Source organism: Rattus rattus, chromosome 10, assembly GCF_011064425.1.
Source record: "Rattus rattus isolate New Zealand chromosome 10, Rrattus_CSIRO_v1, whole genome shotgun sequence".
Classification (NCBI taxonomy): Eukaryota; Metazoa; Chordata; class Mammalia; order Rodentia; family Muridae; genus Rattus; species Rattus rattus.
The window spans coordinates 52,009,052-52,081,140 of record NC_046163.1 but is presented as its reverse complement, the minus strand read 5'-3'; the positions used below and the strand labels follow the sequence as shown (position 1 = coordinate 52,081,140).

At 39.3% G+C, this 72,089-nt stretch overlaps 1 protein-coding gene, 1 long non-coding RNA gene and 1 other non-coding gene across 3 annotated transcripts; 2 read left to right on the top strand and 1 right to left on the bottom strand.

Moving 5' to 3' along the window:
* The first annotated feature begins 6,760 nt into the window (after positions 1 to 6,760).
* LOC116910870 lies at positions 6,761 to 8,898 on the top strand. Its single transcript, XR_004389287.1, has 3 exons — positions 6,761 to 7,243; positions 8,359 to 8,414; positions 8,590 to 8,898. It is a non-coding gene; the product is annotated as an uncharacterized LOC116910870 (long non-coding RNA).
* A 38,210-nt stretch (positions 8,899 to 47,108) lies between these two features.
* LOC116911683 (olfactory receptor 10J5) lies at positions 47,109 to 48,038 on the bottom strand. The gene has a single exon (XM_032915636.1). The coding sequence runs from the start codon at positions 48,036 to 48,038 to the stop codon at positions 47,109 to 47,111; it is 930 nt and encodes a 309-aa protein (XP_032771527.1).
* Positions 48,039 to 59,555: 11,517 nt separating this feature from the next.
* LOC116911834 lies at positions 59,556 to 59,690 on the top strand. The gene has a single exon (XR_004389368.1). It is a non-coding gene; the product is annotated as a small nucleolar RNA SNORA17 (small nucleolar RNA).
* The last annotated feature ends 12,399 nt before the right edge of the window (positions 59,691 to 72,089 follow it).

Below are 72,089 nucleotides of genomic sequence, written 5' to 3'. Positions count from 1 at the left end.
GTATGTTTGATTGTTATTTGATGGCAACATCTTAGGATGAGTAACAGGTATTTGATAAAAGAATGCTCAGGAAGAACATATGTTTTAGTTAGGGTTTTACTGCTGTGAATAGATACCATGACCAAGGCAACTCTTAAAAAGGACAATGTTTAATTTGGCTGACTTACAGGTTCAGAGGTCCAGTCTATCATCATCAAAGTGAGAGTACAGCAGCATCTAGGCAGGCATGATACAGGCAGAGCTGAGAGTTCTACATCTTCATCTGAAGGTTAATAGCAGAACACTGGCTTCCAGGCAGCTAAGATAAGGGTCTTAAAACCCACACCCAAAGTGACACACCTACTCCAACAAGGCCACACCTACTTCAACAAGGCCATACCTATTACAACAGGGCCACCCCTTCTAATAGTGCCACTCTCTGATCCAAGCATATACAAACCATAGCATTCCACTCCCTAGCCCCCATAGGCTTTTTCAAACATATGACTCTATGGGGGCCATACCTAAACATAGCATAATGCAAAATACATTTAGTCCAACTTCAAAAGTCCCCATAGTCTACAGCAGTCTGGACAATGTTAAAAGTACACAGTTCAAAGTTTCTTCTGAGATTTATCCAATCACTTAACTGTAATCCCCAAATCAAACTCCAAACTCTGTATCTTCATATCTAATGCCAAAGCTGTCTTCACATCTCCAACTCCTTTTTCATCTTTGTTGACTGCAACAAACTTCTTTCTCCTGGGCTGGTTCCACTCCCTGTTAGCAGCTTTCCTCAGGAGATATCCTATGGCTCTGGCATCTCAAACATCTTGGGACCTCCAAGGCAACTGCAATGTTACAGTTTCTTGTTTCAATGTCTTGGATCCACACATGATCTTCTGGGCTCCTCCAAAGGGTTGGTGGCACTTCTCCAGCTCTGCCCTCTGTATCATTCTAAGCTCAGGCTGATCCACTCCATTGCCACTGTTGTTCTTAATCATCATACCATGACACAGGCATCTCCAATGCTCTGGTGTCTTCTGCTGCAACTAGGCTTCACCAATAGCTTCTCATAGGTTCCCTGCATGGTGCCAAGCCTCAACTCCCTTTCATGGCCCTTTCGCTCCTGGGCCATCAACTGCAACTGAGGTTGCACCTTCAACAATGGCCTTCCATGGCCTCTCACAGTGCCAAGCCTCAGCTGTTCTTCATGATGCCTTTATGCTTAAAACCAGTGACCTTGAAGACTCAATTACCAGTATGACATGAGGTACAACCTTTATCTCTGAGGACTCAGAAAACACTTCCAAAGACATTACCATGTCTTCTTAATGCAGCTATCCAGCATCAATTGTCCCAGTAGTAACTTTTATTCTTGACTCTAAAGCCAGAGCCAAATCAATGAGACTGCTGAATTCTCCTACTTGCTGAGGCTGGAACATTCCCCCCTCAGTTGTCCAACTTTATTAATGCTAGGATTAAGGGTGTGCGTCACCACACTGGACTTAAGCTTTTCTTCACCTAGAACTTGTCCTGTTCCAGGCTGGCCTTGAACTCAGGGATCTGTTTGGCTTTATCTCCAGGGATTAAAAGTGTGTATCACCTTGCCTGGATCTAAACTTAACTGGGAAGGATCTTGCCTCCAAAGTCCTACTCCCTTTATCTTCGATCTCCTAGAACATAGAACCCAACTCCATTCTACTTCCTGGTGCCATTTTAATATTTAAACCATATATTTTATATTTTTCTTTGCTAAGCTTGTTGCATTTGTACAAAATGCTCTTCAAGAGACATAACCAGAGACCAAAGTCTATGTTGGACATTTCTGAGACTTCCTTTGTCAGTGCAACTAATATAAATCTCTTTATGTTTGCTTTAGATATATTCTTCAGACAAGGGCAAAAAGCAGCCACATTCTTCACCAAAATACCACAAAACAGTCTCTTGACCATATATTAAAATTCTTCTCCTCTGAAACCTCTAGAGCCAAGCTTCAACAATTCAAATCACTCTCAGTACCAAAGTCTTCCATATTCCTACTAGGATGGCCCATTAAGTTCCATTTAAAGCATTCCACTGCTTCCAAATCCAAAGCTCCAAAATCCACATTCTTCCTAACAAAAGCATAGTCAGATCTGTCAAAGCAATACCCCAGTCCCTGGTAATGAGTTCTGTCTCCATCATCATCAAGGTAGGGATAGGACAGCATCTAGGCAGGCATGATGTAGGTATAGCCGAGAGTTCTACATCTTCATCTGAAGGTTGCTAGCACAATATTGGCTTCCAGGCAGCTAGGATGAGGATCTTAAAGCCCACACCCAAAGTGACACACCTACTCCAACAGAGTCATACCTTCTAATAATGCCACTCCTTGGGCTGAGCATATATAAAACATAACAACATATAATTAAAAAATAAGAAAAAGATCTCATGATCCTCTTGATCCTCCTCAAGAAACAGAAGCAATGCCCTGCTCTCTTAACATTTTGTGCTCTTAACTGTCAGACTCTAAAATTTCTACAAGCACTAAATAAAGATCGCCAAACCTCAACATGCACAGAGGTGGAACAATTTCAGGTAATTCCCAAGAAATAGGCATAGATCAGATTCATCACAGTCCAAAAGTTACCTGCCATATTTTCATGTGGTTCATAAGCCCAAGACCCCAGAATAGTCCAAAAAAGTAAAGATATCTGACCCTTTGATGAATGAAAAATTGATTATAAAAGTTAATTTGACTTAAAGAAATTTAGTATCTGCTGTCCCTGGAGATGGACAAATCAATCCAAAATGTGTCATTACATGTGGAGAATCAATGCTTTGAAGGGCTCTTATATTTATAACCTAAAATATCAGACTTATTTGGAAAACTTCGAATAATACCTATTAAAGACTTATCTTTACTTTTTTGTAATGGTTTTCCATTGTACCAAATAGGGGGGGAGTAAAATTCTGAATAATTCATCTGCAGCTTCAAAAACGTGATCTATTATTCATATGTAATTTCTTTGCTCATGTTTAGATCTTCTAAAGGGGCATTTATAATGTTTTTCCTCAACTACCAGATCATTGATTAAACCCTAACAAGAGTTACAAAAAAAATATTATGATAGACTGAGCAACCTCCCCTGCAACCATGACTGTTCCCAAATTGTCTCAGACACTCTTTCCAGACAGGAGCTAATGCCTCTGTGTGTTACAACAGTAAGCACTGGTCACTATCTGATTGCATACTCAGTTATTCTGGGCCTTGAAATTGAGTAGTTGGGTATCTTGCTGTGCTCCTTCTGGTTGCTAAAAACTACAACATTCTATAGATTAAAATAGCCATGTTTCCCCTTTTCTGTTGTTTTCTCTTCCATCATTCAAGTAAGAATAGTTTTAAGTGGTCTTCAATGCACCCAAAAGTCTTTCCAGACCCAATTACCACACCAGTGTTTGATTAATATTACCATTAACACCTATTCCATAAACTAACACTGCTTTCAAACACTTGAAATTGCTAACAATATAAAACAGAAAAGTTTCTGCTGCTCAGCTTTTTAAAAATATTTACTGGGCATTTATTGATCAGTTATTAAGTAAATTTACTGTGTTTATTTGTTCATAGGCAAAGAACAATTTAGACTGCCACTGCTCTTATTGTAGTATTCAGAGACATAAATATTTAACAGATAAGTTTATAATATTTCATTTGTTAAAACAAGTTACAAATAAAAATCACTAAAAGGTGTTCTCAATTCCACAGGATAATTCAGGATGTCATTGCTAGTGGAAGACTTTGAAGCAGAAAGTTAAAAGAAAGAAAGAGGTAGCCATGCAACTTTCTTGGTAAAGAGTATTCCAGAACTTTCTAGATAAAGAGTATTCCAGAAGAATTATTTCAAAAGTCTGAGGCAGAACCATGTTATGTAGGTTAGAGAAACAGCAGAAAAGTCAGTGTAGACTGAATTGAATCATCTGGAAGTAGGGCCTGGATAACTGTTCTCAAGCACACCTACATGTTACAACCATGTATGGAGTTTTTAGTTCATTTTCTTTTAAACTAATTCGCAAAAGAAGCAGGTAAAAAAAAAATGTAATCTGAAAATGCTGTGGAAGAAGCAGTGCCTTGCATGACAGTTAGTCACCTCTATGAGAGAAAAGATAAAGAGGGCGTTCATCAGATTTCAAAGATAAGAGAGTTTATGCCAGAAGTGAACCATGCTTAATCCCAGAAAAAAAAATTGGGAGTTTGGGAAGTTGTGAATAGGGATCTGAGCAAAGGGTTGACTTAGTAATGTAGCTTCAAGTGACTGTATATAAAACTTTGAAACCATGTGTAGTAGAGTATTTCAGAAATGACAGCTACTGTTCATAACATAGTATTCTGTATGCAGCAATTCTGCATTTATGGTTTCAACCAGCCCCACAGAGAAGATACTGGAGCACAACTCCAGAAAGTTCCAAAATGCAAAAATTGAATTTATTATACACCACAGAAAGCAAAATAGGTGGGCCTTGACGTCCTCTTCCCATGTCACAGATGCCTGACCTATCTCTAGTCCTCTTTGAACTCTAAGCTCCTTGAATTTGCTGCGAGTTAGTATGTTAGCACATGTGAGGGTGTGGATGTGGTGTATGTGCACAAACACTTTTGACATTATTCCTTAAACAATAGAGGATAAGAATTATTTACATGTCATTTATATTTTAAGCAGTATGATAAATACCCATGAGATGAAGATGCACATGGTTTATATGAAAAATAAAAGGGGTGTAATCATCTAAAGTATTGGTATTTATATGGAGCAGTGAAAACAGCCTTCCACTGATAACAAGGAATCATGATATCATGGTAACTGAGATCTATGGATTTAGATCCAGGCGAAATTAGGTCCAATGGATTGGGGATGTCTGTACTCTTGTGTTTAATTTAGGGGATAAAAATTTTATCCTTAAAATTGTATGTAAAAATCTGGCAAAAAAAGAGTAGTACAAAGCCTGCAAAACAGAATGAAGAACTTGGATCACCAAAATCCTGAGAAGCTAAAGAAAATCTGTGTGAGAAAAAAAAAAACAGTGCAAATCTGTACGGAAAAAAATCGGCAAACTTGAAATTTCCAAAAGTTCCTGACAGCCAGCAAGCAACAGAGATGCAGGGAGGACTGTGTGGTGGTTGTAATTTTATACCCAAATCTCTGATATGCACTCCTTCAAAAACTAGAATTCAACTGTCTTCCCTTGCATATGGCCTGGGTTTAGTGGCTTGACTCCAGTAGAGTACAGTCTATAAAAGTAATAGCATATGGGTCAACAAGATGATAATATGTGTAAAATCATCTCCAGCCAAGAATAGTGTCATGAGTTGAGTCAAATGGAGGAAGAGAACAAATCCTGCTAGTTGTCCTCTAACCATTACATGTATGCCACGACACACATATCCTATGGCATGAGGAAACACACACACACACACACACACACACACACACACACACACATTAAATTAAATACTGTATAAATTGACTACTCATACTCACCTGGCAGTGGAGATACAATGATTACCAAAGAACTGTAACTGCACAAAAAATTCATTGTGTTGTATAGCCTTTGAGTTTGTTTAATCTTGGTAAATGGTGTTTTATTTGTGTTTTTTATAATAAAGTTTAAAATAAATCAAAAAACCAATAATTAAAAAGTAAACTTGCATATAACTTGCAAGCTTGTCATAAAAGATATGTGACATTCTGCTTGCCTTTCCTTACCTCTACCTCTCAGCAAGCCCACTTCCATACCAAGAACACACCACACAACCCTATTAAGAGATTTCTTTCCAATGACCAGCTCAAACTCACCAACACAGGAATAAGATCTTATAAGAAGATTCCCCCAGTTCTAACCAACGTTTCCAGGGGTGACTGCTGAGGGATGAAACTTTAGTCTTTCCCAAGGATAAGTCACCCCTCACCCCTAAGTACTCATTCCATACAAAGTGGTCAGCCCTGAAATCATATACACATAAACAACATTAAACAGATCCAATAGACTAATTTTATATATTTATGCATTTAAACGTGTTACAATTATAACAAAAGAAAGAGGCCATGAGCTTGAGAAGTGCTGCATGGTGTGGTAGAGATTAGAGGGAGAGGACATGGGAGAGGTTAAAGGGTAGAAATGGAAAGGAAGGAGTTATGTAATTGTATTTTAACTAAAAAGTTAAAGTTGATTTTTAAAACATGAGCCAGAATTACCACAAAAGCTACTCTCCTGTCTGATATGACCTAAGGCCCACTCGCCAACATGAAACCCATACCCTTCACACTGAGTGTGTGACAAAGGACCAGAGTCTAGCTAGCCGAGAAACCTGGGGTAAAGCCAAATACTACTGATTTCAAAAAGAAGTAATAATAACTCCTAGTGATACTGTGCTCTCTCACAGATCAATGCCTTATTCAGCTGTCGTCAGGGAAGCTTCTTCTTGCAGAAGAAAGGAAGAGATTCAGAGACCCTCAGCCAGACATTATGCAGACAAGCAGACCTTGGAACACACAGTTCTAAATTGGATGTCTCCATCAAATCCCTCCCCACAAAGCTCAAGGACCCCATAGGAGAGAAGGCAGAAGAGTGTAAGAACCAGAGTGGGTGGAAAACAGTAGAAGAACAAGTCCCTATAAGTTTCTAGAATAAGGATTAATTAGATTATTGATACATTATGTTCGAGTTTTGATATTTAACCAAATGCATATTTTAATAGAAAAATAACGTTATCTCTTTAATTCCTTTTCCAGGGCTTGATCCCTTATCCTGTACACTGTTCTATGGTTGAGTACAAAGCCACTTAGGAACAGGATGGAGATGATATAGTATTAGAGATCTTTTTCTTCACCCAGTTCCTGAGCCTTGACTAACAAGCATCTTATCCTGAAGCAAAGCATGTACCAAGCTCAGGCAGGAGAAAGCTAATTTTTTATAGCAATCCCCAAAGCATGGAAAAACAAACAGATTTCTTGGTGTAGTAATGCACAAAAACTGTGCTAAGAGGCAGTCACTCTTGGCAGCATAAAAGGCCTGGTTGTCTGTAGATGTTTGACCCTGAGGCCATATCATGAAGCTTCTCTTTTGTTGTTTTGTTTTATCTCTGCTAAAATTTATTGAATTTTCCTTTCAAGCCACAAAATCAGAACCTACTTATTGTAACAATAAAAAACAAAACCATCACTAGAAAATAAAGAAAAAACCAACAATGCCCCTCTTCCTTGCATTCCCTGGGCAATCAGAGGTAACAGTTTGCCCTGCGTACTGTTACCTTTTTCCCATAAATTGGCTACGATTGCTTGTTACCTAGACTCTCCAACACACATTACTTTTCAATGTGTGTCTTTCTCACTTAAAACGTATTACAGCTGTCACTTCAGATTAATAAAAGTAGATAAAATGCATTGTTTTGTATAGCTGTGTGATATTTTGTAATGTGGATAGACAATAATCATTCTCTTGCTATTTCCAAAATTTATGATTATACACCTAGCTCAGAATCAGTGGGCATATTCCTTTAGCAAAACATCACATAATTACCATGCACAGGGCTCTGGGCTTGACACCACATATGAGATAGAAAACAGCAGAAGATAGCTAGATAGCTAGCTAGCTAGCTAGCTAGATAGATAGATAGATAGATAGATAGATAGATAGATAGATAGATAGATAGATGAAGCAATAATTTAAATTTTTATTTTGTATAAATTAAAAACATTTTTAGCCTTTTGTTCACAATTGTACCACCATGGAACAATGTAGATACATAATATAAATTTATCAAAACTTACAGCATATAAAACAAAGAGGAATATTAGTAAGGGCTCCCATTCCCCCCATGTTTTCAGTGTGGTTAAATAATTCTAAACTTTCAGAAAAGCATTTCAATACATCTTTGGCATATGTGTCCCTATTAGCCATGTTGAACATTTTTCACGTGTTTTAGAAACTTGGTTATTCTTTTTTCTCCACGGATTTGCTTTAAAAGACAGCAAAATAGTGTGAATATCTTAATTTTCTTTCAATTATTTCTTTTTAGTTAGATTAATAAACATTTTTATTTAGAGTAGTTTAATATCCAAGTTGAGAAGAAAGGCCAATGTTAGCACATATTCTACCCCTCCCCAGTACATGCCTCCTCATTGGGAATACAGACATCGGTCTGCACACTTTACAATCTGTAAACCAACACTGACACATGAATACCGTCTTCTACCAGTCTGCACATCAGTACTCTGCTTTGCATTGTTCATGTGTTTCGACAATTTTATAATCTGCATGTATCACAGCACCATATGAAATGATTTCACTGTCCCCTAAAATCACCTCTGATCCACCTATTTATTCTTCCCTCCTCAGTAACCACCACAGCTATTTCTGAAATATATCAAAGCCTTCCACACAGCCTTGGAAGAGTAAGTGAGATCCTTTCCAAAACAGGAAGATGAATGGGGTAGAAGTGGCTCCCAGTGGCCGCAGCGGAACTCTGGGCAGATTGTCATTGACAGAAACAAGATGAGTGACACATCCCATGTGGCATACCGCCAGATGTCAAAACCGTTTTTGTTTTTTTTCCTTTTTATTTTTCAGGAAAAGGAGAAATAGAAGTTGGAAGTCTTCATTCATCTTGAATGGCGGAATGCTCACGCTACAAATTCTGAGGCACAGAGAAAATGCAAATCCTCTATTTTGACCATAATTACTCTGCCTGACAAAAGAACTTCCTACTCCATGGTCAGGATGACTGAATGTACTCTATAGCATAGTCTTCATCCTATTTGGTAATCCTCACCCATATCTGTTGTCAGGATATCCCCTGGATGACAGTGATACATCAGAGATGATATAAAGAGGATCCCAAATCCATGTGTACTCACTAGCCCCCAAGTAAACCAAACTGATTGGCCAGAAAGCCTCAGGTATCTGTCTCTGTCTCCTTAGAACTGGGATTATAAGCATATACCACTGCTCATGGATTTTTTTCGTGGGTTTTGTGTATCTATCTCAGGTCCTCATGCTTGCATTGCAAGCACGTCGCTGCACTCTCTCCCTCACCCTGACTGTAGCATCTTTGTTTTGAGTCAATACCGTCTGCTGCCCATGCATTTACTGTGAACTGTACTCCTCAAATTTCTCTGCTATAGAGACAAGCTGAAAGGGTGACAATTCAGAATCATCTGTGCATTCTAAGATAAACAGCCCTGAATGACAACTGTGGAGCTGGCCACAACTCGGGTGGTTTCAGCAATGCCACACTAGTGGAGAAGTCAAAGAAATTAGTGGAGAAGTCAAAGAAACTATTGGCTCACATTGAAGTCCCTGCCAGGTCATGGGCAGAAAAATCACAACAAACTTTTATATTTCGTGTGCTATGAGTAGCATGCAGAGCCCTTCCACAAAATGACCTAACACATTAGCTCTCTGTGATAAAATGACAGGGGCCTCTCTAAGCCTGGAATGATAATCAGGATTTTCCATGCAATATGGTCAAGAGAGGGCACTGAGGCTTCTTACTGCTGTAAACTGCTCTAACTCATAGGTCTGATATGCCAACTGTCACCAACTCCAGTTTCCTCTCACCAGAGAGGTAGAAACAACATTGATCACGTCCTCCAATACTTCAATGTCAAGCTTCTATCCATTAAATGACAGTCCAGAAAGTCAGCTCCCACCACCCCACCTGACAAGTTCAGAGTGGAAAGAGGAGGAAAAGAAAAAAGTGTACACAGCGTTGAGTATTCAGGTAGTACAATGACGCACCTTTGTATGTAGCAGTTTCCCATCAAACACACGCACGCACACGCACACACACACACACACACACACACACACACACACACACTAAAATTAATGGAGAATGTTCAAAAACATCCAGTACTCTTGTGTGAGCTGGATGAAATGTCAAAGCTTTAAGGGCTACTCCAGGAAGAACACAGTGCAGCAGATAAATGATCTAATGGAAATATTGAGAGCCTACTAAAGTCATGAAGCTCTAAGGTGATTAATGAGCTCTAAGGTTATTAATGAGGTGATAATGAGCAATCTAGAATGTGTAGCATCTGACTGGTCTATGTGACACTGTATTAGTCAGGGTTCTCTAGAGTCACAGAATTTAAGGAATGTTTCTCTATATTGATGGAATTGGTTGTGATGACTCACAGTTTGTAGTCCAACTAACCCAACAATGATCAGCTGTGGATGGGAAGTTCAAGAATCTAAGAGTTGCTCAGTCCCACAAGGCTAGTTGTTTCGGCTGCTCTTCTGTAGAAGTAGATTCCAACAGACGTGCTGGCAAGTAAATGCAAGCAGGTAAAGAAGAATGAATCTTTCTTTTCCCAGTGTCCTCATGTAGGTCTCCAGCAGAAGGTGTGGCCCAGATTAAAGGTGTGTACCACCACACCTGCATCTGGGACTTGATTTGTCCCAGGCTGATCTCAAACTCAGAGATCTCCTCAACTCAATATCCTGAGATTAAAGTCATGTACTACCGTGCCTGGGCCTAAGCTTTTCATGGCCATTGTGCCTCAAGAACTCTATGCCAAGATCCAGGTCAGAAACTTATGTCTTCCAGTCTCAAGATCTGGATCACAGGTGAGCCCTCCAATTCTGGACAGTAGTTCATTCCAGACATAGTCAAGTTGACAACCTGGAATAGCCAATAAAAACACTAAGGAAATAATCAAATACTGGCTGCCTTATTTACATTTCTATTGCTATGATAAAATGCCATGACCAAGGGCAAAGAAGAGAAAAGAGTTTATTTCAGTTTACCAACCCATATCTTACTCCCAGGAAGTCAGAGTAGGAACTCAAGGCAGAAATTCAAGGCAGGATCCCAGAGGCAGGAATTGAAGCAGAAGCCATATGGGAGTGATGCTTACTGACTTGCTCCTGTTGGATTGCCCAGCCTGCTTTCTTATACACCCCAGGACCATCTGCACAGTAAAGACACTGCCTGTGATGTGCTGAGTTCTTCCATATTCATTGCTAATTTAGAATATGCAGAGCCTTGTATGGTCTGCAGAAGCCAGGCAGATAGTAGAGTGCTATTATTAAGAAAGGCAGGTGTGGTAGAACACAAGTGATGTGAAAGAGCATGGAGGGAGCACTGTATTGGGAAAATTTAATTAGGGCTTGGAGTCAGGGAAGAATGGACAGGAGAAAGTGAGAGGAATATATATATATATATATATATATATGTATGTATATATATATATGTATATGTATATGTGTCTATATATACACATTTATATATATGTATATGTATATATAGAGAGCAAGAGAGAGAGCAATCTGCTATTTATATACACAAATACACATACCACAAACACCACACACATATACATACATATATACGCAATCTGCTATTTTGTGAGTTGAAAAATAATTTTTAAACCATGGATGTAGAGATCCTGCAAGTTCTACCCCTGGAAGTCATAGGCTATTAAATGAAAATCCCAGTGTTAGGTGCGGAATACCTTCCTACAAGTTGCTTGTCAGAGAGGCCCCAAGGACCCACAAAACAACACAGGTTGTTGTGATTTCTCTTAGTTGCCCACCAGGACCAGATGATAAGACTCCATTGCTAAATACATCGCTACATACTTGGTTGCAGATTATGAGCTGAACTGGAAGTTCTCTCCCTGATGTATACTGTTTATAGTGTTGGAAGGTGCTACCCTGCGGTTGGGAGAGAGAAGGAATCATTGGTCCTTCCCAGCTATGGAGCCCATGAGCTAGGATAATGACCTGGCGGGCTGGACTTGTTACTGGTACAACCACGGTGTGATTATTGTTGGGGTAACCAACCGAAATCAACCATTCTAACTGAATTTGAAACCTGTTCCACAAATGGGAATTTCTGTAATTCTGGTCTACAACTTATGGCTAGTTATGGTGGTTGAAATAGGAATGGCCCCCATAGTCTTGTAGATTTGAATGCTTAATAAGCACTATTTGAATAGGACTAGGAGGCATGACTTTGTTGAAGTAGGTGTGGCCTTGTTGGAGAAACTGTGTTGCTGGGGGAGTAGTGGGGGAGGGGGGCTGGACTTTAAGGTTTCAGAAGCTCAAGCTAAGCCCAGTGTCTCTCTCTTCCTTCTGCCTGTGGAGATTGTCATACAGAACTTTTAGCTACTGGTCCACCACCAAATCTGCCTGAATGCCACCATGCTCCCTGGAAGTCATAGGCTATTAAATGAAAATCCCAGTGTTAGGTGCGGAATACCTTCCTACAAGTTGCTTGTCAGAGAGGCCCCAAGGACCCACAAAACAACACAGGTTGTTGTGATTTCTCTTAGTTGCCCACCAGGACCAGATGATAAGACTCCATTGCTAAATACATCGCTACATACTTGGTTGCAGATTATGAGCTGAACTGGAAGTTCTCTCCCTGATGTATACTAAACCTCTTAAATGGTAAGCGATCACCAATGAAATGCTTTCCTTTATAAGAGTGGCCATGGTCATGATGTCTTTTCACAGCAATAGAACACTAAGACACATAAAGAGATCATAGCTTTAGATCCGAATCTACCACTGTTGTTTGCTTAGAGTAATACGTTGTCAATCTATCCTCTAAATATATATATATTAAATATACATATATATATTATTTCAGCTTTCAACCTTCATGATAAAAGCTTTATGTCATATGTGGCCAATAATATAGAGACCTACAGATAGTCATAATGCTGAGAATAAGTGACCATTGAGATCTCAGTCCTAAACAGAACATCTACATCACTTCCCTGACCCCATGCCGCCCATCAAGGCTCAGGAAACATCACAGAAGAAGGTGTGGGAAGAGTATAAGAGCCAGACATTGGAGGGAAATCTTTCAAAACACGGTCTTCTGGGTATGCCTGTTCTATTGCACTCATAAACTCATTACAGCTGTGGTTATCTACAGGATAAATTTACAACATCTCACCATGGTTGATAGACAGGTTAATGAAGTTCCACCCTCTATGGGATTGTAGGAAGTTAGTGGCTACCAGGGAAGAAGAATTTTCCACAGTAGTATAGCCACATGGTCACTTGCCCATACTCTAGTAAACAATCCCTCTTCATGCTAATTTGTACAGCCATAATGAAACTCAGTGGCTCACATGCATACAAAAAGATATCAAAGCAAGAGAGGGGATATGGGGTTTAAGCAGGACAGGGAGGAATGTAAGAGGAGGAATGTAATAAAAATTATCAAAATGTATTATATGCATATATGAAACAGTCAAAGAATTTTAAAACATAAAAAAATGACTAGGTATGAAAGCAAATATTCACAGAACCCACTTTCCCTTGGATACTTTAGGCAGGCCAGGTCGTGGCTGCACTGTGCTGCACCTCTCAGGAAATGATGGTTCCTGCAGCACTCTGTCTCTGCAGAAGCCTCTCTTCCAACGCTCTCCCAGAACAGAGCATCTTCCTCCCGCGGATCATCAGGACCTCTGTTCCCTGGATTCCCCAGAGCCCTTTCCAGGAACAGGAGAAGCTCCCGTGAAACTTGATGCTTTCAGAGTTTCTTTTCTCTCAGAAACTTTGCAGACTTCTTGCTAGCATTTTACACGAGGGCCATCAGTTTGCTCCGTACTCCAGGGGTTCAGGCTCCTAAAGCCTGAGTGAGGGAGGGTCCTTCATCTACCTCATCCGAAGCAGTGAGATATTCCTGCCATGGTAAGCCCCAAAGCTTTCAGTCCGGGAACCTCCTCTGCACCTGCTATGTCTCTATGCTGCAGACAACCAAGCAGGAACTGTCCTTCACAGTCAATATAAAAAGTCGGGACCCCTAAAGCTCTTTCCGTAATCATTTTCATGATAAAAAGATCACCAGTCTGTCCTCAGCTCAGTCAACATTCATCTTCCAGCGATGCAAATACCATAAACTGCAATATGAGGCGTGAAAGTCCTTGCCTTCAAATCAGATAAATGTCAGGAAGGGCCTATAACTGAAGAAATATAATAATATAAACAAATAAAATTAATAGATGATAACATGAAAAGATAAAAAAATTACAAATAACACAGATGTTGGCAATGATGTGAATGAACAAGACGGAACCTTCATACATTGCCAATGGGGATGTAAACTAATCCAGATGCAATGGAAATCAGAAGGGGGGTTTGTCAAAAAGGGAAGGGAAGGGAAGGGAAGGGAAGAAGATAAATTTATTGTACAATCCAACCATATCAGTCTAAGCTACCGACTTAAGGGACTCTGTTAAATCATAGATATACTTTCACAAGAATTGTGGTGGCACTCCACTCACAATAGCTAATTTATGGAACCAACATAACAGTCAAACAACCAAAAACATACACAAAGACAATATTCTTTTTGTGTCTGTGTGTAAAAGTTTTCTAGTCATAAAGAAAAATAATGCGATCAGAGATGATCACAGTAAATGAACTGAGTCTGTTTTAAACAAATATTAGATGTTTTCTCTCATTTGTGGTTCCTAGGATTTTATATAGACACATAAAACTATGTACATACATATGTATGTATGTATGTATGTATGTACGTATATATGTACGTATGTATGTATGACATAAAAGTAGAAAAGAAAATGTCTACAGGAACAAGGAGACTGAGAGAAATGAAGGCAAAGGTGGAGTGATATGGCCCAGCATAAAGCACATACTCAGTGAGTTGTGTTTTGTTTTCGTTTTCTTTTAAATAAACCCAAACCATTAAACTATTCCCTGGGCTCTTGCCCTGCTCTCACCTCTCTGTGATTTCATCCTTCAACTTGAAGACATCACATCACTTGCCACAATAGGGCTTGCTTTCGCTCTCCTTATTTCTTAGAAATTTAGGCCACTCCTCCTCATATCCTCTCTGTTCAGTCACTTTGGATCTTAAATGAAGATTTTTGTAGTAGTAAAAATTAAATGTGAACGTGGATTCCTCGATTCTGTTTCTGCTTCAGTATCCTCCGAGTGCGGCTGGGCGGAGCTCGTTCTCTTTTGTCAAGTTAGCTTTAAAGTAATCAAACTTTCCGTCGATTGATCCTGTTAAAAAAAATAAGTTAAATCAAAAACAACGACTTTAGGCAAATGGTTGGAACTGGAAAATATCATCCTCCAATCACAGAAAGACATACATGGTATCACTCACTGTTCTATTAGCCCAAATGCTTGAATTACCCTTGATGCCTAGAACAAATGAAACTCAAGACGGATGATCAAAATGTGAATGCTTCACTCCTTCTTTAAAAGGGGAACAAGAATACCCTTGGCAGGGAAGAGAGAGGCAAAGATTAAAACAGAGACTGAAGGAACACCCATTCAGAGCCTGCCCCACATGTGGCCCATACATATACAGCCACCCAATTAAACAAGATGGATGAAGCAAAGAAGTGCAGACCGACAGGAGCCGGATGTAGATTCCTGAGAGACACAACCAGAATACAGTACAGAGGCGAATTGAACTGAGAACTTGAAGGAATCAGAGAAAAGAACTGGAAGAGCTTGAGTATATGTACAACAATGCCAAGCAACCAGAGCTTCCAGGGACTAAGCCACTACCTAAAGACTATACATGGACTGACCCTGGACTCTGACCTCATAGGTAGCAATGAATATCCTAGTAAGAGCACCAGTGGAAGGGGAAGCCCTGGGTCCTAAAGACTAACCCCAAACTAGACTGTCGGGGGAGAAGGCGGCAATGGGGGAGGGGGGAGGGAACACCATAAGGAAGGGGGAGGAAGGGATGTTGATTGAAATGTACCTGTTAAAAAAAAAAATTAAAAAAAAAATAAAAAAATCAGATATGAGGTAATTGTTCCTCCCAACCAGGTGGAACTGGCTGAAGTGATGAAGAAATAGCTGTTTGCATTCATGGTTTCTTGGAAAGAATCGAGTCGCCCGGATATTCCAGATCCTGTCAGTGCCTTGGGTTCTGATATACAGTCTTTGTTCATTCTATTCACAGCTGTCCAAGGACAGTTATACTGCTGCTCCCAGAGACTTCTCTTCCTGGACAGTATACTACGTACTTCCTTCCTAGGACCACTGGGGTAATTAGAAGAGGTGCAGATGGCAAGGTAATAAGGCACCTGTCAGCAATCCCAGAGCTGGGGAGGCTGAGGGAAGAGGATTGCTGCAAGTTCAACCTAGAAGGATACAACCAAGAAGGGCAGTCTAGGCTACAGAATGAAGCTTTTTTGTTTCAAAATTAATTAATTAAGGGAGAGGGGGAGGGAGAGAAGAAAGGAAGGGAGAGAAGGGAAGTGAAGGATAAAGGGAAAGAGAAAAGGGGGAGGAGGGAGAAAGAAAGGGAGAGAGAAAGAAGACCAGATTGACCACACAACCTTCATCCTTAAGGGATGTTTTCTGCACTGCCGGAGGAGGCACCCTAGAGTAGTAAAATGTAACTTCTTTTTCAGTGGTTAAAAATAAATTCCCATTTGTTGTGATCTTTATTGTAGACTTGGAAGGATCTAGAATCACCCAGGAGACACACCTCTGAGCATATGTGTGAGTAGTTGTTAGAATGGGCGAACTGAAGTGGGAAGACCCATCCTAAATGTGGGTATCATCTTCCCAAGGGTCAGCATCAGTTCCAGGCTGAACAAAAAGGAAAGAGCAAGCAAACACCAGTGTCCGTCTCTTCTGCTTCTGACTGTGGATGGGATGGATGGGATGGGATGGGATGGGATGGGATGGGATGTGATATGGTGTGATGTGGTGTGGTGTGGTGGGGTGGGGTGGGGTGTGTTATGGTGTGGTAGGGTGGGTCATGGTGTGGTGTGGTGTAGTGTAGTGGGTAAGGCATGGCATGTCATAGTGTGATGTGACCACATGCCTCATGTTCCTACCATCAGGCCTCCACCACCATGATAGGCTATACCCTTGAAATATTAGCCAAAACAAAAAAATCTTCTGCCTATGTGTTTTGTAATAGAAATGCTGAAAGTTTCCATTTTTTTTATTTTGCCAATTACATGTACTTATTCATTAAAAATGCCTTTCTTTTATTTTTGAGGTTATAATATAATTACATTATCTCCCCTTTCCCTTTTCTCCAGAACCTCCTACATACTCCTCCTTGTGTGTGTAACAGCTAATAAATGTATTTTAAAGAAAACTATTACTGTTACTGATTTAGCAAATTAAAAATACATATTATACTATAAAACTTCGAAGGGATAATTTGAAGATAGTTCTTTAGTGTTTCATTCAAAGGACTTTAGAATTACTTTTTTAAATTTACCATATTGACCTCTTTTATAGTCTTTTCCTCAGGCTAATAAAAGCTTAATATCATTCTTTATCCCAAGCATTGGCAAAAAAAAATGTGAAAGGCAAAAAGAAGTTGGTGTGGTCATTCTGGGCTTAAAGGACATGTTTTCATCGTCTAAATTATACACACTTTAGTTTTATATTTTTTAAATATTTATGATTAATTATTTGTGCATATAAGTAGATATGTGCTTATAAGTATCACGCCAGTGAAAACCAGAAGAGGGTGTCAGATGCCCTGGAGCTGGAGTTACAGATGTTTATCAGCCACGCAGTGTGAGTTCGGGTAACCAAACTCAGGTCTTCTGCAAGGGAGGAAGTACTCATAACTGCTGAGCCCCTCTCCAGCCTCTAGAAATAAATTCCTAAAACTTAATGGATAGAAAAGAAACCTTAATGGAAATTAGAAAGACACTTGCATGACAATAAACACAGAACATAGAAAAGTCATTATATGTGGTTCAGCTGTGATTATAAGAAACATTAAAGCCTTAGATACCTATGTTAGGGAAGTAAATTAAAATCAATTAGTTGTGCACTTGTCAACTGGCTCCAATAAGTTATCTGTAAACCTAAGAATATAAAGCAGAAATAGAAACCTAAAGAAATGAGAAAATGATAAATGCAAAGATTTAGACAAGTAAAAAAGACACCAAAACAGAGACCAAGAGAAGCCAAATGTTCTGTAGAAGAACTAATAATATTTAATAAGTTGATAATCAGGTAGAACAAGAATCAAAGCACAAGATCCGTTTTAATGTGTGTTTGCGTGTGACTGGAGGATAGAACTCGAGACCGAAGGAGATCGTGCATGCACGTTGGAGGGAAGCACATGTGGAGGTGATGGACCACTCTGTGGTCTGCTTCTTCCACCTTATGTTTGCTTCAGTGATCAAACTCAGGACTCCAGGCTTGCACAGAGAACACCTTGGCCTGCCGAGTCAGCTTGCCAGCTCCAGAATCTTATAGAGATGAAAAACCAAAATATTCAGATAATTTTTGAGTCAATACTTTAAATTTTAAACCTAAAACAGAGAATTCACAAAACAAACCTAGCAAAACACCAGAAATCTGAGTAATCCTATGTGATAAAGAAATCAAATTATTTCAATACCTACTCTCCCCACCCCCTTACCTGCTCCCCCGACTCCCTTACCTGTACTTTTTACTGTCTGTGACTTCACTTGCTCATGGTTCAAAACATCAGAAAAACAAGTTCCAGCAACAAACAATTCCTAGGTTTTAAACTGAGCACCACTCTGAGCACCGTGATGTAATCCCTTGCTCTCTTACCCAAGCCCACCCATGTCTTGAGCAGCATATCTACACTGTATATGCTACCCCTCACTAGTCACCTACTAGCCATCCAATGAATTGCTGGGGTATTTCCGTAGTTATGCTCATGAGTCTCCTACCGTACTTGATCGTGGCCCCAAAGAAGAGGATTAATGACACCTAGAATGCAGACACAACCCCGAAAGATCCAGAAGATGCTTTCTTTTAACTGAAATGTTAGTACGCTACAATATTTTGACAGAAAGACTACACTCATGTGACTATTATCACAGTACACTATCATTGTTCCATTGATTATTCTTGTTAATCTCTTACTGAGTCTAATTTACAAATTAAGCCTCGTAGTATTATGTGTGTGAAAGAAAAAAGACAGACTTGGGAACTATTGATGGTTTCCCCAGACACCCACTCCCCAGTCTTTAACACACATCATATGGATAACAGGGAAAATAGTATGTGTTAAAATCTGCCTACAAAGGAATCTGTCTACCAGACAACCAACTTGAAAACACCAGCATTATTGTAAACACTTCTTCAGAGAATAAAAATGAAGGAACTTTTCCCAATTTATTTGTTCAGAACATCACCTAACGGCAGATACTGACAAAAAATGCTGCAATGTGGGAGCTGAGTAATGCCTCAACAATTATGTTGTATTTATTCTAGGAATAAAAAAAATGGGGTGAACACTTTAAAATCAATCAACTTAATTCACCACAATTACAGAAATGAAAAGAAAACCATATCATCATCTCAACAGATACAGAAATCTAGCATCCATTCGTAACGATGAAACGGGTATCACTCCAACCCCAGAAGAGAGCTCTGCAAATGCATTGTAGAGCATTGATTTATTCTGCGGTATCATTCTGCGTGTACAAAATATATTTTGGCTTATTCCCTAATTCTCTGCTCCTTGGGGTAATAAAGAGCTGATTAATGGAGAACTTAATAACTGTACACAAAAGCCCTCTGTGAGGGGCAGTCGTTTCACGAGCTCAACAAGGCATTTAAAAATTAACTGAATGTAACAGGCGACTTGAAACACAAGCAACACAAAAAGAAACTCCAGAAAGAAAAGGACAAGATCCTGATAACGATGCAATTCAAATGCCAGTCACATTTGTTTCTCGGAGCTTTGGACAAGGCTTGGTGACATTAAAGCACTTCATTCTAGGGTTCAGAGGTGAACTCTATTGTACTGATTTTAAAATACCAGCACCGGAGATTTATCTTAGATACATGCAAGACACAGAAAAGTAGACAGTTAATTACTTCCACAAAGAGCTAGCTGGCCTTATAAAAGTGAAAAAAGAACTAATTTGGGGGAGGAAAGACCCCAAATGGAAAGGGACGATAAAGGGGGTGAGTATGTACAAAGACTATGAGATACATGTCTCATGTTGTCATGAAGATTTGCTGTGTATGCTAACTGACATTTTTTCAAGAATAAGAATAAAATAGAAGCATTGTTTTGGAACTCATTTCAATAAGAGAGGTATACCCCTTCCCCGGGACAGGTTGGGATGACCCAGTGCAAACCATTCCCGATGTAGTTTTCCTTACCAGGCCTATCTAAGGGCTCAGAGCCCAGCAAGTCCTAAAGAAGGCTTTTAAAGCAAACACCAGCAAGCACTGGGGTAGACAAAGTTTTGGTGGTTTTGGAACCCGTATTTCAACCTCATTGTGTAAGCCGCATTCCCCAGTTCTGGGTCTAATGAGGTCCATTCCATGTCCTTGCACTACGCATCAAAGGAAAGGGGCCCGCAGATAGGAAGTCGGGTACCGCTCAACAGCAAATTAAATTTCTGCAGCTTTCTCCAGCTGTAGAACCAACTTCACCTGGTAATCAATGTACTCTCTAGGGACTAAAACCTCTTCCTGAGCGTGTTTAAGAAGAGAAAGGCAGAAAAATATTTACCCAACAAAATGTCAGGGGAGGAAAACACAGATCGGATCATTTTATTAACTGTTTCTTTCCCCCCTAATATCACGCATCCTCCATGGGAACCCCTGCAAACGCCAAGACCAGAAACCCTGCAGGCATGGATGGCACGGCAACCTGGAAAGGTGCTAAGGGCCTTACCCTTAAAGTGGGAGAATCTATCATTGAGCTCAGATCTTGCAGGGTCTCCATGACTCGGTGAGACGTGCAGGGGATTATAGTGTATCAATAATTTGTGAACGATTTTTTACTTCTCTTCTCAGGTGCCAAGAGTTTGAGATTCTCAAATGTAGGAAGGGATGACCTTTGGCTGACAAATCGATGGTAGTTAATTATTAAAAAGTACCATTACAGCCTGATCCCAACCTTCAGGGGCGTACATTCCAGTAATGAGAAGAGATCCAGAATCATTCGAAAGCATTCGTATCAGAAAACGGCCAGAATGTAGATGGGTATAACTAATAACTCACTGTACCAGGAGCCCAGATTTGGAGCCCGTTGTTTCTCACCCAAATAGGTCCTCTTGGCTTCTTGTATCATGGCCTGTTCTCTTAAATCCTAGGAGGGAAGCCCCGGGTTCTCTCTCTCTCTCTCTCTCTCTCTCTCTCTCTCTCTCTCTCTCTCTCTCTCTCTCTCTCTCTCTCTCTCTTCTCTCTCTCTCCTCTCTGGCTCCACCCTCTCTCTCAGTCTCTCTTCCTAGTGCTTGCTGCCTGCTCGCAGTTATGTTTCAGGATTGCTAGCACAAAGAAAGGTACAGCCCGCCACTCTATCAGAAGCCTACACTTCCTCTGCACTGTCCGTTAATGATCAGTTCTCCCACGGCCTTCCGCCCATCATTTCATCAGCGTTCTTAAAGCCTTGCAGGAACCTCTCTTTCTTTTCCAAAGAACCATAAGGCTTCACTCAGAACCCCCTTTTCCCTGCCTCACGAAAATATCACCCGCTATGTATTATGGCTTCTGTGCGTGTTAAATGTTCACTAGACATGGGCTGTGGAAATGGAAATCAATCTTTCTGCTTAACATTATTTATCCCAAAAGAGGCATGAGGAGACTTCCCTTCATTAGCTGGGCTTGACTCTTCAGCTCCTTGTTTGCGCACTCATCCCATTCCATCACCCACAGGGTTTCCCAGCCTCTTCCGTGTTCAAATCCAAACTCACTCAGGACCTTCCGATTCCATAGAGATCTGTGAGACCTCAGAGCTCAGAACCCAAAGCCCTGTAGCTTACTCCTCCACTCCTGGTGCTGTCTTATCTGGGAAAAGTGTCATCTACTGCTGCCCCCAAACCAGGAGCTCAGGATAAGCAACAGAAGTAATAATTTCTGCTTCACAGGGGAAAGGTGAAGTTTTCGGAACTGCTGACATTTCACAAAAGAAGCTGGGCAGTCGAAATCACGTCCGGGGGAAAAAATACACTTGCTTCGCCATTGCCTCTGGAAACATCCCCGGCAATCTTCACTTTAAGAGTTTAAATTTAATCACCTCGGCTTCTGTTCTCAAAGTTAAAACTTCAGTATTAATAAATGAATAAAGATCTATCAGTACCAGCAATGACGCATACGGTAAGTGCTCAAAAACCTGAAATAGATATCTCTTACATGTTGCCACATACTGCTTCTTTTCTTTTCTTTTTTTTAAAATTTATTTATTTATTTTTTATTTTTTTCTCCATCTTTGTTAAATTGGGTATTTCTTATTTCCATTTCAATTGCTATTACCTTTCCCAGTTTCCAGGCAAACATCCCCCTAGCCCCTCCCCCTTCCTATCCTCCCCCCATTTCCACCCTCCCCCCAACAATCCGGTTCACTGGGGATTCAGTCTTGGCAGGACCAAGGGCTTCCCCTTCCACTGGTGCCCTTACTAGGCTATTCATTGCTACCTATGCCTTTGGAGCCCAGGTTCAGTCCATGTATAGTCTTTGGGTAGTGGCTTAGTCCTGGAAGCTCTGGTTGCTTGGCATTGTTGTTCATATGGGGTCTCAAGCCCCTTCAAGCTCTTTCAGTCCTTTCTCTGATTCCTTCAACGGGGTCCTGTTCTCAGTTCAGTGGTTTGTTGCTGGCATTCCCAATGTATTTGCCATGTTCTGGCTGTGTCTCTAAGGAGAGATCTACATCCGGTTCCTGTCAGCCTGCACTTCTTTGCTTCAAATACTGCTTCTTTTCTAATAAACGTTTTTAACATCTAAAAACAAAATGAATCATCATTCTCATAACTCTGTGACCGAAGTCATGGCGGATGTTACAGAGACCTTACCTCGCCTTCCCACTGCCTCGGAGTTCCTACCACTGTCGTATTAATCTGTAATTTAAGTGGAAATGCCCAGAGTCGTCATATTAGAATCTTAGGGAAAATCGTTAACACTCTCAAAGTATACTAGGAAAAAGAACCCAATTAGAATATATGAGCTAGTTCTGTTCTGCGGAGTACTGCTTAGTAATAATGAGGAATGAGCTTTTAATACATACAGCAATTCGAGTGGGTCTACCGGCATTGGCTTTATCATCATCGTCGAGCTCCTGAAGATAAAAAGAGGGAGCACTAATTTTCCTCGCCCCTCCAGCATTAGAGAAAAAGTCACCGTAGTATGGTCTCCTTAAGTCCAGCTTCGGCAGCTCAAACTAAAATTTCTTTACAATTTCTCCTTTGGGCCACAAGTTATTTAGAAGTATGGTTTTTGGTTTTCAAATGACTAGATATTTTCTGCCTATCTTTCTGTTACTGGTTCCTAACGTAATTCTGTTGTGATGATAGAATGTACCTTGTGTCATTTTAAAGATTGTAAACACGGCTTACATTTGTTTTAAAAATTAAAAAAAAAAAAGTTCTATCACTGCAAACTCCATGAACCTTTGAAGAAATGATTAATGTTTACTCTGCCTGTTTTAAAAGGTTTTGTAATTAACAGGAAAACTTAATTTAAAAAAAAACTGTACCTTCTTTTTTATACTATTCTTTAACATTTCATTTTTTTTTCTTCTATGTTTATAAAAATTTGTGCTGATTGCGTCATCAGCGTTGAGATGGAGTAGCTGAAATCCCCAATGAAGCTCACTTCGGCTGTGGATTTGTCCCTCCTCTGAGTTGTAGCGATTCCTTGCGATTATTTTTGAAACTCCAGCACTGTGTTGGTAAATGTGCTGTTTTCTGAATGAATTGAAGTTTTATCATTTTTGTCTGTGTTAAGTATGCGACATCGGTGGATAGTTTTGTTTAAAGAAAGTTAACGTGATTAAAACTTGAGAAAGAACAAAGATGGAGGACTAATTACCCCCAATTTAAAAGCTTCTCTGCAATCACAGCCTGCAATCATCCGAACTGCACTACCTGAGGCTGGAGAGAGGCCTCGGCAGTGAAGGGCACTTCCTGCTCTTCAGGAAGAACCAGGTTCAGTTCCCAGCACCCGTGTCTGGTGGCCTCACATCCTCCGAAAACACCAGCTCCAGAAGATCTGCTGCACTCTCCCAGTCTCCTCAGGCATCTACGTTCATGTGGAATTCATGAACATCAATATACATGTGTACATGAATATCAAGGTTTGAAGTAAAATATACTTAAGGGCTGTACTAAGGGATTAGAGTGTAGACCGATGGGGCAGAACTGGCAGCCTGGCGATAAAGTCTTCACCCTTGGAGAACTGATTTTCAAAGGTCTGCCATGAGGATTCAGGGAGGAGGAGATTCTTCTGTTTATCATTTAGTCTGGGGATGGTTTGACATCTGCATAAGATCAGTTAGACCAATCTCTCCTCAGATACAACGCTTAAGGCGAGTGCAACCAAAGAAGAATTAAACAGAACTTTCGGAAAGTAATACACTTTCCTGCCTCATAAGTCACTAGGGAGAAAGGAGAAAAGACCCACGTGACAGAAGAATGGATTTGTGAGTCGCCGATGAACCTGGTGTCTAAAGTCCAGAGAGAACTATGACAGCTTCGCAGTGAAAAGGAAAGTATCCAATATAAAAAATCTTAAAGTACAATTTTTGCATTAAAATGCCTTGCCATTATTGCTTGGAAATGCCTTACTGTATTTCATTCGTGCCTGTATTCTCCATTCTATTGTGGTGATTTATATGTATGCTAACATTTTAGAGCCTTTATTCCAGATCAGTGTAGGTTTCTGGTAAACCTGCTCATTTTTTTTTCTGTTCAAAAGTCTGGTTGTCCCAGGTATTTCTGTGTACACTTTAAATTAGATTTTCAATTTTTACTTTTAAAAGCGTGTGCAATTTCAATGGAGACTGTTTGACTTTAAACACTAACCTAGAAAAATAGATGTATCTTGTAAGAGTATTTTCACCATTTATTTGGTTTTTTTATGAATGCACAACCTGTAGAGGCTGGAGGAAATTTGTAGATCCAGGTTCTTCCCTCCCACCAATTGGATCCCAGGAGTTGGACTCGGGGAACCAGGATGGGCAGCACATGTCTTTATCTACTGAGCTGTCTCACTAGCTCCCAAGGACTAACATACTTCTTTGCCTGACCATGTTCAATGTATTCTTCTGACTTGGCATTGATCCGTGAGGTATTTAAGAGTATTTTTTTACTTATAAACATTTATGGATTTTTCCATGTATATTTATCATTGAATTCTAATTTCATTCTATGCAGTGTTAGAAAATATTTTATGCCACATGAATCTTTTAAAAATATATCTGTTTTAAAATTATTTTCTATTGGCTGTTTCTATTTCTATTACTTTTTGAAATTATAATACAATTACATAACTTCTCCTTTCCTTTTCTTCCCTTTAAGCTCTCCCATTTATCTTTCTTTCTTTTTAAATTCCTGTCTCTTTTTCCACTAAATATATACATACAACATATATTTATAAATACATAAGAAAACCTGCTCAGTATATAGTGTTACTTGTATGTATGGTTTGGGGAATGACCATTTAGTACTGGATAATCAGTTGGTATGATCTTCTCTGGGAAGACCGTTTTATTGTTTGAGAAGTTCAAGCGTGCTTATTAATGTGTTTTGAACAAATCTTCCTCCCATTCCCTCTCTTCCAGTTCCTTGTCTGTATTTCCTGCTACTCTTCATTCCCAACTTCATGTGCTCTTTTATTAACCCACTAGGTCTGCTTAATGCGGCCCAGATATGCATGGGTGTGAGATCATCTTCTGAAGCATGGGTGGTCTCTCAGGAATCACATCCCTAAAGAACTGATTCTGTCCCGTCTCCCCTGCCCCAGCAATGCTCAGTTGCTAGTATCTTCTCATCTAAGGGTAAAATGTTATGAATTCCTCTCCTATTATGCTGGAATTATGACTGGCCTGATCTGGCAAAGGTCTTGTGAATGCAGGCATAGCCACTGTGAGTTTGTATATACACCATGCTGTCTTGCCCAGCAAAGCGATACTGTTTTCCTATAGACATCCACTCTCTTTGTTCTTATACACAATCTTTCCTCCCCTTTTTCCAAGATGATCATTGAATCTTGCGGAAAGGGATATGATATAGGTGTTATATTTAGAGTTGAACACTCCAGAGTTATTCTCTGCATATTGATGAATTCTGGTTCTTTGTATAAACAATCATCTACCACAAAAAGAAGTATCTGTGATGAGAGTTGAGAGATGCACTAGCCTATGGGTATAACAATGAATCATTAAGAGTCAGTTTAGTCCACTTAGCATATTTCTCTGGAGGTTTCATGGCTGGTAAATCCACATTTTTGGGACCTACTTAACTCTACAGGCATGAGTTCTATCTTGTAGAATGGGCTCAAAATCCAGTCAGAGGGCTCAGGCCAGTCATTATGGCTCTCAGTGGTCACAGCTGGGTAAAACTGTTTATTACATCTCTCCCTAGTAGCATACATAGAACCTTCTAGCACCTTCAAAGACAGCTAACAGAGATGAAGCTCCTCAAGTTCTAGATTTTCCTACCTCGCACTCCATGCCCATCCCACTTAACCATTTCTGTTTCATTAATCCATTTCATTTCTACTGCCTCCCTTCTATTGCCCTTTCCTTGAAATCTTCCCATGGCCGCCTTACTGGTTTCCTGGCTTCTATGGGTAGTCCAGTCCAAACACACTTTATCTAAAAAGTCTAAATCAGCACCTACATCTTGGCTAATGTTACAAACACTTGAAATGAATATGTGTTCTTTTGCCAGACAAGTTTCCTGTTGTGCAAGTCGGCAGGAAGTGTCTTTGAGGTGTTTCCTGTCTTTACTTTTCTCCTCTACTTGTTACACATAACAGAGAGAGCCACTGCGATTGTCAACATTAATTATACATTTGTCTATCCTCATTTTAGTTCTGCTGTGCTTTCGTATGATACTTCCGGGCTCTGTTATTAGACATGTCCTGATTTAGAGTACTGTCTTTCTGATAAACAGATTGTCTCATTCATTACTGGGAAACTGCTCCTGTGTCTGAGTTAACTAAGGGAACAATATTCCTTTAGTTAAACATAACAAATCTAATATTAATGTAGCCCCTGTAGTGTTCTTGAATGTAGTGATTTCACCATATATAATGTTGCATCCTTGCATTAAACCTGTTTTTCCTTATATTTAAAGTATGCTTCGTGTAAAAAGGCATATAATAGTTTTGTTTCATTTTGTCTGACAGTCTCCGTATTTTAACTAGATTTAATGTAATTATTAGTACAGTTGAGCTCAATCTATTGTGTTGCTATTCAGCTGTACGATTCAACTCTTCTTTGTTCCATTTTGCCTTTTCCTGTATTACTTAATTGCATTTTAAGATTGTATCTCACAGCCAACATTGGCTTATTAGCTAAACTTCTTTATTCTACTTTTAAGTGGCTGCTCCAAGTTTTATAATACTCATTCTTAATGTGTCATAGCACACTTTTATAGAGCATTATACCACCTCACGCACAACATCAGATTACAACAATGGGTGTCCAATCCCTTTGCATATTCATATTGTCACTTTTTCTTACGTATCATTATACAAGGCTTAAACTGCAATACATATTTCCTAAAGAAGATTTTAAAGTATTTTTTATTTATAAATATTTTTTCTGAGAGAAAGAGACAGACAGAGAAAGAGAAAAAAATAGATCTGTATGTTTGACTACTCATAGCACATGTATGAATATAAGATGACAACTTTGTGGGGTCAGCTCATTTTTTTCACATTTTCAAAAGATTTATGTATTTATGTTTTATATTTACAGGTGGTTGTCTGTATGTATGTATGTATGTATGTATGTATGTATGTATGTATGTATGTATGCTTTGTGTGAATAGTGCCCACAGAGGTCACAAGACAGCACAAGATCCTCTGTGACTGGAGTTACAGATCATTGTGAGAGTCACGTGGTTGCTGGAAGTAAAACCCAAGTTCTCTAGAAGGGTAGCCATTGCTGTTCTCTGAAGGGTAGCCATTGCTCTTACCACTGAGCCATCTCCCCAGCACCAAATTCTTCCGTCTTTACATGGACTCTAGAGATTGAAGCCATGACATCATGCTTGCATTGTTCGATTGCAAGTGCCGTTGCCTGATGAGCCATCCTGGTGGCCCCTTGAAATGACTTTAAAGTGTATTTGAGATTAGCTTAGACATTCACAATTTCTGACATTATTTTTACTCTATTGTATATCTCCTCATTTCAATGTGGTATTACTTTTCTCCCACTTGAAGGACTTTTAATATTTACTGTATTACAGGTGTGTCTTAGTTAGGGTTTTATTGATGTCAAGAGACACCGTAACCATGACAACTCACATATAGAAAAACATTTCATTGAAACTGGCTTAGAGTTTCAGAGGTTTAGTCCGTTACCATCATGGTGGCAATCATGGCAATGTGCAAGCAGACATAGTGCTGGTTGAGCCAAGAGGTCTACATCTTAATCTGTGGGCAGCAAGAAGAGTGTTACACCAAAGCTTGAAATTAGGAGACCTCAAATCCTGTCTCCACAGTAACAAACTTTCTTCAACAAAGCCACACCTCTTGATAGTTAGTGTCATTACCTGTGGGCCAAGCTTTCAAGTACATGAATCTATGGGGTCCATGCCTATTCAAGGGGTGTTGACAATGAATTTTCACAGTTTGGCTTTAAAAATCATAACTGAGTCTTATATTTATGATATGAAATCTAAGCATACAGACTATCATTTAGAAAAGACATTGTGTCATTGTTTCTGATTTTCACTGTCTTCAATAAGAAGTCTGATTTTTTTTTTATTTCTATGCAAACTGTCCTGCTTTAATTTCTGTTGCTGTGATAAATACCTTGACTAAAGGTATTGACCTTGACTAACTTTAGGAGAAAATGGGTTTGTGTGGCTTAGGATTCCAGGTAACAGCCTATCACTGAGGGTGAAACTTAAGGTAGGAACTTGAATGTAGGTATGATGCAACAGTTTCCTCTGAGATTGAAACATTCCATCCTACAGGGAAGCCCAAAAGGCAGGAAGAGGGGAAAAAAGCAAGCAAACAAACAAACAAACACCTCTCAAAATGCTTCAGGAAGTCCGTGAAACTGAATAGATCCAGTTGGCTCCTCCCTGCCAGAGTAAACTGAGAGTTCCTCTAGGACTAATTTATCCAGGCTGCAAAGAAAACACATACAAGTCAATCTGTGAAGCAGATTTATGAGCTTAGATCAGCTGCCTGAAAAAAAAAACAAAAAACAAACAAAAAAACAAAAAACAGCTAAGTTGCCACTGCCTGGAGCCAACTGAGTCAACTGGAAAGGGTGTTTTCCACCCTCCTGAGGTACGTGCCAGTTGTGAAGGATACTATAGATTCCAAGCTTTGAGAGCTATAACCCATGCTGGGTTGGGCTTTGGTGATGCAGCTGTCTCCAAGTCATTTCAGCTACTACGCATAACTCCTCACCCCTATTCCTGTAACCCCAATAAAATGCATTTGTTCACCAAGTTGGACTTCGGTGTTATCCATACTTTGGTCTATCATGGAATCCTTACCTGGAGTGAGTAAGGATATGTGTTGTGTCTCCCCAGGAAAAGTTTTGTCATACATCATTGAGCCTGCTTACTATTTCACACTTTAACCCAGAACCCACTTCACAACAAAACAAGTATGGCAGGAACTACTGAGTAGGAGAATACTGACTGGCTGGTTCATGCCTAGATAGCTTTCTTATATAGTTTAGGACCATCTCTCTGGAGATTGGTGCTATCCATAGAGGGCTAGTGCTTCTAAATCAGTTAATAACCATGAAAATCCCTTGAGAAGTATGCACAGACCAATGTGATGTAGGTGGTTGTTCAATTGAATTCTCCTCCTAAATAAATATAAGTTTTCTCAATTTGACAGTTAAAGCTATGTAGAACATGAAAAAAAATGTGGTTTTCCCCTGGCAGCTTTTAAAACATTTTTCATTTTATTATTAGTTTTGACAAATGATGTTGTAAGTCCCTAGTATGGTTTGGGGTATAGGAGTGAGACTGTGTTTTTCTTTTCTTTTTTTTTTCCTCCATCTTTATTAACTTGAGTATTTCTTATTTACATTTGATTGTTATTCCCCTTCCTGGTTTCTGGGCCAACATCCCCCTAACCCCTCCCCTTCCCCTTCTCTATGGGTGTTCCCCTCCCCATCCTCCCCCCATTACCGCCCTCCCACCAACAATCACGTTCACTGGGGGTTCAGTCTTGGCAGGACCAAGGGCTTCCTCTTTCACTGGTGCTCTTACTAGGCTATTCATTGCTACCTATGAGGTTGGAGCCCAGAGTCAGTCCATGTATAGTCTCTTGCATGTGTTCTACTGAATCTTTGGGTGCCGTAGTTTGGATGTCATTGGATGTTATACATGAGGGTTTGTATGGTTGAAGATAGCAGTATTTAAGAGGACAAATTTAAGAAGTGAGACCTAGATTGCCCTGCCCACTAAGACCTCTGGGGCACATCCAGCTGCCCAGAGCCTCCATTGTCCAGCCACCTCTCCACCCATCTTCATCCAGAAGGTTATCAGATTTCTTCCCTGTACCCATTGCCCAGTCTTACTAGTCCTCTGGGGCATATTGAGTTTCCCTGATCAATCTGCTGTCCCCCTGGAATTCAAAAGTTCCCCAACACCTTAGCCTCCTTCATCAGATCTACTGAATAGGAAACACAATGTATCATCCAGTAACAATGAGATGGCTATAGGCCAACTTAAGTACAAAATCAACAAAAGCTAGGACAATATGATACACCTTCAGAGTACAGCTAGCCTACTACAACAAGCCCTGGATATCCGGACACAATTGATGCACAAGAAAATGACCTTAAATCCAATCTTATAAAGATGATGGAGGCCTTCAAAGAGGAAGTGAATAAATCCCTTGAACAAATACAGGAAAATACACTCAAAGAAATAGAAGTCTTTAAAGAAGAAACAAATAAATCCCCTTTAAAATACAGGAAAATACAACTAAACAGATGAAGGAATGAATAAAATTGTTCAAGGCCTTACAATGAAAACAGAAGCAAAAAGAAAACACAAACACAGGAAACCTTGGAGAAGGATAACCTGAGGAGGAGAACAGGAACATCAGATGCAAGCATCACCAACAGAATACATGAGATAAAACACAGAATCTCAAGCATAGAACATATGATAGAATATATCAATATGTCACGCAAAAAAATGTTAAATCTAAAATATTCCTGACACAAAATATCTAATAAATCTGGGATACTGTGAAAAGACCTAACCTAAGAATAATAGGAATAGAAGACAGTGAGGAACTCCAAGTACCAGAAAATATTTTCAACAAAAGCATAGGAGAAAACTTTCCCAACCTAAAGGAAAATTTTCTATAAACATACAAGAAGCTTACAGAACACAAATTAGAGTGAACAAGAAAAGAAAATCCTCCCACAACATAATAATCAAAACACTAAATCTACAGAACAAAGAAAGAATATTAAAAGCTGGAAGGATAAAAAGGCCAAATAACATACAAATAAAGACCTATCAGAGTTCCCCCCGACTTCTCAACAGAGACTCTAAAATCTAAAGGACCTGAACAAATATTTTGCAGCCTCTAAAAATCCACAGGTGCCAATCTAGACTACTAAACCCAGCAAAACTCTTAATCATCAGGAATGGAGAAAACAAGATTTCAAGACAAAACTAAATGTTTAACAGTCTCCAGCCACAAATCCAGTTCAACAGAAAATACTAGAAGGAAAATATCAACCGAAGGAGGATAACTACACCCAAGAAAACACAGGGAATAAGAAATTACAAACACATACCAACACCATCAACATCAAAACAACAGGAACTAACAATCATTGATCAATAATATTTATCAATATCAGTGGACTCAATTCCCCAATAAAAAAGACACATGCTAGTAGAGTGAATGTGAAACAGGATCATCATTCTGCTGCATACAAGAAACATACAAAGATACCTCAACAACAAAGATATATAGTAGCTCAGAGTAAATGAAATGGAAGACTTTCCAGACATATACCACTTACCAAAGTTAAATCATGATCAGCTAAACTATTTAATCCCCAAGGAAATAGAAGCAGTCACTAAAAGTCTCAAAAACAAACAAACAAACAATAACAACAACAAACACCAAAGGGCCAGATGATTTCTCACAGAATTAAACCAGACTTTCAAAGAAGAGCTAATACCAATAATCCTCAAATTGTTCCACAAAATAGAAAGGGACGGAACCCTGCCAAACCATTCTGAGGCCACAGTAACCCTGATAACTAAACCACAGAAAGACTCTACAAGAAACGAGAATTTCAAGCCAATTTCTTCTGTGAACATTGATACAAAATAATTGACAAAATATTCATAAACCACATCAAAGATCTTATCAAAAACATCAGCCACCATGATGAAGTAGGTTTCATCCTAGGGATACAGAAATGGTTCAATATATGAAAATCCATCAAGGTAATCAGACATATAAAAAAATTGAAAGAAAATAAAACACATGATCATCTCATCAGATACTAAAGAAAGCCTTTGACAAAATCTAACACCCTTTCTTGTTAAAAGTCTTGGTTGTATAAAGAAACAAGACATATACCTAAATATAATAAAAGCAATATAAAGAAGCCAATAGCCAACATCAAATTAAATAGAGAGAAACTTAAAGCAATACCGCTAACATCAGGGACAAGACAAGGCTGCCCCCCCCTCTACCTAGTCAGTATAATACTTGAAGTTCTAGCTAGAGCAATAAGAAACCTAAAGGAGATCAAGGGGATACAAATTGGAAAGGAAATCAAAGTATCACTATTTCCAGATGATATGATTGTATGCATGAGTGGCCTCAAAATTTCTGCCAGGGAACTCCTACAGCCAATAAACGCCTTCAGCAAAGTGGCTGGATACAAAATTAACTTTAAAAATCAATAGCCCTTTTTTATACAAATGATAAATGGTCTGAGAAAAAAATTAGGGAAAGAACACCCTTTACAACAGCCACAAATAATATAAATTATATCGGTATGATTCTAACCAAACAAATGAAAGAATTGTATGTACTGAAGAAACAAATTGAGGAAGATATCAAAAGAAGGAAAGATCTCCCATACTCATGGATCAGTAGGATTAACATTGTGAAAATGGCCATCTTACCAAAAGCTATCTATAGATTCAATGCTAATCCCATCAGAATTCCAACACACTTCTTTACAGACCTTGAAAGAACAATTCTCAACTTCATGTGGAAAAACAGAAACCCAGGATAGCTAAAACAATCCTGAATCAGAAAAGAACTTCTGGAATTATTACCTTCCCTGATCTCAAGCTGTCCTACACAGCAAAAACTGAATTGTATTGGTATAGAAAGAGACAGGTTGGGGGCTTATGTCCAGGAAACCAGGAAAAGGAATAACATTTGAAATGTAAATTTAAAAAATCAAATAAATAAATAAATAAATAAATACATAAGAAAAGAAGCAGACAGGTTGATCAATGAAATTGAATCAAAGACCCTGAAATAATCCCACACATCTACAGACACTTGAGTTTTGATAACGAAGCCAAAATGGAAAAAATGAAAGCATTCAACAAATGGTACCATTTTAACTGGATGTGTGCCTGTAGATAAATGCAAATAGATCCATATTTATCACCCTGCATAAAACTCAAGTCCAAGTGGATCAAAGACCTTAACATAAAACTAGATACACTAAATCTAATAAAAGAAAAAGTGGCCTTGAACTCGTTGGCACAGGAGACAATTTCCTGAAGAGAACACCAATGGCTTATGCTCTAACATCAACAATTGACAAATGGGACCTCATGAAACTGAAAAGCTTCTGTAAAGCAAAGGACACTATCAATAAGACAAAACAGCAACTTATAGATTAGAAGAAGATCTTCACATCTGACAAGGGGCTAATATCAAGGTATACAAAAAACTCAAGAAGTTAGACTCCAGAAAACCAAATAACTCAATTTAAAATGGAGTACAGAGATAAACAGAAAATTCTCAACAGAGGAATCCTGAATGACTGAGAAGCAAGTAAAGAAATGTCCAACATCCTTAGTCATCAAGGAAATGCAAATCAAAATGACCCTGAGATTCCACCTCACATCAATTAGAATGGCTAAGATCAAAAACTCAAGCAACAGTATATTCTAGTGAGGATGTGGAGAAAGATGGACAATCTTCCATTACTGTGGGAGTGCAAACTTGTACAGCCACATTGGAAATCAATTTTGGAAGTTTCTCAGAAAACCTTAGAATAGTTCTACCTCAAGATCCGGCTATACCACTCTGAGGTATATGCACAAAAGATGCTCCACAGGGACACCTGCTCAACTACTATCAACTATCCATAGCAACTTGATTTGAAATAGCCAGAAACCGGAAACAACCTAGATGTCCCTCAACTGAAGAATGGATAGAAGAAATGTGGAATACTACAATATACAATGGAATACTATTCAGCTATTAAAAACAAAGACATCATGAAATTTGCAGGCAAATTGATTAAACTTGAGAATTTCATCCTGAGTGAGGTAACCCATGCCCAAAAGGACATGCATGGCCCAGACTCACTTATAAGTAGACGTTAGTCATAAAGTGCAAGATAACAATGTTACAATCTACAAACCTGACCAAATTGAGTAATAAGGAGATCCCATGGGAGGGTGACTGAACCTCATTCAGAAGGGAAACTAGACAGTCATTGGAGGTGTTTAAAGAGAGGGAACTGGATAGGAGAGCAAGTGAGGAGAGCAATGGGAATAGTGACCAGGATGTGGGAGAGGGGGCAGGAGAGGGGTTGGAGTGAGAGTGGAGCCATAGCTCTAAGATTTGTATCAGAGGGGAATATAGAGACTCAAATGGCCATCTCCTGTAACCAGACAGGACTTCCAGAGGAGGGAGGGGGACATGAATCCACCCACAAAACCTTCAAGCCAAAATTTGCTTTGCCTATAAGATGAGCAGAGATAAAGGTGGAACAGAAACTGAAGGAATGGCCAAACAATGGCTGCCTCAAGTTGAGACCCACCCCATATTTGAGAGCCAACGCAAGACACTTGAAACTCTGTTATGCTTCCAGACAGGAACCTGGAACCAGGAACTCTGAGAGGCTTTATCTGGTAGCAGGTGGAGGCAGTTACAGAAACCCACAGCTAAATATCAGGGGGGAGCTTGGGGAGCCTTTTGGAAGGATAGGAAATAGAAATGAGCAAGTTGGAGGGGTCAAGAACACCGCAAGAAGACCTAGAGGGTCAACTAACCTAGGGCCATGAGGGCTCACACAGCCTGAGCCACCAGCCAGGGAGCATGCAGGAGCTAGACCTAGACCCCCCTACACATTTGTAGCAAAGGTGCAGCACGGTCTTCATATGGGTCCTCTAACACGTGGAGCAATGGCTGTCTCAGTCTCTGTTGCCCACCATTGGATCATCTTCCCCCATACTGACTGCCTGTTTGGCCTCAGTGAGAGAGAAGGTGCATGCCTAGTCCTTCTGGAACTAGATATCACAGGGTGGGTTGGTAGCCAAGGGGGCTCCCTTTCTCTGAAGAGAAGGGAGCAATGGGATGAGGAATAAAGGTAGGACTGAAAGTGAGGAGGAAGGGGGATTGTGGTCAGGTTGTAAAGTGAATAAAAGATTAATTGTTGGAAAATAAAAAGTAAGACCTAGTAGGTGGTATTTAAATGATAGATTACTAACCTTGAAAAAGATTAATGAAAGTCACATACACCTGGATTAGTCTCCACAAGAATGAGTTCATATACATATGAACTCACTCTTCCTCATATCGTTCCAAGCACCACGTTATGATATCATCTGCCATGAAGCCTTCACCAAAAGCAAAATATACTGCTCCCCATAACCTGGACCTCAAGGACTGTGAGTTAAATGAAACTCTTTTATTTAAAAAAAATAGAGCTAGTTTCTGATATGTTTTTTCAGTAACAAAACAGACTAATATAATAGGCTTATAATTTGCTTCAAGTTTTAAATTATGACTTCAAATATTTCCCCAAATATTATGACTGTAGCTGTCCCTCTTCTTCTTTTTGCCGAGATTATTTATGTCATTCTGTTTGTTTCTTTGTTTTTTCCATTAGTAATCCAGTCTATTGTCTTGGAAATGAGTATTTGGGTTTTATTTTGTCTTATTTTCCCAGACATGGTCTTACATGTAGCCAAGAATGACTTTGAACTTCTGACTGACCCGCCTCCTCCTCCCTAGCTGTTGGATTACAGGTGGGCCTCACCAGACTCACATATAAAGCACTTGGGATTGAACCATGGACTCAAGCAGGCTAAGCAATCTCTTTTATTGCGCCATAGTCTCGGTTCCAATGCATTGCTTTTCAATAGCTTGTTTGTATTTTCTCCTGTTGATGTCATTTCTATCCCTAGGTCATTAAGCTCAGCGAACTTTCCTTCTGTGGCTTCTAGGCTGCTGTTAATTTTATCCAGTATAAGTTCCATTGGAAATTTATTTATTTCATATTTGCTCATTTTAATATCTCTCCTTCATTCTCATGCCATCCCTGTCTTCTAATCCTTGCACATGTTTGAAATAGTGAAAAAATTTTAAACGTCCTTGCTCACTCACCCTATCATGTGTGTGTGTGTGTGTGTGTGTGTGTGTGTGTGTGTGTGTGTGTGTGTGTGTGGCTTTTCATATTTAACAGATTTTTAGTGAGTCTAGAGATGTTTGATTTCATGTATGAGTAGTTTGACTTTTCCATATATCTTTAAAAAGTATTGACTTTGTACCAGTATGAATTTGGGTTACTTGCTGGTCACTTTGACCCTTGTTCTTTCTTTCTAAATTGTATATGGCATATCGAATGACTTGGCGTTAGGGTTGAAGGATCCACGCTCTTAAAGCATGGTCTTCCTCACATCTCAGGTGGATGTTTGGGGTGTTCAGTTAATCTTCTCTACTTTCCAATCAGATCTGTGGTTGAGTACTTCTACTTTACATTTCCCCGTAACTGCTCTCCAGCAGCTTTCTAGCACCTTTCTGGATAAATACACACGTCAGTATTCTGTGAAAGACCAGGGAGGGAGATACTTTTCTAGAGCTCTTATCTTGTACAACTTCCTTTTTATCTTATGCTTTCCTTCGTAACTTGCACAGTTTTGTTTTGTTTTGTTTTGTTTTGTTTTGGTTTGGTTTGGTTTGGTTTGGTTTGGTTTGGTTTGGTTTGGTTTTACTGGCCACTGGCTGAATTCTGATAACGGTTGATTCATATACTTTTTCCCATTAAAAATCTGTTCTGAAAGGAGCTGGTGTTGCTCCCTTGACCGAGAGCAGCAGTGTATAATTGACTGAGTTGACGTTCCACCTTTCTTTGGATATTATCATTTGATTATGTTTCAGCTTCAATTTCCTTTCATCACTTACTCTGCAGAAAAGTAAATGGAGCTGTGCCTTCTACCACTGGAGCAGTGTTAAGCACATCATCACTGAACACTGCAGAGATACTGCAGGAGAGAGCTCCTTCTTCTAGTTCCAGAGTGATCCATATGCAGGTTTCCTAGCATGAACTGGCTTCACTGCACCAGATACCTGCAGCACAAGCATTTTCATTAGCACCCCAGAGTATGTAGCAGGAAAAGGATATGGTTCTCAGCATCTCTCCAAACTACATCCAGAATACACCTTATCCCAAATAGCTTTCTGGCAAATTCTCTACCTCCTGTGGATCAGAAACACCCTTGACTATCCTTCTCACTGCTGGATATATATATCCTCATTGACTGGGCAGGAACTAGGAAAAAAAAACCATAGAGTGGATCCTTAAACCAATTAGCAAAGAATATATCAGGGCCAGGGTCCTGTCCTGACAGTCAGATTCCCAGGGAAGGCAGCGAGGGTGGCTTTGGCTGGGTCCAAAAGCTGATGGCCTCTGGCAATTTAACTCTCTGTTGCTATTCAGGGGCCAAAAACTGAGCTTCTGGCAATCACCTCCTGCTGATAGCAGCAGGGATAAGGAAAGAAACTTAGTTACTTGGCCCTTGTACTCTTTGACTCAGGCTTCTTTCTGGCATGTGAGAGGCTTGGAGCTCTTTAACTCTTCCTGAACCAGAGATAAAAGAAAAGACAAGAAAAGAAAAGAACTAATCAGTACTTCCTGAAAACCCAGCTATACCATTCCTGAGCCTATACCCAAATGATGCATCAACATATAACAAAGTCACATGCTCCACTATGTTCATAGCAGCCTTATTTATAATAGCCAGAAGCTGGAAAGAACCCAGATGGCCTTCAACAGAGGAATGGATACAGAAAATGTGGTACATCTACACAACGGAGTAATACTCAGCTGTCAAAACAATGACTTCATGAAATTCATAGGCAAATGGATGGAACTAGAAAATAGCATTCTGAGTGAGGCACCCAATCACAAAAAAGCACACATGCATTCACTGATAAGTGGATATTAACCCAAAAGTTCGAATTACCCAAGATACAATCCGCAGACCACATGAAGTTCAAGAAGAAAGACCACCAAAGTGCAGATGCTTCAGTCCTTCCTAAAATAGGGATCAAAAATATTCATAGAAGGAGATATGGAGACAAATTTTGGAGCAAAGACTGAAAGAATGGCCATTCAGAGCCTGCCCCACCTGAGTATCCAATATATATATATACCAAAACACTAGACAATATTAATGAAGCTAAGAAGTACATACTGACAGGAGGATATAGCCGTCTTCTGAGAGGCTCAGCCGGAGCATGACAAATACAGAGGCAAATGCTAGCAACCAACCATTCAACTGAGAACGGGGTCCACATTGGAAGAGTTAGAGAAAGGACTGAAGGAGCTGAAGGGGCTTGCAACCCCATAAGAACAATAATACCAACCAAACAGAGCTCCCAGGGACTAAACGACTACCCAAAGACTTCACATGGACAGATCCACAGCTCCAGCTGCATATAAAGCAAAGGATGGCCTTGTTGGGCACCAATGGGAGGAGAAGCCCTTAGTCCTGCCAAGACTGGACCCCCCCAGTGTAGGGGAATGTCAGGGCAGGGAGGCAGGAAAGGGGTGGTTGGGGAGGGGGAACACCATTATAGAAGAAGGGGTAGGTGCATGGGATGGGGACTTATGGACAGGAAACCTGGAAAGGGAATAACTTTTGAAATGTAAATAAAATAAACTCAAGCACAAAGACACATGCATACTGTAGTTTTTAGTTTTTATACCTTCTCAGGATAATTGATCACATGGTTTTCTAAGTACTTTAACATTCAAAAAGTTCATAGTAAGTTTAAGGCAATAGTTCATATCATAATTTGATAAGGCTTAAGCAGAATTGTTTACATGTCATTCCATTAAGACTAGTAGCTGTCTAAACATTCATTATCTGCTCCATAAGTTTAAGACAATAATTTTTATGTCATAGTTAGGTGCAGCTTTGTCAAGAGAAAAATCATCTTCCTTGTGTCTTATTATTTTGAAGTTTTATAGAGAAAAACTAGTCCATCATTTATTTTCTGTCCTTGTACCTACAATAAATTGCCTATTCTTTGATTATGACCTTTAGTTACCACCTAGTAGTCTCATTTCTAACCTAGAAGGAATATAAATTTGTTTTAAGACTTCTTTCTTTTCCTAGTACAATTATTCCATGATCCATGAAGGCTTGTAGAGCTCTATTTGCAGCCTCTATTTTATTAAGGGGATTGAAATTACTTTTATCAATTTAGGTGTTCTATAAAATCATTATCAAGAATTATAAAAATAATCAATTTATCTCCACAGCATTACTATATAAAAGTAAATCTTCATGTTAATTCTGCAGAAGATTTTCCCAGCAGAGCAGGTAAAGGCCCACAAAGTCATCATGCTATGTAATGGTGGCTAGAAAGGCATATTAGAGAGAAGCAATCCTGAGATGAAGTCTCTGAGGACCCGCATCTCAGAGTGCACCTACTGCAGCCATCACAACAAAATGGCGGCCTTCTCCAGAAAGCTCACTTGCTTGCCATTGCCTTTCCTAGATGCCTTCTAACATTTCAGACCTGAAATGACATCATATTTATTATCTGACATAATTCAACACAGTACGATATTGCAATCCCTCAGTTCATGTCTAGGATCAGAATAACTCATAAACTCTCTATTGAAAGAAAGGCCAAGTATCCTTCAGAGAGTATCCAACTTCACTGTTACCAGCACATATTGTAAATCTTCACCCAAATCTCACAAAGGACCTAAATTATATACTAGGATTACTACATCTCTGCTCTGTGAACACCATCCTTTTCCTTCTCACTAACTGTCCTCAGGATTAAAATATGCCTTCACAACTCAACATGATCTTCCTGCTGTTGAGATTGCATCATTTCTTGTTACACAAAGCCTCTCACAACATAGATGCATGGATTATAAGTCTTGCAATTGTATGCTATAATATGTTATAGCATTGTGTTGTCAAACAGTTGACAAAATTAAAAAGTATCTCTTCATATTTACCCACATAATTGTAACTTCTAGTCATCTTCATTTCTCTATAAATCTAAAGTTTAATCTGGTGCCATTTTCTTTCAGTCTCAGAAACTACCCTTATTGTTTCTAGTAAATCATATGCTTTCTCGCTTTCCCTCCTCTGAATGTGTGTTTCCTTTCCTTTCATATTTGGTGATAATTCTTCCTGAATACAAATGTCTGGTCTAACTCAAATTGTCATTAAATAGTTCTCTGTGTTCCATATCTATTATTTGTTAAATCACTGTCATTGTATGATATATAATGTGCCATTGAAGTCTTCCCAAGTTTTAAGGTTCTTCATCTTTGGTTTTAAATTATATTCTTTAAGATTTATTCAATGTGTGTGTACATATATATGTATATACACATGCACGCGTACACACACACACACACACACACACACACACACAAGACAACTTGCATGAGTTAGTCCTCTCTTTTCATCAGATAAGTTCCAGGCATCTGAACTCAAGTGGTCTTTCTTGACTGTAAATATCTACCTAACTAGCCATCCCACTGGCCTGATTATTAAATTTTAGATTCTAATAAAATTAAATTTAGTATTGTTTTTTCTTTCTTGCTTGGGATTCTTGGGTTTGAACCTGCCAGGCAAGCACTGTGTCAACTGAGCTACACCCTTAGCCAAGGTACTCAAATCTTTGAGGGTAGATCTAGCCATAATGCAACTTAGGAGGAAAGCAGATATTTTAGACTTATTGTTTCCTGAGTATGGGTGTGTAAAAGTTTATGTTTTCCACCAATTTGAGTAAATTTTAGGCAGCATATTTTTAATGTGTCCATGGTACATTCTATTCTTTCTCCTTGAGAGTCCAAGTACATGGACATTAGATTTATTCTTGCTGCATAACTCACTAAGATCATATCTTTTTTCACCACTTATTCTATGTTCTTCATATTTAATTATTTTTATTTATATTCAAGTTTCTAGACTCTATCCTATAATGTTAATAATTAGTTAAGTAGATTAGCAAAGTTTTCATTTCACATATTTTAATTTTCAAGTCTAGATTTCTTGACTGAAATCCATGACTGTTCACTCACTGTAAGCAGATATTCCCATAAGCCCTTGAACCTATATATGCTAAATGTTTTAATGATCCTAAATGCTAATATACATCATATAAAGGCTCTTCTATACATCTGACTTTCCGTTTTCTGTGGGTCACAACTTTTTGTTGTTCTCATAATGAGCATTTTCTAATTGAATATTAAAGTTTGCCTACAAATGATAGTGTTTCTAGATTTCTTAACCTAATGCACTTGTGTTCTGAGTAGGCTCAATTTGAGGATGTCTAAGTTCAACACAACACCTGCACTTCGCAAAATCATTCACTTTAACCTTCTTTCACCAATATATGTAGAAACAAAATTTTCTAACAATTGCATAATTCTCCCTTCTAGTTCTTGGCTCTCTGTGTATAGTGCTAATAACCCTTCACTAAAATGAGTTGCAATCAAATGGCTAGCCATTCAAAGCAACACACAACTATTATTTATCTATGCATCCTTCATACCTACCCTAGTACTTAACACTTAGTATAAGGATCCTTGTTAAATTTATGAAAATAACAAGTGAAATAATTAAAAGTCTGAATCTGTTTGATTGTAAGACATAGTTTATTAAATACCGCAATGTATATGAGCCATTTATTTAAGCAAGGATTCTAGTACAAACTCAGTTTAGTTCCAACTAAATGTTATCAAACTCCCAAAATATATACTCAAATATAAAGTCACCTTTTACAAAGCCAAGAAAGGAACACTTCTGAGAGATGATGATTGAATATTAATTGAACTGAAACTTTAACATATAAAAAGCAAAGTTTATGTATTAATCAGTTTGTTATCTGGTTAGAATTAAGTTATGTGCATTTATACATATGAATAAAATGATATAAACTGTGGGATATATGATAGACAGATATGTAAGTAGGGCTCACTTCTGTTTTAGACTTACTCCTACGTCGAATGACCTGTGTTCTCTTGGGAAACTTTAAACAACTATCCACAGCAGTGGATTTATCTGACAAAAAAAAAAGCCAACAAAACATAGCAGGAGTGCTTATAATGCTAATATAAATGCCTTACAGGAGTGCTGTATTACTTTAATCAAATTACTTCATGATGTAAATGAGATTTTTGAACTGCAAAGAGCTGTAGAAATAGGAGAGGTAATATTTATGGAAGACCTTCATGGCTGTGCCAAAGCCTGGCATTGAAATTTTAAAGAAGGAAGGATAATATTTTGGCTCAAGTTATTGGTGTATGATCAATTAGCTGCCCTGTTTGTGGAATGTGGTGAGGCACACCATCATAGCAGGGAAGACTCAGGAGACTAAAGCTGGTCATCTCATGGTGGCCGGTGAGAAAGGGGTGAACATGACAAGATACAGCCCTGTGGGGGTGCCTCAGTGACATAGTTCTTCCTACTAGACCCAACATTGTAAAGTTTCTAGAATACATTGGCTGGAATCCAGTGCTTTAGTACATGAGCTTTTTGAAGGGACACTTCATATCCTAACAGTATTGAATAAAATAACACAAATAAATCACACCTTCCTATAACTGTCATCACATCTAAACTCCCCAAACCAGCTTCCTGCATACAGAGGCAAACACATGGGCTAACACTCATGTTCTCTTAGACAGCAGCAGCAGCAGCAAAGCTATTTTTCACACATTTTTAAATATGTCCTTTTCAAAGTAAAGCTCTGATGTTCCTACTGTTTACGTCCCTGACTCTCTTTCCTGCTCCCTTTTCTCTTCTCCCAAGAAATCTGTACCCATTGATAAAATGTTTTATTCTTCTTATCGTTAGGTGTGCTGAAGTCATTTTCTCCTCTAATGTATCATAGTTTGCAGTAGAGAATGGGAAAAACATCAAATAAAACTTTATTCTGGAGAAGTTACAAAAATCAATGCTGTGAAGATCACATCATAGAAATTATGATATCCATAATAATCTTTTATAACTTTTTTCTAAAAAGGTAACACTTTTGAAATATCTTAACTCTTGATTTTATATCTCAGGCTAAAATACACTTGCTTGTAAGTTTACCAAAGCTACTTTCCTGATTAGGGTTCAAACATATTGATTCACTGTTCGTCCTGGTTACTTCAAAATAATGATTTTTTTTCTAGTTTTAAGGGATTCATTGTTGCAAATATGCGAGGAAGTAATAAATATTGTACACAATTCTACAACAGGGAAAAGCACTTTCAAGTGTGTTTCCGTGTTTGTTACCTTTACTCTGCCCATTTTTCTTCTAGTTGACTTCAGATGAGAGAACGCTAAAAGGCAGACTGGAAAATGATAGGTCATATCTACTAATAAGCATGGCAATCCTTGAACACAATTTTATAGCTCATACATTCAGTTTCCTTAAGATGTATTAAGCACCTTTTGCTCAGCTAATACTTAACATATTGGGGGCCAACAGTGGAGAACGAAGCCTCTGTTCTAATGTGCCACTGTTTAAACTCTTCCTAGCTCTTAATCAACCTTCCTCATCCATCCTACACATAAGTTGGCCCAGTGCCACACAAAGTTAATGAAATACCAGCTCTCTGTGAATTCTTTTCTGGCCTCCTAAATAAATTTGTCTATATTGCTCTTATATTTTATAAGAATACCCTTGACCAAAACAACAATGCTATACATGGGCCTTAAGCAGTTTTTTTGTACTTCTTGTCATTTTGTCTGACTTCCCCCACCGAACTATGAATAACATGAAAAATAGTTCCTGCATTACTCATTATTGTAGCCCAATAGCCAGTTAATTACTTGGCACATAGTGCTTGGAAAATGTACTTGAGTATATAAATAACATTATGGGCATTTTCTGATAAACAAAAAAAATTGAACAAAAATGGTACTAAATGAATAGATGTATTTGTAATTGTACAAAGGGAGAAAAATAAGATAAAGGAATATAAATATGGCAAGATATTGGGGAATGATGATAAGGAAAAACAACAATGAAGACATGACAATAGCCCCCACATTAGCAAGCAGTACAGGTATTGTGGATAAATTACAGGAGTCAGAAACAAATGACTCATTGCCCCTGATTCATCCTACTGGGAAGGTCTGGAACAGCCTAGGCTTGCCCACTCATTTGCTGCACTCCAGCTGTCTCCTGCTGGTGTAGAAAACCAAAGCATGCAAAACAACTACCCCAGTGGCTTGTTCATTTACTGGTGAGTCCTGGACAAAAAGACAGGAGTGGGGCCAAACACTTAAGGAATGGATGGAAGAAATGGTAACCCCTCAGTAAAGATTATGTTTACCTCCTGATCCCTGGATAGCTCCATCTTAGACACACAAAGAAAGGAAGGAAGAAAGAAAGAAAGAAAGAAAGAAAGAAAGAAAGAAAGAAAGAAAGAAAGAAAGAAAGAGAGAGAGAGAGAGAAAAGATAATCATGTGAGCAAAAGAGAGGGACAAAAGATGCATCCTGAGAATAGTCAAAGGAAATATGGAAGCAAATAGTCTCTAAAGAAGGAAAATGAAATTTATTTTATATTTGTGCAAGGAAGAAATACTTGTATCACTCACTACAAAGTCTTTCAAAAGTATACTGGAGCTCTCAACTGGATAAGACTGCCAATGAGTCTCCCCAGCAGACTGTATAGCACCTCACCTTCTAGTTGTAGGAGAGCCAACAAACAGACAGAGCTTATGCACTGCATAATGATCAACACAGAAATTCTCAACAAATCTAAGTGTAAAGAACTAGGGACTACGGATTGTTCAACTGACAAACAGGACATCTACATCACACGCCCTTCACAAAGCTCAGGGACCATCACAGGAGAGCAGATAGGGATATTGTCAGAGCCAGTGATCAGGGAGGATTGGGGTTAAACAGTGTCTTCAGTATAAGCTGCTCTTATGAATTCACGGCAAATGTGGTTTCCTGGAAAAAAATAAAAACATAGTATGTCAGCATTCTTGCATTAAGTTGGAAGGGGTTAATGAATTCTCATCACTAACTGAAGAGTTATGATGGGTCAGGTTTTGTAGGGGGAGATTCAGTTTTCCAAAGGGCACGACTTCTGGTAGATCAGTTATACTCTAGAGAGTCTAGTATATGGCCTCACACCCAGAAGTATATGGACAGCACAAATTAGAATTGAGGAATTAGAAGTAAAATCAAAAGAGAGTTTGGGGTATACAAAAGTGGAGCTAGCAGGAGGTTAGAGGAAATAGGATCAAAGTATATTATATGACATATTCACAGAATTGATAAAATACATTTAAATTAGCACATTCATCTTTTATACATAGGATTTAGTGAATTGTTTTGAAAAGTTCAAAAATGTTCTGATACATTCTCAAGCATCCCAAATTAATTATGACACTCAGGTTGTGGTGCCACTTCAGGAGCTATTAAACATGAGCTATGACATCAGCTATTATACCATTGAGCTGGCAAGGTTTGACACCGGTGATATATATAAAGGACCTTGAACATCCTGCCTTGAACCTTTTCATATAGGCATCTACAAGAACAGAGAAAGCCACAGGCCATCTAGAAGATGATCGACCCAATTACTGTGAATCAGAATGAAAAATAAGAACTAGAAATTGATTTGGGGATATAGTAATCATGAGTGTCATAATGTTGCTAGAACATAGTTGTTTTCATATCTGTGTCTCTTAGAATTTTTTTCAGTCCTTTTCTGAGTAGAGATAAACTAATTTAGGTGAGAATATCCATGACATAAAATAGCCCCAAAGTCATTCCTATTAAAATGAAAAACAATGGACTATGATCCTGTTAATTTTAATTTAAATATCTGGAGAAATATGAAGCTTGCACAGTTTGTTGCAAGAATAAAACTTAACAGTGTTTAGCTTGAACTCTGGAATCAGCACCACACACACACACATACACACACACACACAAACACACACACACACACACACTCACACACAAGAGACTCCAGTTTCATTTCAGCTGCTATGTAAAAATTAAAAACAAAGGTTTCCATAGGTTGAAAAGAGTCATTATGAAAAGTGTGACAATAAAAACATAGCTACAAGAGAAACTTCCTCGGTATGTTTTCTTTACTGCTTAGCCTCTGGAGAACAAAGCATTGTTCCTTTGAATATACAGGAAAAAATACACATAGAAATTGATAATATTTGAAGAGTTAATGTAGCTGCATAATGAAATACGAGACCCTTTTTCTTGCAAGTGTCTTTACTTTTCAATCAATAAGAATTGAGAAAATCCTGCCTGAAATGAATAGATTTACCTCATCAAAACAAAAGCCTTCTCTTTCGTGAATGATGATGGAAATGAAAGCTGTGATCCCTGCAGCTCATTGTGCATAGACCCCTTCCTACACTGTTGTACTTGTCTCTTCTCCACATTGAGACCAGATAAAGTACTTGACTGTCTGGGAGTCTATGTAAAGTGGAATCCAAAATGTTTCCAACCCAAAACCATCCAGAACTTAAAGAAGTATGCTTAATCCAATGTAAAATGATTGTAGGATCTGAGATCCAAACATTAGATCCAAACAAAAGTTTGTTTTCTGCTGTCACTGAGAAACTAAAAATAAAGTCATTTCTACTCTCCAACACGATTATCTACAGACACTGTATGGATGAGCATGTGGATCATGTCTTATTGGTGAGTAGATGTACTTGAGCTAAAGGTCTCCTGACAAACAGTTTCAAATCTTTTAAGAAATGTTTCTGCCCACTGCTCTGCATAAAGCATCTTTGACCTCTTTGTTCCTGAGACTGTAGACAACAGGGTTCAGCAAGGGAGTGATGATGGTATAGGTCACTGAGAGGAGAAGGTCTTTTTCTACTGAACTTTCCGACTTGGGTTTGAGGTAGGCAATGGACGCACAGCCATAGTGAACAATGACCACAGTGAGATGAGAGGCACAGGTGGCAAAGGCTTTCTTCTGGCCTTCGGTGGACACAATTTTAAGGATGGAAGAAACAATGAGGACATAGGAGATAAATATCAGCCCTATGGGCACAAGAATCACAAATGAACTTACACCATAATTGATTATCTCATTGACAGTGGTATCAACACAAGAAAGCTTCATTACTGGGTATATGTCACAGAAAAAGTGCTCCACCACTGTGCCACAGAAGGGCAAATGGAACATGGCTGGCACATGGAGAACTGCCATTACTAGACCAGTGCCTAAAGACCCACAAACCAACCAGGCACACATCCCTTTGCTCATGATGACCGTATATCTCAGAGGCTCACAAATGGCCACATAGCGATCATAACCCATTGCTGTGAGCAGAAAGCAGTTGTTGGTGGCCAAGGTGACAAAAAAGAACATTTGGGTTGCACAACCTGCCAAGGATATGGGAAGGTCATAAAAAATCAGGCTGGAAAGCATTCTTGGGACAATGACCAGTGTGTATACAGTCTCTGAACTTGCCAACATGCTCAGAAAGAAGTACATGGGAGTGTGAAGGTGACGGTCCATATATGTGATGGTCACTATAATGAAGTTGCCCACCAGAGTTAAAATGTAGATGGTTAGGAAAACTACAAAGAGGGTTATTTGATGCTTTCCAAAGCTAGAGAATCCCAGGAAGATGAACTCTGTCACTTCAGTGAAGTTCATTCTCTGCATTCTGCACTATTGGTGTGTAAAAGTGGGGAGGAGAGTCAAGGGGAACTTTCATGAGCAATTGAAATTTAAAGTAATAATGGTAGGCTGCACTGAGCAGGTGAAAGGACTCCCCTCCTTTGTGAGGGGGTCACATCTGGAGTATTTGTCCCTGAAGAAGAAATATTTACACAACTTTTTGGAATTTAAGTGTATAAACATTAGCAAACTGTCCTTCATAAGAAGACTTTGAGTACATGCTCACCTCATACAGTTTAGTGATGCTAGGAAATGAAAGGGACTGGCAAGGAGACAGTCATGTTCTGCTGCGCACTTAAACCCACTTAACAAGAATTAAAACCAGTAAAGGACATGTCAAGAAAATCACAAGGATAGATGTTTATAGAAGAAATGAATCACTAGTGTGAGGTATTTGGGAAAGACGGAATTTGCAAAAACAAATGGTTGCTAGATTTGGTGACAGGGTCACTGGGAACCGTTGTACACAGTGTTACAGTTGAATTCTAAATGTGAAGACTTGAGTTCAAGAAGAAAATATGAGCCAGAAATTTCACACTCTCAAAGAAGGGCAACTCCACAGTGGCTTCTGCCACATTCAGTCCATTGCAATTGACCTCCGAAAGTTCAACCAAAGAAATATGTATTTGTTAATTGCAGCAACCTTTTGGATGACGTCCAGAAAAGACCTGTGAGTGAGAAAACAATTAGTTTCCACTGTGATCCAAAGGAGTTTTTAAGACAATGTGAGGTATAGAGAAAAAAGAGAAGCTCCATGGTTAGAGGGAGAGTAGGCAATGTATTTGAAGCCTAACTGATAACCAATATGAAAATAACCAAATGGACAATTTGATATGACTATGAGAGTTACAGAAAACTAGCCTCTTCTGTAAAAGAGAGAATATGTGGGCTGGAGATTTGATTGTCTATCATGCATGAGAACTTGGGGGTCAGTCTCCAAAGATGCATGAAGCTGGCATGGTGGTACATATGGGGATAGAGGCAGAAGGACTGGAAATTTAAGGTCATCCTTGACTAGCTTGTGAGCTAAAGGCCAGCAGCCTGGAATGGCAGAGACAGACAGACAGACAGACAGACAGACAGACAGACAGACAGACCACACACGAGAGAGAGAGAGAGAGAGAGCACATACAGTGACTATTTCACTGTTCCTGTTCCATTTCTAATATTACTGAACAGACTTCCTTTCTCATGCTCTCTAATTTTTTTCACCTGTTGGCATCACATGTTCGTGCTTCTGAAGCCATTCACTCAGGTGTCACTGAAGAAGTCTCCGTTACTAAAGCTGTCGGACTTTGTTTTTCTTCCTTTCCTCGTTCCTTGGTTTAACACGTCTGACCCTACCTCCTGATAACACTCTCTAGCCTTGGTTTCCATGACACCACATTATGTTTCTGTCATCCCTGTGCTTATTTAGTTACTGTCCACGAATCTCTTCTTTCCGACTGTACCACGACTGCATACCTGCTCTCTGGATCTCTTTGGCTCCTGATTTTTCTAGCCATTCTTTAAATTTCAATTTTTCTCTACTGTTTCTACGTTGATTGCTTTCACACATCTATGTTTTCAACATTTCTCAAATATCCAACTTCTTTCTTGACTTTTGTAGGTCTTGAAACCATTATGAACTTTTATAATTTTTAAAATAAATTATATTATCATCCTATCTCACTTTTGTATCTTCTTCAGTGACTTCATGACACCAATCTAGTCAATGCATCCCGAAGCTCCACCTACTATATGTAAAAGTTCAGTAACTTTCCTTAAATTATACCTTATTCTGTCCCAGTTTCTAAATCCATAGTTACCTACCTAATGTTAAGGTACTCAACCACCTGTCACGACTCAGGCCTATAATCTTAGCACTTGATAACAGAGGCCGAAGGGTTACAAGTTCACTACCAACCTCAGCTTCTTTGAAAGATCCTGTCTCAAAATGACAAAAAGCAATGATTAAGGTATCTAATCCTCTAGGTAAGAAACAAAACATATTCTCATCCTGAAAATCATTGTGGAATGACATCTTAGGGAAAGAGCTATAAACGTTAGGCCCAACCCTACTTCTGTTACTATATTTACCAACATGGTGGGAGATAGCCATGAGCACAGACAAGTAGGACTCCATAAATCATCAGGGCTGTGGTTCTCTGTGACTACTGTTTCTTTGCTCTCTAATCATTTTCAGAGTTACAAGGACAGACTTTTACTCTCAGGATCTGTAACTCCTAGCAAGTTGTGCTTACTGTTGGTCTTTATAAATCCATTAACTCAAATGCCTCTGAAGAAGTTTCCTTCCCTAAAGTTGTCAGCCTTGGCTTTTTCCCCTCTTATTCTAATTCTTTTCTACTTCACTGAACACTTCTGCCCACTTCCCCATGAGCACATAGAACAATGCAGTGCAGAATTAAACATATATCATTTATGTGGTCAACTATTTTTTTTCTAAAGGGTGAAGGTGTCTTAAAGACACACTCTCAACAATTGTTTCTGGAACAAGCAAATATTCATGAGGGGAAAAACGAACCTAAGATTTTACCCCATGACTTTTCAGAAATTATTTTAAATGAATCATAGGCATGTATAGCAGACAAAACCCTAAGAAATTCTAGATAAAAATAAAAGATGAAAATGTGTGACCCACAAATGAGGAAACAGTTCTTAGGGAAGTAACAAAAAGCCTAAATTAAAAGAGAACAAATTACAGTTTAAGCTTCATCATTGTTAGAAAAACAAAAAGATAAATCATACCCTAGTAGAAAGCATTTACAATACAAACTCTGAAATTATATCCAGAATATATAAAGAACTTTGCAAGTCAATAATAAGACACATTTTAAGCTGGATAATATGGAAATATATACAAAAATACATAAAATACCTAATAATCACATGAAAGGATTCTGAGCAACATTATCCATTGGAGAGATGCAGAACAAAACCACAGTGAGATACACACCTACTCAAATGGCTAAAATTAAAAGGCCTAACGACATCCAACACTGTAACCAAGGGAAAGAACTGGGAGTCTTAAATATTGAGGGTTAGAATGTAAAGTGTTACAGCCTATATGGAGAACAATGTGACAATTTGTTATTACATTAATTCTATACCAACATCCATGACTGTAATTTTTCCTGGACATTTACACACAAGACAAACAAAATGTGTCCACAAAGGGATATTCATATTTAGATGTTTTAAGAGTCATTTTCCTAAAAGTCCAAGCTGCAAACAATGCAAATGTCTAAATTATGAGATAGCGATATAAAGAAATATTCTCAGAAATATAATTAAAAGTAAAATTGGCCTGGAGTGAGAATTAGTTCTATAGTTCACGGTACTTGCTTCTCTCACAGAGAATCTGGGTTCAATCCACAGGTCTTGTAGGTCTAAAGGCTTACCAAAATTCACAAAATTCACACAAAAATTGATGAAATATATTGTTCTATGTATTGGACATTTGCATTTCATCATATGACATTATATTGTATTACACAACACTATATACTATAATGTTGTTTGTCTTTAGGATATTGTGCATGCTAAGCAAACACTCTACCACTAAAATACACTCCCATCCTTTTACATCATATCATATTGTAGTATTTTTACATATTTAAAGTATTCTCACTTGACTTTAGTAAGATTAATTCTCAGGGTAAGAATTGGAGAGAAAACTGTAACATAAGAAACAGTGGAATTAGGTAGCACTTAGAAAATCTGGATATGGATCTGGAGACTGTGGGTGTCAAATCATGAGATCTGAGTCAAAGCACTTGTCGTTTTTTTGTTTGTTTGTTTGTTTGTTTTTTGTATCTACAGTTTCAGCTGCAGGGTTGGGTTGGAGATTTAAACAGAACGTTTGAGTTCTACTATACTAGTCATACACTGCTTTTGCAATCTGAGGAAGACATCTCTAGTAGGCTGATAAAGATTATCACAACATTCACTGACTTTCTCAGAAAGTCCATTTGCCTTTACACCAACCTCTGCTCTAGAAATGATAACCTCCCCAAAGCACAGGAACATTCCAATATCCATTATCAAATCTGTGCCTATATACATATTTTTAAATCTTACCTGGATTGTCCTTTATTCCTTACATCCCATTCAGATACTAGGACCCTAGTACTTGGAAGAACACCCCCATTCTTCCCAATACACATCTACATTCCAGGGGAAGTTATACTTTTACTCTTTCCTTGAAAACTGTAGAGTTGCACATCTATCAAACTCACATACATCTACTTTTAATTTTTAAAATAGTTTCATGTGAGCATTTTAAGACTCAGCTCATTGCTAACCACATCCATGAAACACTGCCATAATGACCCAATTCCTCATCCCCCCCTTTTTTTTCATAAGCATTGCACCCACTGGTGGGCTGGAGCCTGACTGCGTTACCTCAGCACAGCAGCAGGCTGCACACACCATTTCCCAGCTCCACACTCAGACGTTTCATGTTTGCTATATTGAAATCCATGGAGAAATACTTTTCGTCTCAGGGACTAACAAATATTAAAAATCAAGACTTGCTTATTTCCTGAGAGTTGGTTGTTAATATTTACCTTATGGGGGTTTAGTTCCCACTGCTTTGTGCAGTGTTGTCTGTTGTCTCCTGGGTGGTAGCCCCAGTTCAAGTCAGAGTGTAAGCTCTCCAAAGACGTGTGAAGATTTCCGCATCCAACTCAAAGTAGCACTCAATAAGTACTCGCTGGCTGAAGAGTCTAGAATTCTCAGGGAGATGTAATATAACTGTTGGACAAAGGGACAAAAGTGTTACTCATAAAAGTAGTAGAACGTAGGAAAGAGGGAGGCCTCAGTGCAGCGCCCTTGAGTGAAGAGTGGTTTCTTCCCCCATTCTTCACATCTTCCTGCAGGGAATAAAATGACATTGCAAATCTAGGACAGTGCTTCAAGAGAAGATAACCAATTCAGAGAGTTTTCCACTTAGTGAACAAGGATTATGGTGAATGACAGAGATAATGATATCAGTGGTGATCACAGGTGGTCAAAATTTTATTAGCTAGATTTTTCCAATCCTTGCTTGTGCTTTGCAGTCAGGGTTGAGAGCTCAGTGTTAGGTGAAGCATTAGCAAAACATCTGTGTACCAACATTACCTATCACTACAGGGCCATCTCCTTTTTCTCGTTGCATAGATGTCAAACTCAACAGACATTCAATCGGTCGCTTAAGTCAATCACCAAATATAACACTCAAATAACTGTGAATCTGAGAAATGTGTTTAGTCTTGCCAACTTTCAGTTGCATATGTCAATTATATAGCAGTGGAACGAATGTCAAAGAAACATTTTGAGGATTAAATCAGAAAATCCATTTAAAGTATTTAGGACACAGTACATGCTCAATAAATGATGCATTAAATGCTCTTTGGGGTGGATTTGTATCAACATGAAGACATTCAGTAATTTTTGAAAAACAATTAAAAAAACAAAAAGGATAAAATAATGATAGTTGAGAAGGGAAAAGGGATAGGAAGGTTTGAATGATCTAATCTATCAATAAAGTAATATGGAAAGAGGCTAATGAAGTGAAAAGTTGATCTAGCCAATATTTTGGTTAAGGGGGCTATATGTTGAATAAAACAGGAAACAGAAACATTTGAGAATGGAAATAAATTACTATTAAATATATTGGCATGTATAAGAAATCATATAATTTCTGATATATGTTAACCTGTGATATAGTGGAATTTTTTTTTAAATCAACCACTTGGATCAGCTCCCTGATATGTATATATAACATGATATGTAAATGACTACTGTAGAAATCAAAGAAAGAAAACATTTGAACCACTCCTCCTGAGACTTGGAAGCACAGTTCTAAGATACCAGGGAGGCATAAAGCAACCTCTTTTCAAATCTGTGATTATTACATGTGTCTGAGTAATCTAAGGATGGGAAGTGCTTGATAAGACATGAAGGTAGGAGAGAATCTGAGAAACTGTGCTGTTAGGGTTTGAGCTCAGCGAGCATTTCTGTGATGTCCAATTCCAGGTCTTGGCCAATCACAGGACCAATTGGGACTAGAATCTGACTAAGAAAAACACATGGCATTCCCCACACGTCTCAGATCTGTTCTGGCCACATCTGCAAAAACAACAAAGACAATGAAATAGAAAGAAGTCCTCATTCCTCCTCAAAGCTATACCTCATAATTGCTCACCTCTCTCCAGATCCAGATAGGACTGCAGTTAGAGAAGCAGCGGTGTATGGCACAACATACTCAGTTCTTTCCCAGGCTCTGAAAGTGATGCGAGTAGAAGAGGAAGAGTCTGTGAGTTCAGAGATCAGGAGGAAATCTTCAAAGGACTCAATGCTGTCTAACCTAACCACCTGGGTCTCCTTTCTCCACATTTCCCTGGCTATCTCAAGGGAACCAGAAGAGTCATGTCACAAATAGATACCAGGGGATTTTATTAAAAATAGGGATTTTTATTTGTCTTGGTTGTTGACATTTTGGGGTCCCCAGAGCCTGCCTCCCAGGTGTTTTTCCTTCCCTTCCTTGAGAAATTTTCTGAAGATGTTGTGCATCAGGTTTCATCCAATCAAATGTCCTTAACTATCCACGAAGGAGGTAAAAAAAAATAAGGAATTTCTGAATTGTATCATATTTTTCTTTTTTTAATTAATTCTTTGGCAGCATACAGTTTCATTATATTTTATACAATATTAATTTTTCTTTTCTTTTTTTTTTTTTTTTTTTTTTTTGGAGCTGGGGACCGGGCCTTGCGCTTTGACCCAAGCGCTCTACCACTGAGCTAAATCCCCAACCCCAATATTAATTTTTTCAATTGAAAATTTTCATATATTATATTTTGATCATAGGTCCCACTCACCCAACTCCTCTCAGCTCCCTCATCTCTCTACTCATCCAAGTTCATTTTCTCTCTAGCTGTAGATGGACTTCTGATGGTTTTATATCTTAGCCATCGTGAGCACTGTAGCAGTAGGCAGGCAAGCATTTCTGTAGTATGCTGATATGTCCTTTCAGGGATAGACCCAGAAATGATGTAACTGACTCAACTAGCTCTATTTTTATGGTTTGAAGAAACTCCACAGTTATTTCGTGATTCCAAAACCTGCACCAATTTACTTTCCTGCCAATCGTGTACACGGATCTCCTATCTCTACATCCTTGCTAGATTTATCCAGTATTTGTTTGTATTTTTAAACAAAATTTCAACCATATTGAAATATTGCAGGAGACCACAATACAAACTTTCCCAAATTCACAAGTTACTTACATTTTGTTCCATTTGCCTCATTAGATGACATCTAATTATATTGGAGTAGGAGACACTGTGATTCTTGTGTCTAAATAAATCAGTGTCTGCTTCCAAAGGGAAAAGAAATTATCCTATATAACATAATCAAAATTTAAGTATCTTAAAGCTATTGTCTCATCTTAAATACGGTCAGAAACAAAATAAGACATAGAGCTTGGCATTCTTTGTTTTAGCAAGAGATTTTGGTAGGTCAGTGGAAGAACTCACCATTTGGATGTTTTATTCTAAAACAAGTTTATTTAGTACATTGTAAGGAGTGAAGCAGTAGAAACAGCAATAAGAACCAAATGGAACATGAGGCCATGGGATGCAGGGCTCTCCATGTTGGAAAAGTCCTCATTCATTGCAATGTGCCTCTCTGTTTGTGCCCCATTGCTGGTTGGATAAAAAAGGAGGGTAGGTTTGTGATCTCAGGTTGCAGCTAATTGTGTTGACCTTGCCATTCTGATGTCCTGCTATTTTGCCAAATAGAATGGTGTGGGGTTTTTTTGGGGGGGGTTATGCTTTTGGGGGCAGACATTTATTGAGAACCTTTTAAATTCCTGGTCTCTGATTAATGACTTCTCTCCAAACATGTCACAGCTTCCCTTTCTGCTCTGAAAGAAACCTCCTCTCTTCCACATTTCCAGTGACTTTGTTATTGTGCTGTATCTCTCAGAGAAGAAAGGGCACCAGAGACATAAGGGCCTTCCCTTCCTTCACTCCTTATTACAGTTCCCCCCCTCCCCACCTACCTGATCAAGAGCATTGTTCTAAAGCAGCCAGCCTCCTGGGATTGACCGATTACCCAATAAAAACATCTATCTCTTTGGAAACTCTGCAATGTTTGTCTCTAATTTTCTCCATGACCCAAATAATCACTCTTACTTTTCCTTGATCACAGCTCATCTATCGTGTTTATCTTCTGTAGTTAAATTGTGCCTTATCTGTCTTCTCTTTTCCTATTTTCTCAAACTTACAGAAAAGCTCAAAGTACAGTGGCTTCTTCTAACCACTCAAGAGTGGTTAGCAAAAGCAGGGCTCATGGCTCTGAAAATTTTCAGTATTTCCTGCAAACAAGGACATTCTTCTCAGTAAACACGATGTACTCACCCAGACTGAGGAATGAACATTGTCAATCCTCACTATCATAGAAACCTCAGATCCTCGTCAAGGATTCCAGAGTGTGTCTTAATCACAGAGGAGAATTATTCAGAATCAAGCTTTTCATTTACTATTTTTTAGACCTGTCAAGCTCTCTCAGTCTGGAAAGGGCTTTCTTTCTTCTTTAATTATTTGTTTGTTGTTTTTCATTACCTGAAAAAAATCCCAAAGATCACAGCTCAGTGATTGTCTCAAATGCCCTCAAAGTTTAGATTTTTCTAGAGTTTTCTCATGGTTGTGTTTGTGGTTTTGCTTGTTGATAATGAAGAATTTTTTTATTGTTCTTTCCATGTGAACAAGAGGCAAGATTCTGAATTACACTTTTTCCTCTTTGTTTGTTATTTTCCAGACTATGAATGAAATTCAGACGCCTGTGCATGTTAGGCCAGTGCTCTAGGATTGAATTATACCCTTAGCTTTGCATTTCTGTGTTTCTGTTATATATAATTGAAATCATCTTTTAAAGACAATATATTCTGATTATGGTATCCCACTGCCTCTCCCCCAACTCCTCCCATGTCCTCCCACCTACCTACCAACCCATACCCACACCCTTTCTTTTGCACACATTTATTAGGATACAAACAGGCGCAGAAGGAAGAGTAAGAGGAGGAGAAGGAGAGAGAGGAGGAGGAGGAGGAAGGAGAAAGAGAAGGGGAAAGGAAGAGAGAGGAGGGAAGGGAAAGATGAAGGAGGAGGAGGAGGAGGAGGGCCCTTGCTTTTCTGAGATAGGCTTAACATATGAGTCAGCCTGTTTTCCAATTTCCCACTTCCTTGCTTCAGGGCTCTGTGTGTTGGAATGGCATGTACTTGTCAACCTGCTAGCATGTGAATCATTCTACTTCCGGTGCTGTTCGACCACTTTATTGAAAGAGTATAAACCAAGTTTCTCTATTTTTCACCATTCGTTTTTCATTTTGCTTTGATAACCATGTTGTACTGCATCATACTTTCTATTACTAATTTGTCATGTTATTAAAATCTGTGATTTGCTATTTTATTCAATGGTTTATTATTAGTTTCACCATCTATGCTGACATTCAAATATTCCAAATCTATTCCCATGGATTCCCTTTAAGTTATCTTTGTTTTAGTTTTGACAGGTCCTCATTACCCTAATCAGAAAAGAAATAAAAACCAAAATCACAATGGAATATTACCAGTTTGAGTGGTCACTTTCAAAAATATTTTTTTTTAAAAATGGGTGTAAGGAAATTGGAATCCTCGTACATTATAGACAGAAATGTAAAATAGGGAAGCCATTTTGAAAAACAAGACATTTCACCAAAAGAATTTAAAATGTTTGATAGTCTTGGAAAGATCAGCAAGTACCAGAGTAAAACAGTGTCTCCTGAGCGGGACAGGACCACAGCACTCATGAACTCACTGCAGCTGTGGCTGCCTGCATAGGACCTGCACAAGCCCAGTCCAGTCAACATTATCATGTGATTGGAAAGGGTCCATAAGTCCCTACCTTTAATTGAAGAGATACGGACAGTTGATGGTTTCAGGTAGGGGGAAAGTCAGTTTTCTTTGATGATGTGGCTCCTAAAATGTAGACCATACTCTCTGGATAGCCCTTACCTGAAAGTGTATGAACATCACAGATTGGAGCTGACGAAACACTAAACGAAACAAAGCAAAACAAAGGGAGAGGACACAAAGTTGGGGGTTAAAGGAATGGAAAAGTTCTAGGAGGAGTTAAGTGAAGGTATTCGGGGTATACATGCCCTACATGAGAAGTATATGCACAGCACAAATTGGATCCATAGAGTTATAATTTTAAAGAATGTTTTTCAGTGTAAAATGTAATTTCCATGTGATTCAGGAATTCAACGTGTGAGCCTACCAGAAGAATTGAAGTCGGTATCTTGGAAAGACAGTAGCCTCATGTATATGTTCACAGCAACATTCTTTTCAGGGTAGCCAAGATGTGAAAATATTCTAAATGTTTCTGAAAGGGTGAATAAATAAAGGAAATGTTATATGTATGTGCAATAAAACAGATGGGAAGAAGTAGGGAATAACTGATGTTCCACAGGCATGTAGTCCTGATTAGACATGATGAATATATTCTAAACACCTGCAAACAGGATCTGCCTTAGTAAACACTGCTCTATTGGGTACTTAAAAGTGTGTCAAGTATACAAACTACAATAAAAGATAAAGAATCCTTAATCTGAGAGAATGAACATACCACATTGACCACAAGTGAATACGAGTGAATAGTTGGTCTGCTTACTTTTCAATTCTGTCTATCTAGCTCTCTCTCCCTCTCTCCCTCCCTCCCTTCCTGTGTGTGTATCTAAAAAATATTAATATAGCTTTTTATTGCTTAATTCTCCAAAATATTTATTAATCCCCTCGTATTTATGGAGCAAATTGATAGACAGTAGATGAGATAAAGAAAAGTAAATACTTTAAAATTCTTTTTACTTGGAAAGGTATTTAGATAATATCATTTGATAGACATAAATAAAAAGGATGTCTATATATAAATACTTCCAGTATAAGATGAAATAATGTGATTACTAGAAAAATGTCATAATGTTAATAAAGACTTTAAGCACTTGCTATTCACAAAACCCTCAACTAGAAATATTTAGCGTGCAGTTAGTGTTCACTACAGCCCTGTTTCGCATGTGAGGAACAATAGGTTCAGAAGGTTGAATGTTTTATGAAGTTTACATATTGATAAAAGGAAAAGATCATAATTGAAATACAGATTTATCCAATTGCAAAACATTTACATTTCATCGTCCTGGCAGGTGGAAACTCTGCACCTTAGATAGAAGTCATTCCACGAAGCAGATGGCAGGCGAGATTAACTTTTGAGGCCTCGGGGGAAGAGGATGCAACTAGCCCTGCAGACACTTGATGCACCAGGGGAGGGAGATACCCAGGCACATCACCCTCTCAGAGAAGAAGGGGAGGGAAGGGGAGAGAACCTGTGAGGGGGGACCGAGAGGAGGGGCAGTGATTGGGATGAAAAAATTAATTAATTAATTAGTTAGTTAGTTAATTAATTAAAATAAGAATCATTCAAGTCCCTGCCCCTAGAGGCATTGCTGCTGTGTCATGTGTGTGTCAATAGGTAGCAGAGGAGAGAGGCTATGAGGAGAGAGGCTATGTCTCATTCATTGTTCTGACCTATGAACATCTGAATGACCAGTAGCCTAACATTCCCTGAAAAAAGCGAGCCTGAACCAAGTCTCATTCTACATGAGCCAGGAAACACTCCCAGACCCCAAGCAAGAGTGAAACAGAGACAGACAACCCTCACATAGGGTCTGAGACTACCACCAGACTGACCATGGATCCCAGACAGGGAGCTAACCGAAGATGGTCGCCATGACATTGGGCACGCCTGGGAGGGAGGGGTGTGAGCAGACCATGCCCAGTACCTTAATGCATGAGCTGAACATAGCACTCCTGAGAACACTCTTGAAGTAACCCCAGACACTCTGAGACCCTGGGTGCCACTAAGAGGAGCAGGTGGTGAAATGGAAGAGAAAGAGGAAAAGAAAGATGTGAACACAATGAAGAGAGGCAGAACGGGAGAATTGAGCATAGTAAAGAGCAGCCTGATGTGAGTAGCCAGTGATGCCACCCCAAACCACATCTGGATCCATGGCTCAGCAGCAGCAGGGATTACTTCCAAAGGCCTGGCTAATATCTCTGTTCTGAGCTGCCATGAAGGGGACATGCTGATGTCCGAGAGCTATGTAAACTGGCTCTGGCGGCATGAGAGAAAAGCTGGCCCTCCCCTAAGACCGATGCAGTATTCAGGAGACTGGGTTTTGCACATTGTGGGAGTTGTGGGTGAGCCGGCCCTAAGGATATGAGGGTGGGAAATACAGCACTGCCACTCATCTCCCATGTGATGGCATGGACAAGGGAGAGACAGACACCTCCCTCCTCACCCCTTGCCACCTGCAGCAGGTAGGAGACCAGGCCCTGGAGTCATGCGAAAAGGAGAACTGGCCCTGCCCTTCACCAGCTGCAGCACTTGGGAGAGCAGGCCCTGTACCTCTGCACCTCACCTGGGAAGCACAGGCCAGCTGAATCTGGTGGCAGGGACACAACCAAGTGGTCATGCCTCTTGTCTGCTATGTGGTAAAATGGGAAAGGAGAGCTGTCCCCTGCCCTTTGCCACCTATAGAGGCAGCAGAGCTGGCCCCGAGAGCATCAGAACTGTGCCTGCCCTTCATCTCCTTCAGCACTTGGGAGAGTGGGCCCTGCACACTATCTGGAAAGCATAGTAGACTTGGCCCTGGAGGCAGGGATTGCAGGTGAGCTGGTCCCAAGTGTGTGAAAGTGGGAGATCCAGTGGGCTGGCCAGTTCAGATATCTCTCTTGGGCCCATATCCAGAATTTTGAATTGGCAAACCCCAACATCTACCCCATCAATGAACTCTGGAGTACATGGAGGGGCTGGTCCTACAGATCCAAAACTACAGGATTTCCATGAACCAGGGTAACAACAGGATATCTGAGAGGAGTCTCAGTGAGGTTTCAGTATTGACAGAGTAGTAAAAATCAGAAAATCTCATACTAGACAAATGAGTCATTGCAATGAACATTTACATGGACAAAAGGGTATACTGTGGAACACACTGTGACACACTACAGCTTCCATAATGTGATATTTTTCTTCTGTCTGGGAGGAAACAGCAAGGGTGGAGGATGGGTATGAGGAGAAGGAGAGATCGGTGAGTTTGGGATGCATGATGTGAAATTCACAAAGAACCGATAAAATGTTTAAGGAAATAAAAAAAGAGCCACTCAAGCTTTGAAATCAGAGACCTGCCTAAAACCTATTTTAGCTATAAGGAAAGTGAGCCAACCTGTTTAAAAAGAAAGCCGTAGGGTGAATAAGAGTATCCACAAGAAAGGAGAAAGACCAATAGACTGAGAGAAATAGCATGAGGAGTGAGAAATTGGATGGTTATAGATCTCAGAGTCTATATTTGACTTAAAGATCAAAGTGTAATCTAAGCAGAACTCCAATTCTGTACACACCTCCCTCAAACATACAGCTGAATGACATTAATTAGGGTCTGACCTGCTTTGAGGATTCACACACGGAATGGCAACTGCTACATCTGGAAGTAAATATCCATTCAAACAGATTGGATGAAGAACAGGGATTGAAGTTCTGGCCGCTGGGAAAAGGAGAGAAAATGGGAATGGTCATGGAGAAAGTAATCACGTTGAAATGAAGAGGATTTTAGCAACGTAAGCTACTTGTGATGAATAGAATACTAACTCTCGTTAAGAAATACTTAGCTGGAGTTAAGAAATGTTTTGTAAACCCAGGGGAAGGGCAAGTGTATGGTATTCTAACTGTAATTGGAGCCATTTACTTATAAGGGAGATGGAAATCCATGCATGGAACCTTCATAGTAGAAAAGTAAAACCTAAATGCTGCATGGTTTGTGGCAGGCATTCGAAAGTGATGTTTAGTGAATGTGAGCACTAATGGACGTGCAAGCAGTACCATCATATAATATAGACATTGAACTTTGCTTAAATGGCTGGGGACATATGAGAGAAAAAGACTTTATATCTGAGCCCATGAAGACCTTGATCAGAAGAAGCTTCTGGCATATCACAGGACCTCCAAGTGGAAGGGTTTCTGGAAAGTGGACTGAGGTCATCTTGACATAGCCAGCCTAACCCCTCATCCTATTCATAACCCCACAACTACATAAACCTCCTTCTTCCAGCAACAAAATCTGGATCACAGGAGTTAGACCTCTGTCAGCCATTTCTGTCTAAGAAATAACTGTCACTTATGTTCTGGTTCAGGACCTCATCATTTCTGTTTCTACGGTAACTCTGATTGCAAACATCAGGATGCATGGATGCATGACTGGAAAATCACTCACTCACACAGCACTGTTACCTTCCATTCCCCTACTGCAACCAAAGATGCATATAAAGCCTGAATTCCCCATTATTTAAAAATGTAAATCAAGATAACATAATGTTATCTCTACACAACACACCTATATAAACACATAAACATATACTTATATATGTACACATGCAGACATATACATGGAATGTGTGTGCATACTTAAATTATGTCTACCTCTTACTAACTCCCTCCAGCTCCTCACTCTGCACTCACCACATCACCTCCCAACTTCCTGCCTTCTTTTTTAAAATTTGTTAATAGTTTAATGATTCCAAATAGTGTTACCCATAGGCATATAGATGCATGAGCCATCCACTGAAACATGGTGAAAACCTACCAGAGACAACACTCTGACTAAACAACTGACTCTCTTCCCACCTCCTGAGGGCATAAAATGCCAATAGCTCCTCTTCTAGAAGTGGGGCCTTGTGCACAACTATGCCATCCATATTGGAATTTTGACTGGTTCGATCTTATATAGGTCTTATGCAGGCAACCATGGCTGCTGCTACTTTATGAGTGCCTTAGTCCTATCATGTCCAGAGGAGACTGTTTTAAAGCAGTCCTCCATGTCCTGTGGCTCTTACAACCCTTCCACTCCCTTTTCTGTGATGTTTCCCAAACCTTCAGAGGGGAAAGTTGTGATGTAGATGTTACACTTCAGGCTGGGCACTCCGCTGTCATTTTTCACCTATACTTTGATCAGCCATGAGTCTCTCTATTGACTGATATATTATCTTTCTTGCTCACATCTTAAGTAAAGATGATGTTGCTTTATTTCTCTCACATATATGAACAATGAGGCATGAATTTTTTCCATCAAATCTTCCAAGGCTCACATGAGCTTGATCAAATACTTCAAGAAACCTTTTTCAGAACATTATCAATTTCCTTCTGATTGTACTGACCCCTGTACAAAAGAGGTATTCTTCTCCCATAGCTTCTAAGTGAGGATCAATGAGATGATCATTTTAAGTCTAGATAAGGATTACAAGATCATCACTGAGAATGATAAGACTTTCCCTAAAGTATACTAGCGGTTTCCTGAATCAGTGGAGCTGAGAATCCTCCTTGGACATTGACTTCCAAAGTTCTGTGTTGACAAAACATTTCTGAAGCAGACATATTACACAGAAGCTCACCTGAAGATTATTTCAATATGGGAACATGTTCCTTAGACAGGTTTGATAACAGGCAATCCTTTCTGGAAAATATTGAGAATTTGTACATGTGGGACTCTGTGCTGTCCCTGGAAAAGACCATGTTTGTTTATCAAGGTCTATTTCAAACCCAATAGCCTAAACTTGACATCAAACTAGAAGTAGTAGCATTATCTGGTCAGCACAACCCATAAGTGGGGCTAAAGTTATACTCCAGTAGGACAAAATTTCTGGGAAGAAAAATCACTAATAAGAGACACTTACTTTGAACATAACGTTGCTTCAAGCCCTGTAGGTCATGTCTGCTGTTTCCTTTTAATTTACCATTTATCGAACTACTAGATTTATGATAAAAATACAGTATCTCCTAGTGTTTGATCATTACTTTTCATTGCCAAAAGCATCTCTTCAGCAGTCCTATTGTTAAGATAGAATACTGGGATTTAACCAAAAAGTTAAAGCCAAAGAAAGCATTGGTAAGAGATATGAAGAGCATGGACTTCAGTCACAATGCAATGCAGGAAAACTGGACATTCCAGACATGAACAATTGAGCCCACTGCATTTTGAGCCTGTGAGGTTTCCTAAATGCTGAAGGGGAAATCCAGTATGTGTTTCTTTAAGGTCATATCAGCTTCAGGTGATAAGAGAACGGGTAAGTGAGTCAATAGTCAGGCAGGTGCTTTGTGAAGAGAGAGTAGAGGATCAATGAGAGCTGTGTGTCCTCTGCCTTACCTACACCAACCTGAGAATTGTCTCATCAAAGTGAATTTGAACTTGATCTATATCAGGGTCCTAAGAATTCAGCCTAACTTATGATTCGCTGCTAGGAACATCTACAGACCCTGAAAGAAGTTCACATAGCAGGCAGGATGAAAGTCAATAAGCCTGTTATGGGAGCAACTTGGTAGGGAGAATAGGAAGACGTCAAGAGCAACAGAAGACATTTTGCATTAGTCATTTTTTTTTGTAACTGTGACAAAACACCAAAAACAGGAGTAGTTGTGGATTGTAAAATCAAATAAAAAGATTTATCTGGCCAGTTTCAGGGATTTTACTACATGATTGGCTGGATCCTACAGGGAGAATCTCTTATAAACATCACCTGTCCAAAAAAAAAAAAAAAAAAAAAGCCATGGGTCAATGAGCTGAGGCAGGAAATATGAGGCAAGACACTAGCAGGAGGAGAGAGGATTCTCAGAAACAGTAAGAGGTAGAAGACAGACTAGGGGAAAGGGAGAGAGATGAGATGGGAGACAGACTGAGTAACAGGAAGATGGATGTAAAGCAGCAGGGAGACTCTAAAGAAGTGGGCAGGGACTGAAGGAGACGTAACTAACCACGTGGTAGACAGAATAGTTTAAATGGTTAAATAAGTTATGAGCTAATCATGGAATGAGCCAAAGGTTATGGTCTGGGCACTTAATAATAACTAATTAGTCCCACAGTCATTATTGATAGAAACTAAGGGACCAGAAGGAAAACTGAAGTAAAAAAACAAAAACAAACAACAACAAAAAAAAAACAAAACATCATGACCTACTGGTGTACATAGGCAATGGCCTCTGACCGGAAAGCAGAGAAAGCCAGAAAGGTAAGGCTTATCCTTCAAAAGAATGCTCTCAACAACCTACATCCTCCAAGTAGGCCTAGTTCCCAAAAGGCCCATTTGGCTGTGAACTCATACATGTATTAATCTACTAATGACTCCAGCCTCTTCACGACCCAGTCACTTACTAACACTGCCATCAGCTAGGGATCAAGACTTTAATCTGAGTCTTTATAGGACACTTCATATCCAAAACCACACAAACTCCCACCTCTGCTCCCCAAAAGCTCATTTTTATATCATAATATAAAATGCATTTAGCCTTTTTTTCTAAGAGTGCTCTTAGTTTCAACAGTTATGGCATTTCTCAGAAGTCCAAATTCAAAGTGCCTTCTGAGACTCAAAGCAAACAATGTTGGTTGTGAGTTCCTATAAAAATAAAGCAAAATCAAATATAAACAGAAAGAATTGCACACGGTAAGTATTATCATTTCCAAAAGAAAAAAAAATGGACCAAAGAATGGGGGCAGGGTTAAGGCAAGACCTAAGCCCATGAAAACAAGCATTAAAAGCTCATCACTCTATGTCTAGAGCCAGGAGGATTGATAGTATAATGTAAGCTCCTAGAACCTTGCTGCCTACAAACCACATAGCTCTCCTTTAAGCCAGCTCTTCTCGCTGCCTGGGCTTTTTCTTTGTAGATGTGTTCTCGGTGATTTCTAGTTCCTATGTCTATTGTGGTTTAAATGTTGCCCTCTGAGCTTCACACATCCCCTTCCCTAGAAACTACTCACAGAGGATCCAAACTGCTATCTATTGGCTGCGTTTCAGGATTTCCTTTTAAATCCTGAGGAAACCTCCATGACCCTGTAACTGTGGCACTCCACCTGCCAGCAGAATCAGAATTGCATGGACAAAGTTCTGCCCCCAGCTTGAACTTGGACCACAGTTGTGCTGACCTCTGTGTGACTGAGTGCAATCAAATGAATTCCGATGAAACAACATTCCAGGAAGCCCCAAGAAGCAGGATTGTAGGTAGTGCTCTCTTCTAAAACAACATTTTCAAATAATTCTACACTTTCACACAGAAACCTGTGGTGGACAAGGTCTTGGCAGGCCCTTTGATACCTTCAAGACATCTTTCCTATTGTCCCAGTGCAAGGTACTTTTTCCTCATTTCTAAACCTTTTACCTGTGAAGGAATAAATCTTCTTTTTTTGACTTCAACCTCTGTTGAATTACTTCCTACAAGTAAGCTGAACTTCCCACAAGTCTTTCAGCTATGAATTCAACAATGGCTTAATCTATTCATGAATTCAGGAAACAGGAGACAATGACCAATTTGTTCCAAAGATGATCTTCAGAAAGGACTACTTAAATAATCAGTTCAGCATAGAGAAGAAACATTTGAACAGTCTTATCAATCGAGAATCAGTTTATGGAGACCAGAGAACTGCTCTATTAGTATAACACTCAGCCCCATCCTGGCTTTTAAGTATGGAAGTATGTTGGAAAGGATAACTTCAAAGTGTTGCAACTAACCAAACAAAGAGCATGTGCAGGCTAGTCTGAGGCCTCAGGACATATGTATTGGAGGGCTACCTTGCCTGGTCTCAGTGGCAAATAATGAACCTAATCCTACAGTGACTTGATCTTCCAGGGTGGGAGAATACCCAAGGGACACCCTCTCAGAGGTGAAGGGGAGAAGGGGAAATTTTCTGCAAGCAGGGGACCAGGAAGTGACATTTTGGGATATAAATAAATAAAATAATTAATGAATAAAACAAAAAGGTGGCTATATGGGTTTTTACAAAGCCATGTTCTATGAACTTAGATACTTAGATACTACACAGCCATCTTATTCATTCACTTATCTAATCAATTTATTTCACAATGACTGTTTACCAGGCTCACAAGAATCAGAAAATTGAGCAAGACAGATGGGTTCTGGCCAAAAGAGATTTATCACTAAAAAAAAAAAAATCTTAGTCAGCAGTGACCAATATTAGAAAGAATGGCTTGTGAGTCATTATTTCTCTACAACTACTAGGTTAGCCTACATGCTTCTTCACGAGCTCGCTTTCTAGACTAGATGTAAACTATCTCTTTCAGAAGTGTTAACTGCCATCAGGATTATTTGTCAGTCAATATACCAAGGTTTTCCACAGCAAATCAATATTGTTAATTGAAATGGTGTGCTGGTAACTTTCTCAGGGCACTCCTTGTAATTGTCAGCTGTATCAATAGTGGTGTCAAAAGAGAGGAAATTCTTAACTTGAGAAAACAATCATTTCATTGAAAATGTATTAGCAAAAAATAAAGAACTTAGCAACACGGGCATCCATAAACATGACTGCGAAATAAGAGAAGTCAGAGATCGTGATAATTTCTACATCATCTTGTTTTCCTGATATCTGTGAAGAACTGGAGGATAGACATAATCAAGGTCCTGGGGTAAATGCCTTGTGAGAAGAATAAGGTAAGTGTCTTCTGATGGAAACAAAATGTGCTGCACTTGGTCTTTCTTCAGTGTTGCTAGTGATCATGATACCAAGTCGCTCTTCTGCACTCTACTGTACTCATGAAAGAACTGACGTGGAGTGACTGAGGAAAGTCCGTTCTGTACAACCTACTAGGAAAACTTTCAGGACATCACAAGTGATGGTACTCTACCCCCATTCCACCATGTCTCATAAATTTCATATAGGCCCTTAAGTCTAGAGTCTACATTGAGTTGGGAAGGAAATTGCTAATTTTGGAATCTGAGGTTGACCTTTTTAGATTGTCCAAAGAGATATCACAGCACTGGAGTATAAAGAGAAAACAGACATGGATGAGTTAAATTCAAGTTTGATGGATCTCATAAGATTGTAAATTGACTTCTTTCCGTTTTGAAGTTTTCTATTAACCTCCTAAGTTACATAACTCGGTAGCACCACAAAAGTTAATACTATTTTTATAGTCAAAATGTTCAAATACCAACAATTCTATATAATTCAATCTAGTAGGTATCCTGAGAAACAATCTCACAGTTTGGGCAGAACAATAGATCTAGAAAAATTATAGCTCCAGAGGTCAGAGTAGACAGATGACATATTGCAAGAGGAGATAAACTCTGCTGATGGAAACAGAATTTGCTACACCGATGTCTTCCTCTGGTGTGGTCTGTTGAGTGTCAACCTCCATGGACAGATGGGAAGACTAGATAGTGAGGAAAAGGAGGGGAGAAGAAATGACAAGGAAGTAGGAAAAGAGAGGAAGGAGGGACAAAGAAGAAAGGAAGGAAGAGACAGAAGAGGAAGGAAAGAGGAGGAAGAGAAGGGAGGGCAGGAATAGAAGAGCAACTTATGATGGCACCCATGTTTTATGGGCATACATTAGTTACGTGTGATGGACTTCATCATGACACTTGCACCCATCTCATTTCACATGACTCTTTCTTGTTCCCCTGCCTCCTTTGCAGTGGCTTTACTCTTCCCAAATACCTCCTCTTCTCATTGAATGCCTTTTTAAAGTAAAAAGTTTCATTAGAATGCTTATGAGAGAATGGGTCTTCACAGGAACCTGGGCATTTTCCCAGTGGCTACATCACTAAAGGAAATGTCTCCCTTGGGGCTGGAGAGATTGTTCCATGATTAGAGAGAGCCACAGCTGCTCTTCCAGGGGACTGAGGTTAAGTCCTCAGCACCCACAACCATCTCAGCAGCTTTAACCATCTGTAACTGTAGTTCCGAAAGACCAGAGGCTTTATTCTGGCTTCTAGGGGAACCAGACATATGGGCAAAACACCACATGCATAAAATAAAAATAAATCTAAATTAAAGAAAGAAAGAAAATATATCTCCCTCTCACATCAATCAACAAACATATGAATCTTCAGGGAAAGGTGGAGCTCCATGCCAAAGCATTAAGCCTGCCCAGACTTTTATGCTGGTAATCAGAGCTGTTGTGGGCTCAATGCAGAGTTTTTGCATCTAATACTTGAATTCATTTTGCTCACAGTAAGAAAAAACAATGTTTCCTGTCCCAAATAGCACAAAATTCCATTTAGAAAATCTCTGGTCCGTTTTAAAGGTCTCCATCTAAAACGCTCTGGTTTTAAACTCTTAAGAGTGCAAAATGGCGTCCTGTTCACATTCAGTGTAGGAATGTGCAGGAAGAGGCAGCACCCAAAGTTCCGATCCGATCCCTCTTCTCTTTCAAGAGAGCAACGTCTGAAGCCCTCCCTCCCTACTCCATGAAGAAATCTGCCATATCTTGCTGGCCAAAGGCATGCCATATGGACGTGCACATGAGAAAGGTGCTGAGGTGCTGTAAATTTCCTGGCAGCAATGCTCAGTTTCTCTGACTGTCACATTCAGTGTTCAGTGGCCAGCTCTGTGACTGAGCAGCCTCTGGGTATGAGGAAGCTGTATCCTAGGCTTCGGCAGCTACGGTCATTGCGGAAATCTGCCGTCTGCTTCCAGCATCCCTACATCTCTTTACAAGGCACGCTACAGGTCCCAGGTGTTGTCCAGATCCCACTCCTCTCTAACATTTACAGAGAACAGAGCGCCCTGGTGGGCCAATTCAACAATCTTGTTCTGTGAGTTATTCTTAAAGTCACAGCCTATAGTCTGCTCCTGGGGGCCTCTGCGGTTTTGCAAACACTTAATTACATCTTTTAAATGTCTTTCTGTTTACAACAACTAACACGGTTTCTGCTTCCTGAAGCAGGACTCTGGCTGATACACAAGCCACTGTTTTGCCACAGGTAGTGAGGTGGAAAGCAAGCTCTGCGGGGCCTCAGCCTCTGCCCAGGCTTGTCAAGAAAAAAGCTAACAAGAACTAATTTCCTCAGCTTCCCTGAGCCTGCACAAATGAACACATATTTACTTTCCAGGCACGGCTTTAGTCATACAGATCTAAACCTTCATAAGTGTCCGTGCCGCTGACGTTATTTCTGTCCTGAACAAATGACACTAATTGTGCATCCTAAGGTTTGAGTATCCTATTCTCTTTAGTTTTCTTTTCTATTGAACAAAATGATTCCAGAAATCATACCTTGATGCATGAATGCATCTCAGGACATTCAGGTTCCAGGATTTATAATCATTTTTGGAACATCTAATAGATTTCTAGTAGCATTCACTAAAATCTAACATTTATTCACAGGTTGAAAACTCTTAGGTTATAAAAAGAGTTCTTTTGATGCATTTCTAATTTTTTTCACGCTCTTTTTAAGTTGTTGTTTTGTTGTTTTAATTAGGACTGGCAAATAGAAAAGTAAAGTGAAAGCAAAAACAACAATGTAATAATGGTGATGATAGCTAACATTTTATATATTGCCATGATGCAGATAAGTATTCTGCATTCTGTTTGCAAACCTGTCTTGAGCGAACTCCAGAGCAGAGCTGGGTATGTAACTCATGAGTAATGAACCCACCTAGCATGAGCAAGGTCTTGGTTGATCTACAGAAAATAATTGTCTATTTAGTGTCACAAACATCCAATGAGATACACAATACGGGTATCACAGGAGAGCTAATAAGCACTTAGACACTGAAAGTGTAAATAAACATGGCGATGAGTCATCTGAAAATGGCAGCCACAGAACTGGACAGCAGCAATCTAGGGTGAGACTCCGTGTGCTTCATATCCACCATCCAGTTCACAGACTGGAAATGTGTAATAAAATGACTTATATGCAGAGACATTGAAATATTGCATTTACTACTAGATAGCCCTCTCTTGAAATTTGAATAACTCTTCCCCCTTCAATCTACCTTCTATCTTTCTCATAAGAGATTCCAGGAACCACTCTTCCCTTCCAAGAACTGCAACTCTGTCATCCAGTTAGATTTCCCATTTTAAGCATTGGTGGTATTTATTCACTGAAACCATGAAAGCCATTGTCCAGAAGCTTGAAGTAGAGTAGATCCTTGAGCCATAAAGATGAAGCAACATTTCTTACTGTTTTCCCCTCTACTGTATGCCCACGCACATAAGAATGTCCAGAGTGAGAGTGGCACTCTGGGCACACTCAAACAGCCAGTTGATTTCTAAGTTAACTGCTCACAAGTCCTTCTGTTTATGTAAAATGTTCCATTTAAACGCCCATCCTTGACTGCCTACTTCTTTTGGTAAAAACTTCCATCTCACCCTACCCCGTATTTAATCTGCATTTTTAATTTCTAGAAGGTCAGTCTGTCTGAATTGGGTTTGAAATTCTCTCTCTCTCTCTCTCTCTCTCTCTCCTCTTTCTGTCTCCCTCTGTCTCTTTATGTTTACTTCCTTCCCTTTCCTTCCCTTCCCTTCCCTTCTCTCCTTTCCTCCTCTCCTCTCCTCTCCTCTCCTCTCCTCTTCTCTTCTCTAAGAAAAGAAAAAGTCCCTCCTCCTGACCAAGATAACTCAGCATTGCCAGCAGAACTTCCCATAACATGGTGCTTGTTTTAGCATCTTCTAAAGCAATGAGCAATAACACTGAAAGTTGCAATAAATGAAACTGAGCTGTAATGTTCATCCCACAGGGTACAAGATGGAGTGAATAGAAGTTTCTTATACATTGATTTTAAGAATGAAACCATCCCAGCCTACCTTATTTAGTAAAATAGAGAACTCGGCCTTTTATGTCAGAAGTGGCTGGCTACTTCTACACCAATTTGTTAAGAAGAAGCTTTCCCTCCCAGAATTACATTTGCCATCCTCTTCCCTAGTAAGCAGTGTGCAGAGAAATGTCACGTGACACTTCCAGACCACCATGGTAAGGAACAGAGGAGGGTTTCATCATTGCCCTTTTCTCGTCTCCACCTGCAGGCAGAGCATTCATAACAAAACTGTGAAGCTCTGGAAATAGCAGAGCCATATGATACAAAATCTTTGAAATACAACTTGGAGGAGAGCCTCTTGCCAACCAGGAACATATGATTGTCTTTTAGAAGAGCCAAAAATAATTTCTCATGATCTTGTCATG

Excerpts from the sequence above, each read along its gene's own strand:
- LOC116911683 (XM_032915636.1), bottom strand. The coding sequence starts at position 48,038 with ATGCAGAGAATGAACTTCACTGAAGTGACAGAGTTCATCTTCCTGGGA.